Genomic DNA, 72,089 nt, shown 5'->3' on the forward strand with positions numbered 1-72,089 from the left:
ACTTTGTCAAGCAGGTTTGGGTGGAGGTTCGGTGGACACTGGTTGTGCAAGCCCAAACGCCACTGTTGGTGCCACATGCCAGCAGTCCAACTCAAAGCCTTGTGCAATTTCCAATACCACCAGTGCAGGAACAATGAGATATACCTGCAAGAGAAAAATGTCCAATGATTTGGAAATCACAAAGCTGTTTGAAATCTGGAATAAGAATCGATTGTGTAAACAGGAAATTAAGCAGAAATTAATTTTTGTGTACCGACATATATAACCATATAACAATTACAGCACGGAAACAGGAGAGGAAGGGATTTTTTTTCTGTTCGGGATTGCCCAGTGGTCAGTCTGACTACTTTGTTAACCAGACTGCCCGCAATCGGTCAAGTGGCTTCAAGAGGTCAAGTGTATTTAATTGTCATATGTACCGACAACGGAGGAATTAAGATTCTTACCTGTGAAGCTAAACATGTCCATTTGCAGAATACACACATGATATAATAATCAAAATTTTTTTTAAATGAATCAGATTCAGATTAAATGAAGTGTACAGTACCATAATATTATGTAACCATCATCATATATAACCAGTGCTTAAGAAGGAACTGCAGATGCTGGAAAATTGAAGGTACACAAAAATGCTGGAGAAACTCAGCGGGTGCAGCAGCATCTATGGAGCGAAGGAAATGGGCAACGTTTTGGGCCGAAACCCTTCTTCAGACTGATGGGGGGGTGGCGGGGAGAAGAAAGGAAAAAGGAAGAGGAGCCCGAGATCTGAGGAAGGGGAGGAGACAGCAAGGGCTAACAAAATTGGGAGAATTCAATGTTCATGCCCGCAGGATGCAGACTCCCCAAGCGGAATATGAGGTGCTGGTCCTCCAATTTCCGATGTTGCTCGCTCTGGCCATGGAGTAGACCCAGGACAGACAAAGGAAATAGGCAACGTTTCGGGTCGAAACCCTTTGGGTTTCGACCCGAAACGTTGCCTATTTCCTTCGCTCCATAGATGCTGCTGCACCTGCTGAGTTTCTCCAGCTTTTTTTGTGTACCATCATATATAACCATATAACAATTACAGCACGGAAACAGGCCCTACAAGTCCGTGCCGAACACGTATTCTCCCCTAGTCCCATCTACCTGCACTCAGACCATAACCCTCCATTCCTTTCCCGTCCATATACCTATCCAATTTATTTTTAAATGATAAAATCGAACCTGGCTCCACCACTTCCACTGGAAGCTCATTCCACACAGCTACCACTCTCTGAGTGAAGAAGTTCCCCCCCTCATGTTACCCCTAAACTTCTGTCCCTTAATTGTGAAGTTGTGTCCTCTTGTTTGAATCTTCGCTACACTCAATCATTGTTGACAGTCACTCGGGACGAGAAGGACTGGCCTCTTTTGGGAGGACGCCTGTGCGTGACTTTGTTTAACGTGGGGAGACTAGTGCACAGGCAGCCACCACACGGTCCTTGACAGATCTGGGTCCCTATACAAGACAAGGCAAGACAAGAGAGTTTATTGGCACGTGTCCCAGATAGGACAATGAAATCCTCTGGACAATATCAGTGCAGAACCTGAGTATGAGTATAGAAGTTGGGATGTAATGTTAAAATTGTACAAGGCATTGGTGAGGCCAATTCTGGAGTATGGGGTACAATTTTGGTCGCCTAATTATAGGAAGGAGGTCAACAAAATAGAGAGAGTACAGAAGAGATTTACTAGAATGTTGCCTGGGTTTCAGCAACTAAGTTACAGAGAAAGGTTGAACAAGTTAGGGCTTTATTCTTTGGAGCGCAGAAGGTTAAGGGGGGACTTGATAGAGGTCTTTAAAATGATGAGAGGGATAGACAGAGTTGACGTGGATAAGCTTTTCCCACTGAGAGTAGGGAAGATTCAAACAAGGGGACATGACTTGAGAATTAAGGGACTGAAGTTTAGGGGTAACATGAGGGGGAACTTCTTTACTCAGAGAGTGGTGGCTGTGTGGAATGAGCTTCCAGTGAAGGTGGTGGAGGCAGGTTCGTTTTTATCATTTAAAAATAAATTGGATAGTTATATGGACGAGAAAGGAATGGAGGGTTATGGTCTGAGCGCAGGTAGATGGGACTAGGGGAAAATACGTGTTCGGCACGGACTAGAAGGGTCGAGATGGCCTGTTTGCGTGCTGTAATTGTTATATGGTTATATGGTTATATGGTTACATAGAACCTCAGTCCACAATGCAACAAAAGTCATGAGAAGATCATAGTTGCTGAGGTAGTGGTTGGTAGTGTGCAGTGTGCAAGACTCTAATGGGAAGAAGGTATTCTTGAACCTGGAGGTCACAGTTTTCCGTCTCCTGTTCCACCCTCCCCATTGCCTTTTTGAGGGAGTCAACACCCTCTGGTTTAGGAAGACGGAGGCAAGAATGCAAGACCCACTACTAAACCGTGATGGCTGTATATCTAACGCTGCTGTATTAAATAAATGTGGTAACAAACACAATATTCCAACAGAGTTTCAGAATTTGAAAATAACTAGTTAGCCCAAATAATACGATACAAGAGAACTTTATTCATCCCAGGAGGGAAATTTGTCAGTCTTCCACTACCTGCAACCTCCGGCAACCGTCTGCAACCTCCGGGAACTGCACGGAAACCTTGGGTGGGGCGCAAAGTCTCCAGAGGTTTCCGTTCAGGTTTCCTAAGTGGGACAGGCAGGGGCATAAAGTGGAAGGTCCAGGATTGGGGATGTGCAAAGATTGGGTGAGGGGGAGGAGGGGGAAGGGGAGTCAGTCTACCCCACGACAGAAGGGAGAGGAGTAATGCAGTGGGACATGAGTCGATCTTATTAATTATCATGGCTGATTTATATTCCTGACTGTTGGTGCTTGAGTTAACTGTTGGATCACACATGTTTCTCCTTGTTTAGGATTACTAACCTTTTGCCCAGCCACAATTCCAAATCCAGCAGCAACAACTCAGTCAGTGCCACTGCACCACCCCTTGGTGAGTAATAGCATTGACAAAAATGATTCTTTCAGAATTATTAATTTAGAGTGGCGTTGTGGTAGAGTTGCTGCCTTATGGCCCTGTCCCACTGTACGAGGTAATTCAAGAGCTCTCCCGAGTTTAAAAAAAAATCAAACTCGTGGTCAGTACGTAGAATGTACGTAGCGGGTACGTCGGAGCTCGGGACGTCCCTTAGCGGCTCGCAATGCTAACGGCAGGTACTCGGGAAATGCGGTAAGCTCGTGAAGATTTCTCAACATGTTGAAAAATGTCCACGAGAGCCCCGAGTACCGACGAGCGGCCATTACCGTAAATCTCCGAGTTCGAATCAGGGGAAACTCGGGAGAATTGCTCTTGGATTAGCTCGTACAGTGGGGCAGCCCCATTACAGCACCAGGTACCCGGGTTTGGCCCTGACTACGAGTGCTGTCTGTTCATTTAGGAGGATGAGGAGGAATTTCCTTAGTCAGAGGGTGGTGAATCTGTGGAATTCATTGCCACAGAAGGCCATGGAGGCCGTCAATGGATATTTTTTTTTTTTTTGTTTTGTTTTTTTGTTTTTGTTTATTTTATTAGAAGTTAATACAGCACAAAACAGTACAGTGGCACCTAATTGTAGGTGCCAACTATGTAATACCGTAATCCATTCTATGTACAACCTCTAGTTTTATGTTATAAGAAGGAAGTAAGCAGGACAAGAAAGAGAAAACAATAGAAAGGGGAAAAAGTGGAAAAATAGATTGTAGAGAGTAGAAAAACGTGAAGTGTGTATATAAAAATAAAAAAAAAGGAAGAGGCCCTGACTACGAGTGCTGTCTGTTCAAATAGAAGAGAGGAGGAGGATTTTTCAAATCTTAGTCGGAGGTGGTGAATCTATCCGGTCATGAACTGCCACAGCAATCCTTGGCACCGCCGCATCACATGATTCCAAAAAGTCGATGAAGGAGACCAACTCCTTTTGATTGGTACATTTATGTATTAGTGGGAGTCTCATTTCTTCAAGCAGGCTATGTCCATCATATTCCTCATCCACATTTTAACAGTGGGTGTGGTTGTAGACTTTTCCAAAATTTAAGTATCAATTTCTTTCCTTATTACCCCTAATTAAAAAAACATTTTGATCTTTAATTAAATTGATCTTCGCCTATTATTCCAAATATAATCCATTCTGTTTTGGGTTCTATTCTTGACTTGAAAATCTTTGTAAATATATCAAATATATCACTCCAAACTTTATTCAACTTTGTACATCCAACAAATGAGTGTGTTATATTAGCGTTTTGAATCAATGGATATTTTTAAGGCAGAGGTAGAGATATTCTTGATTAGTACAGGTGTTAGGGATTTATGGGGAGAAGGCAGGAGAATGAGGTTGAGATACATCAGCCAAGATTGAATGGCGGAGGTAGATTTGACGGGTAAAAAAAGGTCAGCATGGAAAAAATTGATACTTTTTACTCGTAGGTAGGTCGTAGGTAGGTCATAGGTAGGTCGTAGGTCGGTCATAGGTAGGTCATAGGTCGGTCGTAGGTAGGTCATAGGTAGGTCGTAGGTAGGTCGTAGGTCGGTAACTGGCCCGAGAAAAAATAATGCAAACATGACATAATTTTATCATGTGATCATTTCCCACTCGTAGCTAGTGGTAGTTGGTCTTAGGTGTGGAAGACTGAGGTCGAGGGGGGTCGTAGGAGGTCGTAGACATAGACATAGGAGGTCGTAGACATAGACGTAGGAGGTCGTAGACAGTCGCGGGAGGTCTTGTACTTTGGCGAGTCAACACAAACCTTGGCATTTTTTTCAACTCGTCTAAGATCTTCTAAACTCGTGGATTAGATCGTCCAAGTGGGACAGGCCCTTAATTCTGCTCCTAATCACTCATAGAGTTAAGATAGTTCGTTACCTGCCTTGGACATGGGTACAGGCTTTCACTTACCACTAGATGGCAACATTGGTCTGCGTTTGCAACAACAAAGAGTCCCACAAAATCCGGCTGCAATCTTTCTCATTGATAAATGTTGCCCATAGGCCTGGTTCAGGGATGGTCCGTTTTTCAGTCACCGGGTGATGTTCAGTGATATAAATACTCAAAATAAACTGGGAGGGGGGCAGGGGGGTGGATTAAGCCATGGCTTGTGATGTGCAGACCAAATTTACAATAGATTTGTCATTGTAATTGGAATTAATTTATGAGCCAAGTCAAGTGAGTTTATTGTCATGTGTTCCTGACAGGACAATGAAATTCTTGCTTTGCTTCAGCACAACAGAACATAGTAGGCATTGACTACAAAAGAGATCAGTGTGTCCATATACCATTATATACGTCTATATACACACATGAATAAATAAACTGATAAAGTGCAAATAACAGATAATGGGTTATTAATGTTCAGAGTTTTGTCCGAGACCAGGTTTTAATAGCCTGATGGCTGAGGGGAAGTAGCTATTCCTGAACCTGGACGTTGCAGTCTTCAGGCTCCTGTACCTTCTACCTGAAGGCAGCGGGGAGATGAGTGTGTGGCCAGGATGGTGTGGGTCCTTGATGATACTGCCAGCCTTTTTGAGGCCGGAGGAAGTATGTAAACATTCAGTTTTAACCTCTAGATAAAGTTTTTGCAGTGCTCACTATGTTGGTTTTCTGTGTTTAGTAGCAGAAGAATTGTACGCCAGTGTTGCTGTTGCACAGGAGGAGACCCCAAACAACTACAGAGTGCTCTACGACTACTCCGCCCAGGTAAATGAGACCCTTCCCTGTTGCCACTGGTGAGGCGCTGTCTCTCCTTTCAAAAGAGCCTTCTATTTAATGCCCCTGTCTGTCCCACTTAGGAAACCTGAACGGAAACCTCTGGAGACTTTGCGCCCCACCCAAGGTTTCCGTGCGGTTCCCGGAGGTTTTTGTCAGTCTCCCTACCTGCTTCCACTACCTGCAACCTCCAGCAACCACCTGCAACCTCCGGGAACCGCACGGAAACCTTTGGTGGGGCGCAAAGTCTCCAGAGGTTTCCGTTCAGGTTTCCTAAGTGGGACAGGGGCGTAAGTCCTTAAGAAGGAACTGCAGATGCTGGAAAATCGTTGTTTTACCTCCCCCCTTGACTCCATTTAAGGACAGAGGTGCGGCAGAGGTTCACCTGCACCTCCTCCAAACTCGTCTGTTGCATCCGCTGCTCTAGATGTCAGCTGCTCTACATCCGTGAGACCAAGCGTAGGCTTGGCGATCGCTTCGCCCAACACCTCCGCTCGGTTTGCAATAACCAACCTGATCTCCCGGTGGCCCAGCACTTCAACTCCCCCTCCCATTCCGAATCCGACCTTTCTGTCCTGGGCCTCCTCCATGGCCAGAGTGAGTCCCACCGTAAATTGGAGGAGCAGCACCTCATATTTTGCTTGGGCAGTTTGCACCCCAGCGGTATGAACATTGACTTCTCCAATTTCTGGTAGTCCTTACAGTCTCCTCCCCTTCTCAGCTCTCCCTCAGCCCACTGGCTCCACCTCTTCCTTTCTTCTTCCCGCCCCCACCCTCACATCAGTCTGAAGAAGGGTTTGGCTCCCCCGAAAGTCTTCCCCCCCCCCCCCCCCCCCCCCCCCCCCCCCCCCACCCTCACCTCATATAAGTCTGCAGAAGGGTTGGTTCGGCCCGAAAAATGTGGAGTGCCTATTTCCTTCGCTCGGGTTCGACCTACATGTGCCTCACCCGCTGAGTTTCTCCAGCACTTTTGTCACCTTCTATATAAGTCTGCAGTGTGCAGGAAGGAACTGCAGATGTTGGTTTATAGCGAGGATAGACACAAAATGCTGGAGTAACTCAGCATCTCCGGAGATGCTGCCCGACCTGCGGGTTCGATCCTGACTATAGGAGCTGCCTGTTTGTACGTTCTCCCCGTGACCTGCGTGCGTTTTCTCCAGGTGCTCAGGTTTTCAACCACACTCCAAAGACGTACAGGTTTGCAGGTTAATTGGCTTGGTACAATTGTAAATTGTCCCTAGTGTGTGTAGGATAGTGTTAGTGTATGCGGATCGCTGGACTCTGTTCCTGTGCTGTATCTCTAAACTAATCTAAAGCTATTTGCTAAGTGAAACTTTTTTTTTTTAGTCCCCAACAGCGACCCCAGAAATGTCCTCGAAAGACAGTAAAAATGATCCATTTCTCCATTTGCTTGATATAAATATAATATTTTCATGAGATAATAAATGTGTCATTTATATTGCTTTCCTTTGATTGGGAGGGGCTGGGGCGGAGGAATTGGGGTCAGTTTTATGGCCTGGGCGGCTGGTAAAATGAACGTGTGCCTCCTGTGCATTCTCAACCCTCTGTGTCTTTGTCAGAATAGCGACGAGTTGGACATTGCCGCCGACGACATTATCCAGATCACCGCCGAGAGTGAAGACGGGTGGTGGACAGCAAGCCGGAACGGGCTGAGTGGCCTCGTCCCCAGCACCTACTTGGAGAAAGCCTGAGCTCCGAGGACAGCGCAAATCCATCTGCACGTCGATTGAAGAACAGGGAAACTTGTTGTAGCGGTCAATGGTGGCCGCCTGCTGCTTTGTTTTAACGTTTACGTGAGGTGATTGGTTACATGTGGTTGATAGTCACACATTGTAGATTTATCACTTGTAGGCCAGTAACTTAGACAATAGACAATAGGTGCAGGAGTAGTCCTTCAAGCCAGCACCGCCATTCAATGTGATCATGGCTGATCATCCCCAATCAGTACCCCGTTCCTGCCTTTTCCCCCCATCTCCCCTGACTCCACTATCTTTAAGAGCCCTATCTAGCTCTCTCTTGAAAGCATCCAGAGAACCTGCCTCCATCGCACTCCGAGGCAGAGAGCGCGTACAAGTTTCTGCAGAAGTATAATATGCGTTCCTGTGGGACGGGAATAACTTATTCCTACACATCTCGGAATTAAGTTCTTGCACTAATGAACTCCTGGAATTATGTGGCATTCTGTTCTTCTTCCTGTATTGTATTGTATTCAAATTTATTGGCATTGTCTCAATTAGAGACAACGAAATGAATTTCCCTTCACAGTCAGTATCATAAAAATAAATTAAATAATAAATATTAAAACATATTAAAAAAAATAAAATAGAATTAAAAAAAAAAAAAAAAAAAGCACAAACACAGAAAGTCCCACGACACAACACAACACAGTGGCACCAAGGTGAGGAAGGCACCATTGTCCAGCCAGCCTCCCCTCCCTCCGATCTTCCCAGATGTTCATCCGTGGTCGGGGCCTTCCGAGCACCCGCAGTCGTAGCCCCGGGTTCTTCTGGCTACTGACCAGTACATGCGGGATATTTATTGTAAAGCATCTACCCTGCACTTCTGTAGAAAGGAACTGGTTGCAGATGTTGGTTTAAACCGAAGATAGACACAAAATGCTGGAGTAACTCAGCGGGACAGCCAGCAGCATCTCTGGAGGTATAGGAATGGGTGACGTTTCGGGTCGAGATCCTTCTTCAGGTAGCCTCGGCATACCCCTCCCTCTATCTATCCCTCCCCCACCCAAGTCACCCTAGCTTCTCGTTTTCACCCTAACTAACAGCTAACAATGGCCTGTTTCCTTTATCATCGTTACTTTTTTGCATATCTTTCATTCATTGCTCCTTATCTCTCTACATCATCGTCTGTATCTCTCATTTCCCCCGACTGGTCTGAAGAAGGGTCTTGACCGTGAAACTTTGCACGTTCCTTCTCTCCGGAGATGCTGCCTGTCCCGCTGAGCTACTCCGGCTTTTTTATTGTCCACCCAGTGCTTGCACTGATCATGTGAACAACAAGGTTGTATCAGACGTTTGATCGATTAACCAACTCGGGGCAGTTTGTGAAAGAGTCCTCACCTTCATGAATGAATGAACAGGAGACTTTTAAGGGAGAGCCCCAGAGCAATGTGTAACCGATGCTGGAGATACGCACAAGTACAGCTCCAGACTTGCACCTTTATCCAAAAACGTTGCCTATTTCCTTCGCTCCATCGATGCTGCCTCACCCGCTGAGTTTCTCCAGCATTTTTGCCAACCTTCGATTTCCCAGCATCTGCAGTTCCTTCTTAAACATTGCACCTTTATATTGTATTTTGTGGAATATTTTAAAAGAGGAATAAGTGTAATTTCCTTTCCATGCATTATCCAGCGTTTTGTTGGGGGGGGGCTTGGAGTCTGAGAATCCTCCCAACACTCAGCTGCAAGTATCCTGTTTAAGAAAGAACTGCAAATGCCGGCAAAATCAAATGTAGACACAAAAAACTGGAGAAACTCAGCGGGTGAGGCAGCATCTCTGGAGAGAAGGAATTGGCGACGTTTCGGGTCGAGACCCTTGGGTCTCGACCCGAAACGTCGCCAATTCCTTCTCTCCAGAGATGCTACCTCACCCGCTGAGTTTCTCCATCTATTTTTGTCGACCTGCAGGTATCCTGTTATTATCTGCTCTTGAAATAGGTAGTTCCTCATGAACCAGTTTTTTTTTTTTTAAAACCCAAAATAATTTTTAAATCAACTATTACAAAAATACAAACTCACCACTGTAATACAAAATAAAGCAAATATTGTTCAATATTAAATCACTATTTCCCCCATCCTTATTGAGAACACGTTCCACCCCCCCCATGGTGACCAGCGATCCCCCAGGGCGCCAGTGGCCAGCGCGTAGTCTTTTTCTAGTATCATCCGGGCGCGGACGTACCCCCAGAAAAGGGGCAGGCAGCCGGCTCGGGTAGATCCCTCCACCGCCTGTTGCCGTGACTCGCGGATGGCCAGCTTGGCCAGGCCTAGGAGCAAACCGACCAGGACATCTTCAGCCCTCTACACTCTCCCCTACGCACAGGGTGTCCAAAGAAGAGGATGTGGGTGTGAAGTGCAGCCAGAAGGCAAAGGAGCAGCCCCTGTTTAGATATTGGAACAGTGGCTGCAGCCTCACGCACGTGTAACTCAGACTCTTCCAGCCCGGAACAGCGGTAGGCGGTCTGTGAACCGTGAGAGAAACAGGTTGCACGGAACTCCTTGGTGCTGTACCCTCCACCCCAGGCCCCCCGCTGTTGCGGGGGAGAATCCCAGCGTAGGGGGACCCCCACTGCATGATCCAGCTTTGGTAGAGCAGTTGGAGAAGGATCCATCAGAGTCGAGTTCTGTCCGCCTTCAAACATAGAAACATTCAAGCACAGATTCAATCTGAATCTGACATCAGCTCAAAGAAGGGCCTCGACCCGAAACGTCACCCATTCCTTCTCTCCAGAGATGCTGCCTGTCCCGGCTGAGTTACTCCAGCATTTTGTTTTTCTTCGGTGTGGACCAGCATTGAAACATAGACAATAGGTGCAGGAGTAGGCCATTCGGCCCTTCGAGCCTGCACCGCCATTCAATATGATCATCCAACTCAGTATCCTGTACCTGCCTTCTCTCCATACCCCCTGATCCCTTTAGCCACAAGAGCCACATCTAACCCCCTCTTAAATATAGCCAATTAACTGGCCTCAACTACCTTCTGTGGCAGAGAATTCCACAGATTCACCACTCTCTGGGTGAAAAATGTTTTTCTCATCTCGGTCCTAAAGGATTTCCCCCTTATCCTTAAACTGCGACCCCTTTTCCTGGACTTCCCCAACACCGGGAACAATTTTCCTGCATCTAGCCTGTCCAACCCCTTAAGAATTTTGTAAGTTTCTATAAGATCCCCCCTCAATCCTCTAAATTCTAGCGAGTACAAGCCGAGTCTATTCAGTCTTTCTTCATATGAAAGTCCTGCCATCCCAGGAGTTTATCGATTCTGAATGTAGGATTGTCAATTCCTTTCCTGTATTACCCATCTTTATTCCCGAGGCGTGCGAATGGTTTTATTGTACAATGTTTAGTTTTAGATTGTCTAAGATAAGAATTATTGTGATTTCTAGCCATTAGTTTGAATAAGTCAGAAAACACTTCCATTTTCCAAAAGCATGTGTGTGTGCACGCATAACACTGACTATCTTGCAGTTGTCACAATCTATCGTTATAGATTTATGTGAAGGTTTTAACATTGAAACTACTGATCGTGACATTTAAGCTGCAAAAATTGCAAACATCCAGCTGTAGTGTTGCAGTTGCAGTAGCAATTTGTGGCCATGAGGCGGTGCAATGGAGCATGTTCTAGTGTTATAACTATGTTCACTATTTCAGTGTGAGCAACTAGTGAATTTATAAGTGTCATTGAACTGTTAAATGCTGGACTTGTTCGCTGTGTGACGTGGTAGCAAGAGCAGTATTCAGATCCTGTATTAAAAGTTGCATATAGTTTTATATAAATATTGACAGTGAGAAAGTGACAAATATCTCTACATAGTGATAGTTTGTGATTTAAGTATTAACCATTGTAAATAGTTAAGGTGTCAAACTAATATATAGCCACAAGACTCATTTTATGTCTACCTGTCTCATTAGCAAGTGCTTAATAAAGTTGGTTTGTAATTTGCTTTTCAGTAATGAATGGTTTTTTTGGCTTCTTGGGAACGCTGTTTTTGATACCATATAACCATATAACAATTACAGCACGGAAACAGACCATCTCGACCCTTCTAGTCCGTGCCGAACACGTATTCTCCCCTAGTGCCATCTACCTGCGCTCAGACCATAACCCTCCATTCCTTTCCCGTCCATATAACTATCCAATTTATTTTTAAATGATAAAAACGAACCTGCCTCCACCACCTTCACTGGAAGCTCATTCCACACAGCCACCACTCTCTGAGTAAAGAAGTTCCCCCTCATGTTACCCCTAAACTTCTGTCCCTTAATTCTCAAGTCATGTCCCCTTGTTTGCATCTTCCCTACTCTCAGTGGGAAAAGCTTATCCACGTCAACTCTGTCTATCCCTCTCATCATTTTAAAGACCTCTATCAAGTCCCCCCTTAACCTTCTGCGCTCCAAAGAATAAAGCCCTAACTTGTTCAACCTTTCTCTGTAACTTAGGTGCTGAAACCCAGGCAACATTCTAGTAAATCTCCTCTGTACTCTCTCTATTTTGTTGACATCCTTCCTATAATTAGGCAACCAAAATTGTACCCCATACTCCAGAATTGGCCTCACCAATGCCTTGTACAATTTTAACATTACATCCCAACTTCTATACTCAAATACTTCTACTTCTATACTGATGATGAACAGCTGTATCTCGCCTCTCTAACTGCGTCCATTTGCAACATGGCGACCGGCCCTTTGGCCCATCTCGTCCGTGCAAGCGCTGACCCCATTTGTCCGCACGAGACACAGAGTGCCGGAGTAACGCAGTGTGTCAGGCAGCATCTGGTGGAGTACAAGAACAGGGAACGTTTTAGGTCAGGTCACCTCTTCAGTCTCAAGAAGGGTCTCGACCCAAAAACATCTCCTATCAATGTTCGAGAGAGACGCTGCCTGATCCGCTGAATTACTCCAGCACTTTTTTGTTATCTGCAGTTCCTTATCCCTCTAACATTTTAGGTGGAGATTGCTTGACGGTTTCCAGCAGCTGCAGGTGGTATTTTTCACCCGTAGATGGTGCCAGAGGTCCACCTTGTATTTATTAATCATCCCACAAGTAAATAGTTAGAAACATAGAAAATAGGTGCAGGATTAGGCCATTCGGCCCTTCGAGCCTGCACCGCCATTCAATATGATCATGGCTGATCATCCAACTCAGTCGCGGAGTGATGCCTGTTTGGTCATGAGGAGTCGCCCAAAGAGTCGTACCTTTTTCTGGTCCCCGCTGGATTTTCAACATGTTGAAAATTTTCTGCCACCTGCTGCGACTATGACAGGTGCCGGCAAGTTGCCGAAAAAATTCACATAAGTGGGACAGGCCCTTTATTCCCTTATCATGTAGCTATACACTGTAAATGGATCGACTGTAATCGCATATTGTCTTCCATTCTCTGGAATCTCTGGAACTCTCTGCCACAGAGGGTAGTTGAGGCCACAGTTCATTGGCTATATTTAAGAGGGAGTTAGATGTGGCCCTTGTGGCTAAGGGGATCAGGGGGTATGGAGAGAAGGCAGGTACGGGATACTGAGTTGGATGATCAGCCATGATCATATTGAATGACGGTGCAGGCTCGAAGGGCCGAATGGCCTACTCCTGCACCTAATTTCTATGTTTCTATTGACTGGAGAGCATGCAACAAAAAGCTTTTTTCACTGAACCTCTGTAAATTGTTTTGCCTCAACCCCACTTCTCTTCCAGCTTTCTTCTCCCCCCCCCCCCATCATAAATTGTCTGAACAAGAGTCTTAACCTGAAAAGGCACCTATATGTGTTCTCCAAAGATGCTGCCTGATCCACTGAGTTACTCCAGCACTTTGTTCCCTTTAAAAAAAAAAAAAAAAAGGTACATTGTGAAATCGTCAAAGGCTGTTCACCCCAAATTAAAAAACAAAAAATTGCTGTAAACACTTAGCAGGTCAGTCAGCATCTGTGGAAAGAGAATCAAATTTCTAAGTTGAAAGCCCTTGGTGATACAATTGCTAAATGGTTGTCACCGATATTGAGCTGGATTCTCCTAGCAAGTAAAGGTCTCTGCTTTCAATTTAACCTCTGCCATCATAGAAACATAGAAATTATGTGCAGGAGTAGGCCATTCGGCCCTTCGAGCCTGCACCGCCATTCAATATGATCATGGCTGATCATCAACTCAGTATCCCGTACCTGCCTTCTCTCCATACCCCCTGATCCCCTTAGCCACAAGGGCCACATCTAACTCCCTCTTAAATATAGCCAATGAACTGGCCTCAACTACCCTCTGTGGCAGAGAGTTCCAGAGATTCACCACTCTCTGCGTGAAAAAAAGTTCTTCTCATCTCGGTTTTAAAGGATTTCCCCTTTATCCTTAAGCTGTGACCCCTTGTCCTGGACTTCCCCAACATCGGGAACAATCTTCCTGCATCTAGCTTGTCCAACCCCTTAAGAATTTTGTAAGTTTCTATAAGATCCCCTCTCAATCTTCTAAACTCTAGAGAGTATAAACCAAGTCTATCCAGTCTTTCTTCATAAGACAGTCCTGACATCCCAGGAATCAGTCTGGTGAACCGTCTCTGCACTCTCTCTATGGCAATAATATCCTTCCTCAGATTTGGAGACCAAAACTGTACGCAATACTCCAGGTGTGGTCTCACCAAGACCCTGTACAACTGAGTCCCTTGGTGACTGTGAAGTGTCTGTGACTGCGACAGCAGATTGCGGGCACCACTCGTAGCTTGAAGCTGGGAAAATGTACGAATGCTAACCTTTCCGGGCTGTGGAATGACAATGCTTCTGCCCTTTCCACAAGGTCAACAACAATTAGAATAATTATCCTGGATTTCCCAGACATTCTCATGGAAATCAACACACACACACAGCTTCAGCAACAGTAAAACAGGAAGCGGGTTAGTGTGCAGTCGTTATACACGCTATGTATAAGAGGCTCTCAGATGCTTTGTAAGTTGACCCCTGCTTTTTCTCTTTGAAACAAAGATCAAACCATTTTCAGTTACTAAATCTTCCAGCCGCATGAGTTTAATAGATTATCTTTTACTGCCGAGCATCAAATTTCCCTTTTAACTAATCTTCTAGAAATAGGTTCCTGGCTCCCAAACAGTTAGCAACCATCATTGAATATTTGGAAATGATGTGGTTGCTTTGATTACCATTAAACACACACACGCACACTTGGTCCCAGGGACGACATGAAGTCATTAATATATCTACTGAAGATTTTTTTGCAGAAGCTTATGTTGTTAATTCCTCTGCATTTTCTGTTTCCATTACTAGTAAGAACTGTTTTTGATGGAATGAAAAACATAGCACGGAAATAGGCCCTTCGGTGAGGATGAGGGGTATCTTATAGAAACATATAGAAAATAGGTGCAGGAGTAGGCCATTTGGCCCTTCGAGCCTGCACTGCCATTCAATATGATCATGGCTGATCATCCAACTCAGTATCCATCCAACTTAGTATAAACTTATAAAAGGACTGGACAAGCTAGATGCAGGAAGAATGTTCCCAATGTTGGGCGAGTCTAGAACCAGGGGCCACAGTCTTAGAATAAAGGGGAGGTCATTTAAGACTGAGGTGAGAAAAAATGTTTTCACCCAGAGAGTTGTGAATTTGTGGAATTCCCTGCCACAGAGGGCAGTGGAGGCCAAATCACAGGATGGATTTAAGAGAGGGTTAGATAGAGCTCTAGGGGCTAGTGGAATCAAGGGATATGGGGAGAAGGCAGGCACGGGTTATTGAGAGGGGACGATCAGCCACGATCACAATGAATGGCGGTGCTGGCTCGAAGGGCCGAATGGCCTCCTCCTTCACCTATTTTCTAGGTTTCTATGGCCCACCAAAGATAGACACAAAAAGCTGGAGTAACTCAGCGGGACAGGCAACAACTCTGGAGAGAAGGAATGGGTGGCGTTTCGGGTCGAGACCCTTTGGCCCATCAGGTCTGTGCTGACCAGCCAACCCCGCACATTAATACTATCCTACACACACTGGCACAAATTTAACCAAGACAATTAACCTACAAACCTGTACATCTGTGGCGGAAATGGACAAATGATGTTTTGGATCGGGACCCTTAATACGGACTGACGGTAGCAATGGGGGGGGGGGGGGGGGGGGGGAGAAAGCTGGAAAAGAGGAGGTAATGTGGAGGGCAAAGCTTTGCAAATGAAGAAGGGTTTCAGCCCGAAACGTTGCCTATTTCCTTCGCTCCATAGATGCTGCTGCACCCGCTGAGTTTCTCCATCATTTTTGTGTACCTTTGCAAATGATAGATGGATACAGATGAGGGGGGGAAGGGGGGTTGACAGATGAGTGGAGTAAGTGACAAATGCTAGAGTTGAAAAGGAGACAGAGGGGTGTCAGATAACGAGAATTGGATGGAAATTTACAGCCAGAGGGAGGAATATGGGAAGGATTGGGAAAGGGAATGGAACAGGGTGACTTTTATATTGCACAACAGTAGAACACTTTGTGCAAGAAGGAACTGCAGATGCTGGTTTAAACCGAAGATAGACTCAAAAAAGTAACTCAGCGGGTTAAGTAAGGCAGCAACCCCGTAGAGAAGGAATGGGTGACGTTTCGGGTCGAGACACTTCTTTAGACCAAAACACCTTATCGTATTGTAAGTCAATTGACTGTCTGGAAGCCTAATGATTTTTTAAAAATGTAAATGATGTCTGGATGAGACGGCTTGTACTTGGCTTCAGCCATAACTGCTCCTGTTCTCCAAATTGCAAGAATTTCATTGTCCTATCAGAGACACATGACAATAAACTCTCTTGACTTGACTCGACTCTTGACAAATGATTGATTCTAAGGTACACACAAATGCTGGAGAAACTCAGCGGGTGCAGCAGCATCTATGTAGCGAAGGAAGTACTGTAGGCAACGTTTCGGGCCGAAACCCGTCTTCAGACTGAAAGCTCTGTGCTGGAGCGTGCATGAGTTGGGAGGGGGGGAGGGGACGATACTTGGCTGAAGTGTCACCCTGACCCCACTACGGTCACTGCAGCCTGGCACCAGTTGGGAGGGTGTTGCAATGAGTGTTCTGTTAAATGGCAGCTGCAAACAGGCTGGAGTCCTGCATCAAACAGCGCGTGCAAAACCTGACGTTGCAGAATGCAGGCACAATTAAAGGAAGTTAGCCACAGGCATAAAGGAAGAATTTGCATTTCTATAGAACTTTGCTTGATGCTGGAACTTTTAAGGCCTTTATTGTGTGAATGGCATTTTGTGATGTAGTCCAGCGATTCCCAACCTGGGGCCATGGCAAATTACAGGGGGGCCACAAAAAAGAATTTGGGGATTTAGGAGGCCACAGGTTCAATGAAGGGAGCCACAGAGCTATCACCCTGTTGCATCCTAAAATTCAGTTCTAATAAATTTAAATCTATGTAGTTGAAATATTTTTGATGTTTGTGGAATAGAATAAAAGAGAATATATCTGCAATTAATAGACACTGATATTTTTAATGGAAGGTATTATAATATTGAAGTACTTTTTATCCGCTAATAATGTCAGGGGGGGGGGGGGGGGGGGGGGGGGGGGGGGGGGGCACAGAAAAATTAAAAGATCCCAAAGGGTTAAACAAGGTTGGGAACCACTGGTGTTGTCTACTGACCTTTGATCAGAAACTGGACTGAGATTGTCGACCTGGAATTGTAAACCTTTGCTGACCATTAATCCACATCTGACCCATTTTAGTTTAGTTTGGACTAGAGACACGGCATTAGCAGCCGACACAAGTTGTTTGAATGCGATTTGTCCATTCACACTAGACACAGAATGTTGGAGTAACTCAGCGGGTTAGGCAGCATCTCTGGAGAAAAGGAATAGGTGATGTTTTGGGTCGGGACCTTTTCCCGGTGTCTAATGCAGAGTTACTCTAGCATTTTGTATCGATCACCGACATTCCTTCCAGGTGGCTCCCGGTGACTGGGACCTCCCGGTGGCTCAGCACTTCAACTCCCCCTCCCATTCCCCATCCGACCTCTCTGTCCTGGGTCTACTCCATGGCCAGAGCAAGCAACACCGGAAATTGGAGGACCAGCACCTCATATTCCGCTTGGGGAGTCTGCATCCTGCGGGCATGAACATTGAATTCTCCCAATTTTGTTAGCCCTTGCTGTCTCCTCCCCTTCCTCAGCCCTCGGGCTCCTCCTCCTCCTTTTTCCTTTCTTCTCCCCGCCCATCAGTCTGAAGAAGGGTTTCGGCCCGAAATGTTGCCTATTTCCTTCGCTCCATAGATGCTGCTGCACCCGCTGAGTTTCTCCAGCATTTTTGTGTACCTTCGATTTTCCAGCATCTGCAGTTCCTTCTTGAAGACATTCCTTCCAGGTTAGGCAGAGGTTCACTTGCACCTCCTCCAACCTCATCTATTCTGTAACCGCTGTTCAAGATGTGGACTCTTGTACATCAGCGAGACCAAACGCAGATTGGGCGAACGTTTCGCCGAACACCTTCGCTCAGCCCAACCTGATCTCCCGGTTGCTGGACACTTACATTTCACTGTACATCTTGTATGTGTATGTGACAAATAAAGTTGACTTGACTTTAATTCTCCTTCCCATTTCTACACAGACCTTTCTGTCCTTGGTCTCCTCCATTGTCAGAGTGAGGTTAAATTCAAATTGGTGGAACAGTATCTCATATTTTGCTTGTGCAGCTTACAGCCCAGTGGCATGAATATTGATTTCTCTCACTTCAGGCATTCCCTCTCTCTCTCTCTCTCTCCCTCCATCCCTCCCCCACCCAAGTCACACTAGCTTCTCATTTTCACCCTACAAACAATAGACAATAGGTGCAGGAGTAGACCATTTGGCTCTTCGAGCCAGCACCGCCATTCAATGTGATCATGGCTGATCATCCCCAATCAGTACCCCGTTCCTGCCTTCTCCCCATATCCCCTGACTCCGCTAATTTTAAGAGCCCTATCCAGCTCTCTCACGAAAGCATCCAGAGAACCTGCCTCCACCGCCCTCTGAGGCAGAGAATTCCACAGACTCGCCACTCTCTGTGAGAAAAAGTGTTTCCTCGTCTCTGTTCTAAATGGCTTACTCCTTATTCTTAAACTGTGTGTGGCCCCTGGTTCTGGGCTCCCCCAACATTGGGAATATGTTTCCTGCCTCTAGAGTGTCCAAGCCCTTAACAATCTTGTTGGCCTGTTTCCTCTATCATCGTTCCTTTTTTACACATCTTTCATTCATTGTTCTTTACATCTCCACATCACCGTCTATATCTCTCGTTTCCCTTATCCCTAACCAGTCTGAAGAAGGGTCCCGGCCCGAAACGTCACCCATTCCTTCTCTCCAGAGATGCTGCCTGTCCCGCTGAGTTCCTCCAGCTTTTGGTGTCTATCTTCAGTTTAAACCAAAGATCTTCAGTTTAAACCAGCATCTGCAGTTCCTTTTTACAGATAATATTTACATACCTGTTGTGCTGCTGCAAGTAATAATTTCATTATTCCATTTCAGGACTCTTGACATAAAAATATTCTTCACTCTTTACCTCTTTTCCAGTTTAGTCCCCCTACTCACAGTCTGAAGAAGGAACCAGACCCAAAATGTCATCTGTCCATTTCTCTCCACAGCTGCTGCCTGACCTGCTGAATTCCTTCAGCCATTTGTGTTTTGCTCATTTCCCTCCCCACTCCATGCCTTCAACTCTCCACTCCTCTATAAACTCCCCAAGGTGAAACCAAATAGCCTAACACTAAACAGCATCTAAAGGGGCTGTCCCACTTGGGTGACCTAATTGGCAAGTTTAGAAGAGTTTGAAAAAAATGACATGTTGAAGACCTCCTTCGACTATGATGAAGACTAGCTACCACTAACTTTGGGAAAATTGGACACCAAATAGTGGAGAGTGAAGACGGCCTCCTTCGATCTCCTTTCGACCTCTCTTTGACTATGATGAAGACTATCTACAACTACCTTTGACTATCCTCGATCACCTGCAACTAGCATGCCGACCTACTACAACTAAAACGTAGCGATTTTTTTCCCATGGCGACCTTTTTTTACTCGTGGGCATTTTTTAACACATTGAAAAAAATGCCGCTCCCTAGCTGAGGCCTCGAGTACACGGGAACCACTCTCGAGCATGAAGGAGAGTTACGCAGACCTCCTACGGCCTCGTGTCGACCATGCTGCGAGTATGAGTCGAGGGCAAACTCGCGGATTAGGTTGCCCTTAAATGTTCCACCTTATTCAATCCACTTAATTATTCAGGTGTTTAAGATCTCCTGGGCAATGGAAGGTGAGCAGGTGAGCTGGAGAAACGATGGAAGGCAGAAGAAATGATGGCAGAGAAACACCAGTAGAACGAACAGGAACATTTGAGGTGACCTCTGATGTTAAATATTCCAGCAACATTTACTTTGAATGCAAAAGATTAATGCAGCTGCTAAAAATCATTAGCTTCCCTGAAGCTCAAACTGCTTTGAGAAATACTAAACGCTGTAATCATTCACGCTGGTGACTATGACTTATAAATAATAAGGGATTATACTGCTACACATTTACTGTTCTTATTTAGGACCATAGCAACACCATGTCTGCAAATACCAGGCACATCAGAGATAAACACTCTGTGCTCCCGAGGGACCAAAGTAGTCATGCGTTTAAAGTATTAAAATGTATTTACGAAACACTTTTCACAAACTCAATGGCTCAATGTACTTTGCAGCAAGTGAAAAGTACTTAAGAAGTAGGGACATTTGCTACAATATTTCCCTCGTGGCAAATTATTTGTCTGCACAAACCTCCATTAAAGGGGACGAAACAATTGGTGCGTTTTGGTGAGAAATTGCTGAGAATTGGTGAGAAACACTTTTTCTGATAATTTTGGTCATTCTGATCATTTTGGGGACAAGGGTCAAATTTTACTTGAAAAATGTTGAATAGACAAGGGCTTCATCACCACATCCCACAAAACATGAAGAAGGGTCCCGACTATAAATGTCACCTGTCCATTCCCTCCACAGTTGCTGCCTGATCTGCTGAGCGCCTCCTCAAGATGCAGGAATCTTCACCACCAGTTACTTGTTTCTCCAAAACAAAAATCTTCAGGTCAAACACAGAGGTGGGGAAACTAAGCGGGTCGGACACCAATGGGTGACATTTCGTATCTGCAGAAGGATCCCATGCCAATATGTCACTTTCTCATTCCCTCTCCACGGATGCTGCCCGACCCACTGAGTTCCTTCAGCACGTTTGTGCTTTAATCAGAAGGTGGATGTTTTAAGCATCCGACTGCACTCAAACCAGAGGGGAAATAAATAGCACAAGTTCAATTTCAACAATCTTTATATTCATTAATTCAGTTCACATATCGTATCCTTGCTACAAGGCTGCATTATTCCAAGAGACATTTTAAAACGGTTCATCAGAACTCTCACTACAAATACAGCAAACTGGGAAATAAAACTATACAATGTAAAATACCTTGATAGTACACAGTAAAACTAAAACAAAATTCAGGTTATAGATTAGAGTTGATACTTAAATCTTGGAAGATCAGGCTTTTGAAACAATTCATAGTTACTTCTGATTATAGTTTCCTTGATTGCTACAGTATTAGTTATTTTTGTACGGTTTAATCTCGACTAGTTATACAGCCTCAGATATAGCTATTGTGTGTACACTTGTGAGGATTAACCCCAGCAGCTCAGACTGCAAGATGTGCTTTAAATCTACTTTATATACACATTAAAAAAAAGAGGAGAACCACTTTTTGTGCCATAGACATACATGGTCACAATCCAACCCGAACTTCCAGTGGTAAAAATGGCAGAGCCATTTTGAGTATGGAAGGTAATGTTGGGGAATGGTGATGGGAGGAGTAGAGGGGCAGGGGGAAGGGAAAGAAACAGAATACCCAAGAAGCAGATTATGCATAGGTTCCTCCGCGGATGAGGGGCTCGTAGGCAGGGTCCCCGGTCCTCCTGCACAGCACCACGAAGGCACACAACATGCCCAGCAACTGGAAAACAGCAAATATTAAACAGTGTAAATTGAAACGGAAAATTCTCACCTTTAAGTGAACAAACTCATCAAGATCAATAACTAGCACATCATTCTGCCCACTCCACTGCTTCAATGTGCAGGCAATTTAAAGTGAAACAAATCATTTCAGTGAGAGCAAAGAAAAAATACATTTCACAAGTTCATTCCCTACCAGATCACAAACTGATGCAGGTGAAGACAGACATCTTTGTTCAAGCAGTCCAACCGCAAGTCCCTTCTAATTATTTCTTTCCAGTGGGTAAAGTATTTGCATCTCCGAGGATGTCCATTCCATTGGCTAGTAGTTACTTGACTAGTAATCTCAAAATACAAACTAGTGTCCTATTTATTAAAGGACTTAAAGGACATTGTGGTGACACAGAGGTAGAGTTGCTGCCTCACAGCGCAAGAGCCCAGAGTTTGATCATGACTGTGGGCGCTTGTCTGTATGTTGTCCCCGTGACCTGCGTGGATTTTCTCAGTGTTCGCCGGTTTTCTCCCAACACTACAAAGATGTACAGGTTTGTAGGCTAGTTGGCTCGGTATAATTGTAAATTGTCCCTAGCATGCGTAGGATAGCTGTAATGTGCAGGGATCACGGGTTGGCGCGGACTCGGCAGGCCAAAGGGTCTGTTTCCGCGCTTAAATCATAAACAACATGCATGTTAACCAACAAAACAGGACAGGGCATTGGCTGCATGCCAAACAGTAGCTGTAATACATAGCATGGCCATTCTTTGGTTGAGCATTTGTTGAGAGAGGCATTTATAAAGTAGAATATAATGCTAATTACGTAATTGAGGCAAAACTGCTCCACCCAACCACCTGCTACATAGTAGGCACAGAATTGATCAACTGCACAATCCTTAGCACTAGATCTGCCAAAATATAATGCAACCTTAATGCCTGACTACAGAACTTGGTTTCAAAAACCTGTAGTGCAGCATATGTTTGATTTATGAAGTGATTGCTATATTATAAAGCATAACCTCAAGATTCTTCCCAGAGATAAATAGACACCGACACCAAGCACGCTAAAGAAATCAGGTGACTGCGGATTAGTCAGAGATTAGGTTTTAACAAACAATTTTTTTTAATAAAAGGGAGAAGCAGAGGAGGATTTTGTAAAGCTGCGGAACGGAATGGACACATTTACAGATAGCAAGTGAGGAAGGGTTTCCATGCCACTGGGCCACGTGAGTGGCAAGGATGGGGGATACATTTGTGTAAACAGTATTGAATGTATGTGTAGCCTTAGAGAATGACTGATGGAGTTTTGTAAGGATCATGTATTGTATATATTTATTTCTGGAATAAAATATATTTTGAAATTAACAAAGTGAGGAATGAAGGATTGCTCAACACAATTTCACATATTTCAGATTTCACTTCTGTCAGAGTCAGAGTCAAAACCTCGTCAATGGATTTAATCCCGTGACTGCTTGGTTTTGCCTGGGTGCTCTGGATCCCCCCCCACATGCCAAAGATGTACAGGTTTATAGGTTCATTGGCTTTGGTAAAGATTGTAAATTGCCCCTAGCGTGTAGGATAGTGCTAGTATACTGGGATTGTCGGTCGGCACAGACTCGGTGGGCTGAAGGGCCTGTTTCCGTGCTGTTTCTCTAAACTAAAGTTACAAACTCCACACCGACAGCCCCCTAGTCAGGATTGAACCCGGGTCTCTGGTGCTGTGAGGCAGCAGCTCTTCTGCTGTGCCACTGTATTGCAGGATATATTAGTGTTCCAGGATTTTAAATTTCCAAGCTATAACTGGCTCCAAACAATCTCCTGCATGTCCCCTGTCTATAAGCAACATGGAGGGTTAGCCAAATGAAAACCTCAGATGTTTAAGGAATCTCAATTTCCTGGCAATGCTCGGTTAATCCCATTATAGGAGCAAGCATCAAGTACAGAGCCACGTCGACAGTTGGTATCCTTACTGACAGCAGCTGCTGGCATGGTGAACACAAAACCCATACAAAATTGAAAATGCATCAACTGCCAGGAGTGGATCAAGACTGCAATCAAATAGATAAGTTCAGACAGCAGTCAACTCAATTTGGCTTCACGCTGGCAATTGCAATGTAATGCAACACCCTTAGATTACCACCTTATAATAATTTCTGGCCATGCAGAATTCTGGATTACAGTTATGTCTAACTAAGCACATTGGCTATGGTGATCAAGACTAGTCCCTTCGCAATGGAAAAACAATGGAGGTTTTGCAATCAGGGATTTAACTGCAAAGTTTAAGATTAGACTTACATTTATTCAAAGCTTTAGCAAAAACAACACACTTATAACTACAAACGATTTCAGATAAGACTCAGGTTTTCTTTTCAACGTTAGACGGCACGGTGGCGCAGTGGGAGAGTTGCTGCCTCACAGCGTCAGAGACCCGGGTTCGATCCTGACTACGGGTGCTGTCTGTACGGAGTTTGTACGTTCTCCCCGTGACCTGCGTGGGTTTTCTCCGAGATCTTTGGTTTCCTCCCACACTCCAAAGGTGTACAAGATTGTAGGTTAATTGGCTTGGTATAAATGTAAACTGGCCCCAGTGTACATAGGATAGTGTAAAGGGCCTGTCCCACATGTAGTTTTTTCGGCGATTTGCTGGCACCAGTCAAAGTCGCAGCAGGTTGCCAAAAATTTTCAACATGTTAACAATCCAGCGGTGACCAGAAAAAGGTACGGCTCTTTGGGCGACTACTCACGACCATACAGGCGACATGTCCTTTGTGCACCTTGGGGGTGAGGGGCACAAGTTGGTTGGAGGATCTCCACAGTCTGCTCCAAGATTGCCATTCACAGGTCCAGGCAATAGTATTTTTTTTTTGCATTAGTGTACTTGAGCTACAGTGAAAAGCTGTTTTGTTGCGTGCTATCTAGTCAACGGAAAGACTATACATGATAGCAATGAAGCCGTCCACAGTGTACGAGCAAAAGATAAATGGAATAATGTTTAGTGCAAGATAAAGTCCGATTAAAGATAGTCCAAGGGTGTCCAATGTGGTAGATGGTTTGTCAGGATCGCTCTCTAGTAAGTTGCCTGATAACAGCCGACAGATAGTCAGTTCCACTTCTGAGGATATAACAATCCCTGAATGTCCCTGTAGAGAGAGCACAGGGCAAATAATTGTTCTATGAAGGCCTTCTGGAAGCCTGTGCTGCAGGGGCTGGAGTACTTCCTGGACAAGGGTGGCAATGTTTTAATTTGATGTTTTAATTTAATGAGTACTTGTAAATCCAGAGTTGAGAATTATGTTAATGTTGTGAATATTTTAAGATGAGGACGTAAAGCATTGTTAAATGCATTTCTTTTCCTCAAATGTTTGACGAGCTCAAAGTGAAGGCACAAAAGACTGCTCACGCTCAGCAAGAGAGAGAATAAAGCTTGGATACTGGGAGGTGGGGTGGGACCGAGCAAGACTACAGAACCACCCAACAGAATGCTCGATTGTTAGGCCGAGTAAGTAATTCACCAACCACAAATAAAGTCGGTCAACAATGTGATGCAGATTACAATAGGCAAAGGGATGTGTTCTATGCTGCTTCTTGCAAACTTTTCCCACACCCTAAATCTAATTCCAAAGCACAAGTCACTGGAGGCCAGCTGCCGATTAGCAAAGCAGGCACGCAAACAAAAAAAAAATCTGCCCTTTGAAGCGCAATAGCAAGTGGACAAGATTACCGCGATGGTCTTTTGATGTTCACTGCAGCACCTCATACTCTGCAATCGATTTGTTATAAACCTCCACAAGGTCATTTTTTTTTTACAGCTACATAAGAAATAACACAATGGCCAAGGGATATTTGTCGTGAACACACACTTTCTTTCTACCAGTAAATGTGTTTTAGGTTTGTAATCAAGTATTTTTGAAATGTTATAGGTAAAAGTGACATGTGTGACACAAGGCATAAATTTCAAGAACTGATAACTTTACAGATTATTGCACAAAGTCTGCACTTTGAACAGGGATTCAGTTTTAAGCACAAATTAATGTGACCTAAATGGTTTCCAATAAAATGTAGCAACCAAAGGAAGCACCATTTTATTTGGAAAATACGACAAAATAATGTCAGCTTAATTTGTTCGCCTGTCCAAGACAAGTGTGGCAGAGCTAAAGTCCTTAATGCGCTTTCATTGCCAATAAACTTAAGTTTATTTTCCTTGCTTGGCAATTCTACTTCTGTGGAATACAGTTCAACTGCACCGCACCAGTTACCTTTACTCATGTTATCTCAGGCAGTGTACGCCTTCATATATCAGAGTCAGGTGTCATTTATACCTGGTTCAAAGCCAACAGGTGCATGTTTGACAGCCTGCAAATACAAAAGTCCGACAGGGCTCATAAGATTAATAGAACAGTCTAAGAGTGATGGAGGTCTCGACAAAACACTTTTGGAAGGATGAACCCAGGTGGATGATCAATGTTTTTAAATTTCTCCCTTTGTCCACTATGATTCATTGCTACCTTCATTATTGTTGGCTGGTATCAGGTTGGGAGCTGTGGGCTTCAGGAGGCTGAATGAGTTATTAATATTTACACTCCCCAACCAGCTGACTAGCCAAGACTAAGCTGCTCCCAGCAAATGCCACTGATAAAAGATAAAAGAAGTTGGATTAGTTCCACCTGCGATCTGAGAACTCCAATCTACTTACAATTAGAGAGTTAAGGGCCTGTCCGACTTGGGCATCATTTGCGCGTAATTTACGTGACATCATTTACACGTCACGACTCGCAAATGACACCCTAGTGGGACAGGCCCTTAACCCGGTGGGATAGGCCCCTCTATGGATAGAAGGAATGGGTGACGTTCGGGCTCGAGACCTTTCTTCAGACTGGAGAAGGGTCTCGACCCAGAACGTCACCAGTTCCTTCTACCCAGAGATGCTGCCTGTCCCCCTTAATTGCAATTTGTTGTCCCATTGCTTGAACTATTTCCTAAAGGAAACAGCTTTTCCATTTACCCTTTTTAAACCAGTCATGATTTTATACAGGATCTGAAGAAGGGTTTTGGCCCGAAACGTTGCCTATTTCCTTCGCTCCATAGATGCTGCTGCACCCGCTGAGTTTCTCCAGCTTTTTTGTATACCTATGATTTTATACATGTCCATCAAACCGTCTCTCAATCTTTTTTGCCCCAAAAACCATCCCAGCTTCTCTAATCTAATTCAGTTTAAATCTCTCGTCCCCGGAAACATTATGTTAGGTCCAAATACGACTGAAGTTCTGTCAATTGTTATTGCTGAGGGATAACTTATTTATTGGATCAGAATCCTGCGTAGCTCCAGGTTGAAAACAGAAATCAATGCAAGCTATTCCATTTTAGCTGCCTGGATTGCTACAAGATTGTATTGTGAAAATACTAGACAGTGTATAATGACCCCAGTATTTAAAGGAAAACCAACCCCATCTGGCAATATTAGTATTCCACTGATGCAAAGTCAAATTCAATTGTCTAGGATTGTGTACAATTTTTTTTAAACCCATCAACTATGAGAGAGTATTGGCATATTATAAAATCTGAAAGGAAGGATTGTTGGAGGTTTTACACCCAGTAGCCTCATGCCTCAGACTGTACTTAATTTCCACTAAGACAAGCTTTCCCCACAGCCCGTGAAAGATGATTCAGTCAGTCTGCAATCACGTACATTTAATGTGGAAATGCACTCAAAGCAACACATGTTTAGGAAATATGGGATGATATGGGGTAAAGCTTAATTAGCACAAAGTTTGAATTTTAATTAATTTTTTAAAAGCATATTTATCACGAAAGAATAAAAAGTGTTCCATAATAACTTGCACGAAACTATTTATTTTAAAAAAGGAAAATGGCTTTCTATTGACAAACTTGGAGGGACAACTGTTGCCCCCTCTGCTTCTGCAGACAGAGGATTAGTGTTTTAACATAACAAATGGTATACAGAAGTAGCCAGCAATGCATGTAAATCTGCAGAAACAAAGCTGTCATCATAAAGCTGCTTTTCACTATGAGGAGTGCAGGTCAGGTTTTAAAGACCACCAGTTTTTCTGCAAAGGAACATTCAGGGAGAGGTTGATAGACGCTGCTTTGTACTTTCTCTTTTGGCAGATGTGGTACATTGCCCACATTTTCAAATTTTAATATCTATGAATATTGCAAGGTAATTGATGCAGCGTTTCCTTCCAAGAAGGGAGGAAGCCCTTCAGCAGAGAAATTAACCAACTCTTCTGCAACGAATTTGGGCATGGGTGTATTTTTGTGATAGCTCTGGCTCACAACTTTCACCTCAAAAATTAATAGGAGGAATGCCTGCAGGCTGTGAAAGCCCAATGAGAGAAACAATACCAAGATATTTAAACCATCCCAAATGGAACTGCACCAAAAGCATAAAAGTACCCACAATTAAGCATTAATTGCCTATGCCGTGCATGAGGAGGAGCAGGAGAAAAACGTTCAGACTGTTGAGCTTGTTCAGACAATCAAAGACACACGGGCGATCTATCTCAAACACCATTTCCTTTCCCGATCCTCACATCAATGAATTCCTGTAATACCAGCAACCTAACAATCACAGTGGCGCAGCAGTAGAGTTGCTGCCTTACAGTGCTTGCAGCGCTGGAGACCCGAGTTCGATCCCAACTGCAGGTGCTGTCTGAACGGAGTTTGAACCTTCTCCCTGTGACCTGCATAGGATTTTCTCCGAGATCTTCGGTTTCCTCCCACACTCCAAAGAGGTACAGGTTTGGAGGTTAATTGGTTTGGTGTAAGTGTAAATTGTCCCTAATGTGTGTAGGATAGTATTAATGTGTGGTCAGTGTAAACATGGTGGGCTGAAGAGCCTGTTTCCACGCTGTATCTCCAAACTAAACTAAAAATTAAATGCAATGAAAGTCTCCACGGCACTCTTCGATAGAGAATTCCAAACATTTACTGCTCTGAAAAAAAACCTCTTCAATTCAGTTATAAATAGCCTACGCTCACCAGAAGGGAACATCCATGCCCTATCCCTCTTGCAAGCCCTCCAAGAATTTGGTATTTTCAAAGAGATCAACTTTCATTCTTCCAAGCGAAGAAAGTACAGGCTCAAGTGTGTATTTAATGGGCCCCGACTGCCTAAATTGTGCACAATATTTCAGGAATTGTCTCACCTAGAGCGTGTACAAGTGAGCAGTCTGAAGAAGCATCCCAACCAAAAATGTCGCTTATCTATTCCCTCCATGGATGCTGCCTGACCCGATGATTTATTCCAGCACTTTGTGTTTTGAGTGATATTGCATATTATGCTAATGGTTCCTTCCCCCCAACACTAGCACAGTGGCTGCAGCACGTACCATCTACAAAATACAGTGCAGGTATTCCTCTAATTGGCTCCAAACACCACCTCCCAGTCCAGGGATCTTTATTGTAAAACAACGCAATGGCAGCAGGGACAAAGGACCACCACACCCCACAGATAACCTTCAAGTCGCTAGATACTTTGCAATCCTTTACAGTATTGGCCTACATGTCAGAACTTGAGGGTGGTGGGTATATGGAACAAGCTGCCAGGGGAGGTAGTGGAGGCAGGTACGATTAAAACATAAAAGATATTTGGATAGGTATATGGATAGGAAAGATTGAGAGGGACATGGGCCAAACGTTGGCAGGTAAGTCTTGTGGACGGCATGGCAAGCTGGGCTGAACAGCCCGTTCCCATGCTGTATGACTAGACCTTCAAGCGTTGGAAGGAACTGCAGATGCTGGTTTACATCGAAGATAGACACTAATTGCAGGAGTAACTCAACGGAAAAGGCAGCATCTCTGGAGAGAAGGTATAGGTAACGTTTAGACTGAGAGTCGGGGGAGGGGGAGAATACAGATATGGAAAGGCAGGGTGCGAAAACGACAGATTAAAGCAGATGATGCTAAGGAAATGTAGAATGGTTCACAGTTAGCTGAGGGGACAATGTGGCATACAATCAGTAATAGTTAATCGGGACTGTAGAACTAGTCGGAGATCTAGTAGGAGGGAGGGAAGGACAGGGAAAGCAAGGGTTACTTGAGTTAGAGAAATCAATATTCGTACCAAGGGGTTGTAAGCTACCCAAGCATGCTATGAAGATGGGTCTCGACACGAAACGTCACCCATTTCCTTTGCTCCAAAGAGGCTGCCTCACCCGCTGGGTTTCTCCAGCATTTTTGTCTACAAGCAAAATATGAAGTAGTTGAGGCCAGTGCATTGGCTATATTTAAGAGGGAGTTAGATGTGGCTAAAGGGATCATGGGGTATGGAGAGAAGGCAGGTACAGGATACCGAGTTGGATGATCAGCCATGATCATATTGAATGGCAGTGCAGGCTTGAAGGGCCGAATGGCCTACTCCTGCACCTATTTTCTATGTTTCTATGGAAGAAGGGAATCACTGTTCCCTTTTTGCCTAGCAGTTGATAGCAAGTTTCCTTTGGAAACACCAGTAGTTCCAGCACCGTACTGTGTATAAAGGCTGCTTGGGACTGATAAATGGAAGTGTAGACTTTCACCACAACAATTCAAACATTTATGGGTATGAACACAACTCAAAGAAACATAAACTACACAACCAATATTTACAACTGAATATTTGATGACATAGAAACATAGAAATTAGGTGCAGGAGTAGGCCATTCGGCCCTTCGAGCCTGCACCGCCATTCAATATGATCATGGCTGATCATCCAACTCAGTATCCCGTACCTGCCCTCTCTCCATACCCTCTGATCCCCTTAGCCACAAGCGCCACATCTAACTCCCTCTTAAACATAGCCAATGAACTGGCCTCGACTACCCTCTGTGGCAGAGAGTTCCAGAGATTCACCACTCTCTGTGTGAAAAAAGTTCTTCACATCTCGGTTTTAAAGGATTTCCCCCTTATCCTTAAGCTGTGACCCTTTGTCCTGGACTTCCCCAACATCGGGAGCAATCTGCCACGCTGAGTTACTCCAGCATTTTGTGTCTCTCTTCGATTTAAACCAGCAACTGCAGTTCTTTCCTACACATTTTGTCTCCTCCTCCTCAAATGCTATGTAGTTGCCATACATGAACAAAAAAAATAGATTAACCTGCAGCTGAGAAACACAAGAGAAGATTGAAAGAAACTTCCAAGTTCCACTCATGGCTTCCCCATTTTGGGTTAACTTATAAAACAAGTTTGCAACCTCTGCGTCAGTCTATTTGCCAGATGCTACACAAGGCGCAGGTGTGGTTTACAAGCAGGCAAATACACACATGGAAATCAACAATTAGGATGTGGGTCAATAGCAAGCTTTGAAGATTCAAATAGTCTTGTGTAACAATCCATTACTGCTGGTCTCAGGTACTTATTTCCAGGGTAGGTCATCAAAATCAATACTCAAAGGTGAACAAGAACATTTGGTAATCCTTTTGGAGAACATGGAGAGAGAAGATGGGCCAGTGCCATTAGTTTCTTTATCAATTCATTCCATCCTTACCTGAATCGCGGCGAATCCTAGAGCAGCTGTAATAACGTACATCATAATTTCCTGTAGCTTCTTCACCACCAGAACTTTGCATCCCTGCGGTTAAAGATTAAAGGAAATAAAAATTATGTCTTTTTCACATTCCCTTATGCTTTTGACTCATTTTTAACCTACATCTTATAAAAACCAGTACCCATTACATTTTAACTACATCTTATAATAGAGGGAGTGCAGAGACGGTTCACATGTCAGGACCTTATGAAGAAAGACTGGAAATTTTAACTCTCTAGAATTTAGAAGATTGAGAGGGGATCTTATAGCAACTCATGGCAAGGGGTGGACAGGCTAGATGCAGGAAGATTGTTCCCGATGACAGGGGGGTCAGTGGTAAGGGGGAAATCCTTTAAAACCGAGATGAGAAGAACTTTTTTCACACAGAGAGTGGTGTATCTCTGGATCAGGGTAGTTGAGGCCAGTTCATTGGCTATATTTAAGAGGGAGTTAGATGTGGCCCTTGTGGCACCAGGGGGTATGGAGAGAAGGGCGAAGGAATCAGCCATGATAATGGCGGTGCAAAGGGCCGCTATCCTCAAAATTTCTAGGTTTCTAGCTAACCCTTGCATCATGCATGGAACAAAACAGGGAGTGGTCGACATTGCCACATATTAACCACAGCATCGAAGGAATCTCATCTCAAAAAGCACCCACCACCATTGGGACCATTGGGAAAGGTATAAGAGTCTGAAAACATGACCACCAGGTTCAGGAATAGCTGTTTCCCATTTAAAAAAGTTACTTCGATGTTTTTGATGTGCCATGATCTGCAGAATCATTCTCTCAGTCGATTACTTCATTTATTGCTGATAGATTTTTTGGGCTGTTTAATTCAAAATGGTGCAATTGAAACTTTTTTTTCCACCTTTGCACCTTTCCCACCTTTCTTCACACATTCTTACCTCGGCATACAGGTCTGAAGGACGGTTCATGCTGCCTGTGCAGTTGGTGATGCCCGATTTGCAGCAGCTGATTGGCACGCTATTGTTCTTGGTTTGTTTGAACCACTGTGTATCTTCCCAGTCAGAGTAATTGTGGATGCCGCAACAGCGCAACTTTCGGAAGGAAATGCACAAGAAGTTAGTTAAAGACGTGGAACTCATTTACTGCACAGTCGACAAACTTGCAACATTGAACTGTTAAATGGACTGAAAATAACCAGATATGCAGGGTTTTTTGGCTTGGCTCGCACATTTCCTATCACCAAACGTAATAACATTTCCTGCAACTATTTGCTTTTGGTAGATTGCCAATCCCGTCAGTCATGAAGACAGCAAAGATGAAAATCAGAAAAATGCAGATGGTGAAAAACTAAAATAAAAACAGATAATGCTGGAAATACTCAGCAGGTTTGGCTGCATCAGTGGGGAGAGAAACAGTCAACATATCAGGCCAAAGAATGTTAGAGTCTGAAGAAGGGTTTTGGCCGAAATGTTGATAATTTCCTTCGCTCCACAGATGCTGCTGCACCAGCTGAGTTTCTCCGGCATTTTTATGTACCAAAGAATGTTAGAACTGCATAAAACAATAGTTAAGCCATAGACTGACTTGTGTACAATTCTTGGCACTATTTCACTGGAAAAATACATTTCCACTTGACTGGATGCAAAACACATTTACATGAACGTTACCAGGATTGGAAATGTTTGCCCATGAAGCAAAATTGGACGAGGTAAGGTTATTTTCACTGAAGTAGACATGGATAAGAGGAGACTTGATTAAGGTATAAAATTATGAGGACCAAGACAGAATTAAGTAGGCAACATTTTTCTTATTGGTGATAAAAAAGAGGCAACATTTAAAACAAATGGTGGGAGGTTGAGGGAAGGAAAATTAGGGTGGTAGAAATCTAGAACACATTGCTTGAAAGAGCTGTAAAGGCAGCATCCCCAACCACATTAAAAAAGTTACTTCGAATTTTATGATGTGCCATGACCTGCAGAATCCCTCTCTCAGTCTGATCACTTCACCAATACCTTATCATCATACAACCACAGACTCATCCTGTTATCCCCTTGTCCTAACTATCTCTCCCTCTCCCACTCCACACTTGCTGGTTGAAATAGACCTGGTAGGCCAAACCTCCTGTTTCTGTGCTTGCAGTGTTACCATACCAGTAATCAAGCATGCAATTCTTCACTATTTCTGCTCTAGTCCATTTTATTATCTACATTACCGTTAACTATCCCCATCAACCCAAATTTTATTGTGCACTTGTTACTCAAGTAACTGACCAATTTGCTCTGTGCTGGGACATGAGAGGAAACCCAAGCACCTGAAGCAAACTCATGTGAGAACATGCAAATTCCACACACAAAGTATTGGAAGTCAGGATTAGTCACCAGAGATGCGAGGCTTTGCTGTTCCACTCTCAGTGTGTAGCAGAGAAGCTGACCCTTTGATCCACTACGCCCACACTGACCAGTAGGTACCCATCCATACAAATCCTATTTCAACCAAATTTCGTTCAGACCGCAAGGTCTGAATGACAATAAAGGTTACTTTGACTTTACCAGCACTTGGTCCATAACCTTCTGCAAAGGTGATTGAAGTACTTCACCCGCTAGTTCCTACTTACATTCACAACACTCAGGTAGTTTGCTCCACATTCCAAACATCTCTCGGTGAAAAAGATCTTCCTCAGAACCTCTCTAAATCTCTCACCCCTTACCTTAAACCTACATCAAGAGTCAAGAGTGTTTTATTGTCAAATGTCCCAGATTGAACAATGAAATGATGTACTTAATTTAAAGCAGAATCAGATGCAGATTCAGATTCAATTTTAATTGTCATTGTCAGTGTACAGTACAGAGACAACGAAATGCATTTAGCATCTCCCTTGAAGAGCGACATAGCAAACGATTTGAATAAAAAATAAATAATAAGTGTCCGGGGGGGGGGGGGGGTGATTGGCAGTCACCGAGGTACGTTGTTTAGTAGAGTGACAGCCGCCGGAATAAAGCTGTTCCTCGACCTGCTGGTTCGGCAACGGAGAGACCTGTAGCGCCTCCCGGATGGTAGGAGGGTAAACAGTCCATGGTTGGGGTGAGAGCAGTCCTTGGCGATGCTGAGCGCCCTCCGCAGACAGCGCTTGCTTTGGACAGACTCAATGGAGGGGAGCGTGGAACCGGTGATGCGTTGGGCAATTTTCACCACCCTCTGCAGTGCCTTCCGGTCGGAGACAGAGCAGTTGCCATACCATACTGTGATGCAGTTGGTAAGGATGCTCTCGATGGTGCAGCGGTAGAAGATCACCAGGAATGTTTACCATGCACTTGGCATTTTTGAAAGGCAGCTTCTGAGGTATACATACACTGTGCAAATAGCCCAAAATAAACCAAATGAGGTGAAAATTGCTAAATTAATCTCACCTGCCTCTGTACATAATCAATCGCTCGGCTGGCAGCATCTGGGTATGTTCCATTGTATTCACTATACACTTTCTGAATACTGTTATCAACCTCATCCTCCACCTGTGCAGATTTAAACAAGATTTAGGAATGGTCAATTAATTTCACAGTAGTTTGAAAAAATATATCAGTTAAATGTTAGTTTTAAACTCATCTGTACCCACTGTAGTTAGGATACAAGTTGAAAGTACAACCTCTAAACATTTGGCAAACACTCAGACCCACAGCTTCTTTTAAAGCAGCTGAAATGCAGAAAGTTAACTAATTATACCCCAGAGTTTAAACAGGTGTGGGCAATGCAAGAGAACCTGAATACTTTATATGACAGTACCATTACAGTCGACAAGGATGGTGCAATACAGTCATTTAACAATGTCACCAAGACCAACCTTAGTTTACAGAAGGATTACACTAGCCCCAAGTACAAGAGAACAATCCCAATTGAAAGCATGTTAATTTGGAACAAAATTAATAATTCTGTTGTATCTGAAGCTTTACAGTCCAAAATTAATCCTGGCTTGTTGTGGAATAAATTGCAAAGACTAACATTTTTTTGTAAACTGCCTTGCGTTCAAATAACTCATATGATTTTTTCACATCTGTATAAGCAAATTTAGATGATATGGATCAAGGGACATAGTCTAAAGTTCTACCATAGAATGTAAAATCTCAAAGAAGCAATACAAGAAGCTGTGCATTCAGTCTAATGCTCTTGTAACTAATCACTCAGTGTTGGAGAGGACCATATTGGTTGAGGAGTGTTAACTGGTGAAAACACAATGAAAATACAGAAACTAGTGAGATACAGTGTGGAAACAGGCCCTTCTGCCAATCGAGTCCACACCGACCAATGATCACCCCGTACAGTAGCACCATCCCTCATACTAGGCACAATTCACAGTTAATTAACCTACAAATTAAGCTAATTAAGCTAATTAACCTACAAACGCGCACATCTATGGAATGTGGGAGGAAACCGCAGTAGCCGGAGAAAACCTACATGGTCACAGGTAGAAGGTACAAACTCTGTACAAACAGCACCTGGAGACGGGATCAAACCCGGGTCTCTAGCGCTGTAAGGCAGCAACTCTACCACTGCGCCACCGAGCATTCGAGAATACAAGCTTTCTAGCAAATCCACAGCCCGAATTGTCATATCCTGAATTTTCATACCCAGTCACGTTTCAGGTTTTTCTATAATGACATCTCAATAGCACTTTGTAATGAGGATCATCATATTTCTTTCACCTCTAAAGACTGCAGTTTGGTTAAACGCAAGGAAGTCTCAGGAACAGGTCCCACTCTCCACAATGATCTTATCTTTTATATTAAAAAAAACAACTGTATTTCTCAGTTTCTCCACCACTACCCCATTCAATGGATCACCCCTGTTCATTAGTTAACTGTATATCCAACTCAATGTTGCCATTTTGCTGACACACCTTTATTCAGTTTTATCTTTCTTGCAAAGTTGCTTTCTACAAAACATTTTGAAGATAGATCCTAGTTTCTCTAACCTTGCGTTTATAAATTAATTTTACAACATGAACAAATGATCTTGAAACTCCTTTTGGCTCACTCTTTGCATCACAAAGATGTGGTGGGAGATTGCAACCTTCACGTGGTCCCACCTGTTTTGACGAATGCAATCAGCCCGGCGTGCACAATCAAATAAGATCAAATAGAACAAGTTGTCCTGCAACTTTAGGCTGTGCAAGCCATACGCAAGAAGAAGATCACAAAGATAAGTTACATAGGTGGATACAAAAGCTATAGCCTTGTATCTTAAAATTAAATTTAGCCGCTTTGAATGGTGACAATATATTGCAGTTTTACACTTCCTGTGTCAATTCTTACATAACATTCAAATAAAGTCAGGATCAGAAATCTAAACATCTTAGTCATAAGAAGTGCACGACTTTGTGTCACAAACTGACATTTAATTATACAAATTAGAGACATTTTATCTACTGCTATTGTTGTATAATTGGCACCCAGAAATTACATTCAAATATGATCGCAACAACAGTATTCCTTTACCCTACAGCTTTTCAGTAGCGAATGGCAGTCTCTGAGGTAATGTCGTAGGGCCCCCTTGGTCATGACTGACCATGGGTGCTGAGGTAAGGGATTATGTTTACCTTTGCTCTGTAGATATAGCCGAGTACCACGACAACTCCTTCCGTGATGAAAACTATCAGTAGAATCAGCACAAACTTGTGTGAAAAAGAGAAAAGGTATTTCAGTTTCTGCAGTTTAAATTATGCAACTAACGTGTTACAAAGAAGCCTTTGAACTAATTTTAAACCGTTTCCTTTCTTGGTCGTGCAGTTACTTTCATTACATAAGAATACACGTTTCTAAACAGGAATATAAAACTTCAAGAAAAACAAACATATTTTGGCCATTCAGCAGTCAACTAACCCGGCAACCATCAGGTGCAAGCATGCAGCCAAACCCCAACACATTTAAAGCATTCCACTACATTGGTTTTTCATTATATCATATATGCAATACCAATTGGCCAACAAGGCCACCACACAACAGGTTGGATGCGATTTCCCTGGAGAACCTGCCTGGAATAGCCCATTTCAGTTACAATGAGATCTGACAGGCTGTTTTTCTTGGAGCCAAGGAGGAAGCCTGACAAATATAAAATTATGAGAGGCATCAATAAGGTTGACTTGAAGGATACATTTCCTCATTACACATGTATATTAAACTAGAGGGCACAGGCAGGGGGGCTTAGAGATTTAGAGGAGTTCTGAGGAAGAAATATTTCACCCAGAGGTTGGCTGGAATCTGGGTATTGGAAACATTTAAATATATAGATGAACATGGTATAGACGGCTATGGAACAAGTGTGGGTACGAGCGATTAGAATGGGTAGTAAATTGATGGCTTGGCATGGGGGGGACGAAGGGCTCTATTCCAATGTTGTTGAATCTATCTATGAATCTGTCAAATGGATGCCAAAATTCAAGTATAGAGAATGCTCTTTCTAATGTTACTCATCCAATCCTAGTTTAGCAATGAACATGTTTTCCCACATTGTTTTGGCACAGCAAGATTTCCACTACGTACACTTTCAGCTGCACAGGTGCATTTTAAGTACAAATCATAATCGGCACCTTTCAACATATTTCATATAATCAGTCTCCTGTTGATAAAGTTCTCTTTTCTTTACATTGTTCGGGAAGGTAACAAATCTAGAGGCATTTATTTGCAGGGGCACAGTGTTATTGACATAGGAATGATTTGCTTAAACTTGTATTGCATCATTAGGCGCAGTAAATTTAACACAGTCTCACCAATGGAACCACAAGCATACACTGTTCATTCACATAGTCAGCATAGAAACCCCATTTCCCCAATATTTTTTACTTCTGCAATTAAAACACACAAACCTAGAAATCCCAAATTTGATTCCCAACCTGACTGAGCCAATTTCTACTCGCGGTAGAATAAACTCAGATGAAGAGAACCCTGGGACAAAATTGCTTGTTTCCTTTCACTCATTGACTGCTTTTAATGAACTGATGGGAGAAAGGGTTATGTTGATGAAATTACATCTCAGTACGCGTTATTAAGAATATAAATTTAAGAGAGAAAAAAAATTGGGACTTTATTAAAAAAAAAGGCATAATCAATCATGAAAGGACACAAAGTGCTGGAGTAACTCACAGGTCAGGCACTATCTCTGGATAGGTGACATTTCGGGTTGAGACCTTCAAACAGTTGGAGAACCTTCTTTAGTCTGAAGAAGGGCCTCGACCCGAAACGTCACCTCCAGAGATGCTGCCTGAGGTACTCCAGCACTTTGTGTCCTTTTGTGTATTAACCAGCATCTGCATTTCTTTGTTTCTACATGGTATGAACAATGGCTTAAATGTCACTCGCCAAACATGCCTACAAGTTCCTCTTGGCTCATTTGTCACCATTTCTCCCACACAACACTGCTTTCCTCAGATTGATTGTATCTGCTAAGAGAGTTTGGAAAGCAATATTTAAGCCAAATATGGTTTGATACTCAAACCATATTTGATCCAACAAGGATCCTAATTTCAAAACAGTGATTTTAAAAGTAGAATGTTTCAAAAATATTTTCAATTATGAAAGCTACATTGTGTGACTTGAGGCAGAACATTTTACTGTAAATGATTAGTTATGACATATAGGCCAACTCACAATTGCCAGGCCACAGTGGCTTTCACGGATGGTGGCACAGCAGCCAATTAAACCAATAATGAACAGGAGCGCCCCGACCCCCATGATGACAACAGCAGGAATAAGCGTGTATACATCTTCAAAGAAGTGGTCGTAATCATCGTACGTAATGAAGACATAGGCACCAACGTAACAAAGGATCCCTGCAGCCGCCTGTGTGAGGAAACAACAAAAACACATTGAATATTCTGCAGTTATTTTTCACTGGAATAGCCAGATCTGAGCACAATAGTTCTTATTAACTATTTGATCTCCAATCACTGGGTCCGCCGTAGTTTTGTTGGAATGTGGATATTGGCAACCCTTCATTTATCATCAAGCTGCCCCCAAATATATCACAACACTGGATCAGATAACAATTATGACCTCCATAAAACTCTGTTCAAGCTTGAGAAATGTCACATAAAACAAAACAGCATCCAAAAAGGCAGCTGAAAATCATAGAAAGATACAGTGCAGAAACAGGCACTTTGAATCCACCTTCTCCATGCCGACCATAATGCCCATCTCTACTAATTGCATTTGCCTGTATTAGGTCTATATCACTCTACCAGTTTCCTAACCAAGCACCTGTCCAAGTGCCCTTTAGAATGTTTTTTACCCCATTGTATCTGCTTCCACTACCACCTCTTGCAGCTTATTCCAGATAATTAATCACTGTGTGAAAAGCTTACCTTCCCTGAATCCTTTGAATTGTTATCCTCTCACATTATACCTAGGAAAAAGATTCTGACCATATATCCTTGTATCTTATAAAGTAAACGCTTAGTTTACTTAGTCTACGATCCAGTTAGAATAAGCCCAGTCTACCCAAGCTCTCCTTATAATAGCCCTTCATTCCAGGCAACATCCTGGTACATGGAAACAAAAGAAACAGCAGATACAGCAATCTTAACAAAAACAAAACAGAGTGTTCAGCTGGTCAGGCAGTATTGTGGGCAGTCGACATTTTGAGTTGGATCCTTTTCCACGTGTCTGAAGCAGGGGTCCGCAAACATCGTCCTTCCACAAATGCTGCCTGTTACGCCAAGTTCCTCAGCACTTTGTTTTTACTCAACATCCTGGCTATCTCTTTTCTACTTTCTCTATTGTTACCACATCCTTCCTGTATTGTAGCAATCAAAACCGTGCAAGTGTGGTCTAACCTGTTTTGTTTTTTTAACAACTTCAACATTATGTCACAAATGTTATACTCAACGCTTTGATCATTGAAGACAAGCATATCATATTTTACTAACCTAAGCACTCATGTCACTACTTTCAAGAAGAGTCCTAAAGGTCTCTGTACATCAAAGCTCCAAAGATCCCTGTCATTTACTATATATGTCCTAACAGAATTTTACCTACCAAAATGCATTACTTCACACTTGTCTGGATTAAATTCTATCTGCCACTGCTTCACCCAACTTGCCATTCGATCTACATCAGAAGAGATCGTACAGGCATTTATATTGGAGAAAACTAGAGGAAAGTATTTTTTAACTACAATGATTGAACTTAGACCGAGGCTCTGGGGACAGTTTAGACTGAGCTGGGCAGATGAAAACATGAAAATGTGTGTGTGTGTGTGTGTGTGTGTGTGTGTGTATATAGATAGGTGGTGCACCAGCAACGAATCCAATGTTATCTCCATTCAGCTACCCCCCAAAAGGAATAGCAGTAACATAGCTATAAGAAAATCAATGTTGAATATCTCAAGAACCACACAAGGATCAAGTCCAAGATATCCATCTGCAATGTTGTCAATGCCCCAAAGCTTGAAGAACAGTATCTCAACTTCCATCTGGGCATTTTACAGCTTTCAGGACTTAATATCGAAATCAACAAGTTCAGGCAATTTTCTATTTCCGATTGTATCAAAACTGGCTGGTTTTGCTGAAAGGTAATCCAAATGTAACGTCATTATTTCCTCTCTTCATGGTCACTGTGCTTTGCTGCCTTTTCAGCATTTTTCTTTTGGTTTCAGTAACATTTTCACGTCCATTTTCTCATTAATCCACTGACCAGATGGAGGTGTAAACTAAATAATTTTCTTGGCAACTCTGGTCTCATCCTATCAAGACGTATTACCCTTGTCCAACCCAGGCCTCCCTTATCCCCCTGTAATTTAAACCTAATTCATTTTCCCTTTCCCAATTTTCAAACCTAATTACCCCCCTCCCCCCTCCATAAACCTTATAAAAGATATCCCTTGGCCATGTGGCCTCACTGTTTTTTTTGTATTCATTCATGGCAAGGATTCCTAATAAAATGTTCCAGGAATTTGATGATTTTATTAGCTGCTTCTCTTCCCTCAGATGCGGACTGAACCCACACATCTGGGCCAAATCTACTTTTATCTCACATTTCCAACATCTGCATTTTTGACTTTGAAAGACTTTTGTATATTCCAACAAAACTGAAATGTTTAAAACACATTTATACAGGGATAGTAATAGTAAATTTGCAGTGACAACCTAGATGATGTAGAAGCAGAGTTTGGTAGTTGACATAATCAAGATAGACACAAAAAGCTGGAGTAACTCAGCGGGACAGCCAGCATCCCTGGAGAGAAGGAATGGGCGACATTTTGGGTCGAGACTTCTTCAGAGTGAAGAAGGGTCTCAACCCAAAACATCACCCATTCCTTCTATCCAGAGATGCTGCCTGTCCCGCTGAGTTACTCCAGCCTTGTGTGTCTACCTTCGGTGTAAACCAGCATCTGCAGTTCCTTCCTACACATAATCAAAATACATTGGTAAAACAGGAAAAATGATTCAAGTGAACAAACTGGCAGGAATGAGAAAAGATTTGCATCGCAACAAAATTATGATCAACTACAGAAACATTAAACGGTTTGTTGTCAGTTTTGAGTTATGAAATCTCGTTAATTATATGACTTATTGAAATCACCAATATGTTAGAATGGATTTAATAGACAAACTGTAAAATTCTTGATGGTAGAACGGCAAGTTTGATTAGCAAGTACACAATTTGAAAATAATTCTGAATATTTTGAAGAGATTAAACAATATGTAAAACCCCGTAGATTGATCCGCTCAGGAAAAAAAACAACTTATTTTTCTTAAATCTATAACAAAATTCTGAATGTACAATGACAGGCAGTGTCTGGGGAACCAATACAGAAATTTAATTTGGTTACAAACCATTGGGTCCAAAGACAAGATTCTTAAACGTAATTAAATGCACTATGTCTGATTAGCAAGGAATGCTTTCCCTCAGCCAATGGGAAGTATCTGTCACAGGAGATATCAATATCAGACCTACAGGTTTACACATGGGTTACCTAAAGAAACTTCCCTTGGTTTCGGGAGATCATATTCCACAATTCAGATGAAAAAATAGAACACAGAACAATACAGCACAGGAACAGGCCCTTTGGTCTGCAATGTCTGTTGCCAAACATGATGCCAAGTTACATTATTCTTCTCTGCCTGAATGTGATCCACATCCTGCATATTCAAGGCCTCTTTAACAGCCTCTTAAATGCTACTATTATATATGCCTCCACCATGACCCTCAGCAGTGCATTCCAGGCATCCACCACTCTGCGTAAAGAAACGTACCCTGCACATCTCCATTAAACCTTCCCCCTCTGACCTTAAATGTCTGTGACATTTCCACCAGATGGAAAAAGGTTTTGATCATCTCCGAACATATGCCTCTCAATTTTACACACTTCAATCAGGTTGCCCTACATTTCCTTATAGCTAATTCCATTTAATCTAGGCAGCCTCTTCTGCACCCACTTCAAAATCCCCACATTTTTCCTATAGTGGAGCGACCAGAACTACACTCAAAACATTAATTGCAAAGTTTTATAAAAGTGCAATATAACTTCTTGACTCTTTTATCCAATGCCCCGACCGATGAAGGCAAGCATGCCATACACCTTCTTTACACCATCTCGTGTTGCCACTTTCAGATAGCAATAGACTTAGATCCTAAGATCATCACTGCTCTCAAGGCTCTTGTCATTAACTGTATACTTTCTAATACATTCAACTCCCCAAAATGAAACACCTCACAATTGCCCAGATTAAATGCCATCTCCCCACCCATATCTATAACTGATCGATATCCTGCTGTATCCGTTGATAGCCTTCTTCACTCTCTATAGCTCCACTAATTTTTGTGTAATCTGCAAACTTGTTAACCTGCATTATTGTCTAAGTCATGTATAAATATCACAGAGGTCATAGCACTCAACCCTGCAGAACACATTGGTCTGACTTCCAGCCAGAATAACCCACATGCACGACAAACCTATCTTCTATGAGGAAGCCCGTTCTGAATCCAAAAAAAAACAAGTCACTGTGCATCCCCTGCATCTATCTGGATAAGCCTACCACTAGGGACTTGATGAAATGCCTTATTAAAATCCATGTAGATAACATCCACGGCCCCACCATCATCAATCACTTTTGCCACCTGCTCAAAAAAACTCAATCATATTAGTGAGAAGTGACCTGCCTTGGAGAAAGCTATATTGACTACCCCTAATTTGTCCATTTTCTTCTAAATGAGAGCAAACCCTATCCATTAGAATCCTTTCCCTAGCACCAATGAAAGACTCAACGACATATCATTTCTTGGATTATCCCTTCTTCAGCAAAAGAACAATATTGGTTATTCTCCAGCCCACCGGGACCTTACCTGTGGCTAGAGAATGTACAAAGATCATCGTCAAGGCTCCTGTAATCTCCTCTCTTGCCTTCTCATTAACCTGTGATAGATCCCATCAAGCCATGGAAAATTATCCACCTTAACGCTCTTTAGTTCAGAGATTCAGCATGGAAACAGATCCTTTGGCCCACTGAGTCCGCGCTGACCAACGTTCACCCGTACACTCGTTCTATCTTTTACACTTGGGACAATTTACAGCAGCCAGTTAAGCTGCAAACCTGTACGTCTTCGGAATGTGGGAGAAAACCAGAGCACCCAAAAACCCTTTGCAAACACGAGGAGATTATACAAACTCCTTAAAGACAGTACCCCTAGTCAGGATCGAACCCAGGTTTCTGGCAATGTACAGCAGCAACTCCACCACTATGCCACTGTGCCACCCGTGGCTAGAGTGTCTCTTCAAGACACCCAACACCACCCCTCCTTGATCTTAAATTGCCCTACTACAATAGTATACACCACACTAATCTCACTAAACTTCATGTTCTTCTCCTTGGTAAATATTAAAGGACGCGTTTAGCACCTCGCTTACATCCGCAGATTCAAAGCATAAATTCCCTCCTGTATCCTTGAGCAGTTCTACTTTCTTCCCTTCGATACCCTCTTGGTTTTAACATATGTGGAAAAAGTCTTTTTATGTCACCTTGTCAAAAGTAATTTAAAAAAAATAGTATCTACTGGTATAAGGTCAACAGGTCACAAGGATTTGAGACTTTATTGCATGGAACTCTGGTCCATTCCTCCTCAATCACCAACTTTCACCCCACAATCACAGAAAAAATAATATTCTTACATCTACTTCATTGGAGACCTTCAAGCTATCTTTAATCAGATTTTTTCATGCATTAAATGTTGTACCCTTTATCCTGCATCTGTACACTGGAGACGGCTTGATTGGAACCATGTATAGTCTTTTTGCTGACTGGAAAGCAGGCAACAAAAAAACCTTTCACTGTACCTCGGTACACGTGGCAATAATAAACTAAACTGCTATAGTTACTAACAAAAAGGATTTATACAAATGGTTTTAACCTACTCAGAATATTATTTTGTAGGTTTCAAACCAATAGACACTTAGATTTAATCTAGCAGGAGAACAAGAAAGTCCGAAATTTGACAAAACGAGTATGCTGCGGCAATTCATCTCAATCATGATTTGTCTCCTAAGACAGCACAGACCAGCTTAAAAGTTAGTTATTAAAAAGATCAGCTAAGTCAACTGACCAGGATTTAAGTGCAGTACCTCAATTAGACGACATGCCCTGGGGAAATAGTTGCAAATCAATTTTTGTTCCAATGATCAAGTTACCACCACTCAGCTGCCACATCTGTTCCATCAAGATATGTACAAAAATCTGATCACGTAAATGATATATGGGAAGGGGGAGTGGAATAAAGTCACTTCACAAAATCAATGTGGCCCTTCAGAGAAAAATATTAAATCCTCTAATACTACATTGGGAGAGAAGAGAAAAATTCTGTGTTTGGAATAATGGTTGATACATCCACAAAATTAATAAGCCCTATGCAGAGCTTTGATCACGTAATTGAATGCTACCGATTATAACTTACATTGAAGTTAACAACACTCGGTAGCTTTTGATATTGCTGAATAGAAGTCTCAAGATTCTGCCACTTTCTTCTCCCCCGTCGTCAACTAAATATTAAGAAATTACTGGAAGATATTATTACAGGTCCCTCAATATTATTTCATGTTTCTGCCTTTCTTCCGTGTAATCTGGCATATTTAATAATGATTCTTAACCTTTACTTTCGTCTGAAGTTAAGTTATGTAGTTAAAAAAAAAGAATTATAGAGGAAGGTTGTCAAAGAACGCAGGTCGGATATACATCAGATGGAAATTAGGACGGAGAATCAACAGGGAGCGTTTAATTTGGACAAGCGATGGGTGGTGTATTTTGAGAGATCAAATGCAAGAGGAAAATATACAGTAGATGGCTGGAGCCTCAGGAGCATTGAAAGGGATCTTGTGATCCATGTTCATTAGTCCATGAAAATGACAACGCAAGTGGATATGGTGATAAAGAAGGCATATGGCATGCCAGCCTTCATCAGTTAGAACACAGAGTACAAATCTGGCAAGTTGCTTAGGTGGCCACACTCGTACTTCGAACAAAACGGGGATACATGATTCAACCGGTTAAACCGGCCTTTGAATGTAGTATGGGCGTACAGTATTAGTAGGGGTTTGACAAGAGGAACAAATAAGTTCAGACATAAAATACACACTAAAGCTTTTATTTCTCCAATCATACCACTGCCTGTACATGGTAGGTAGCTAGCTTTCAAATCCAGTTGACGATTTAGCTCAAAATACTGCCGTCGTTCATCTCAACAAAACAGGAAAAATGCGGAAGTGGTGAATGGAAGGTAAAAAAATACATGAAAGAAACAAAAACAAAAAAAATGTCTTTAATGAAACCATTTATAATTTATGGGAAGTGGCTAAAAATGGAATTGGGGGGTGGTCCCATGTTAATGGAGTAGAAACTTCAGACCAGCTAACAGGAATAGAATACACTGCCACTTATGTGAGATCTATAACCAGAAATTCAGCTTTTTCTAATATCCGACTACATCTTAGTTTATCATGAAATTTCTGTGCCTTCCTTTTCCAAGAATCAATCCTCATTGTGTAAATGTTATCCTTGTATTTCAACACACTAAGCACAAATGTGCAAACTTTGTATCTTTATGACTTCTTAACAAAGAACGTCTTTTTGTTAGCAATGGCCCCTGAATTTACAGACATTTCTAACAAGGCTGTTCTTGATAATGTGCTCAAATGGTGCCCATAGAGATCTGCCTTGTCAAGCCAGGAAAGTCTAAATCAGGAGAAACCAATACTACCACCACCCGTGCTTACATACTTTTTATGATTCACACCTGTCCGAAAGTGCACCTGAATCATATAAAGGAACATTAAGGAAAATGATCAAAAGTTTGTACAAAGTAGTGGATTCTATCTTGTTTAGGAGAGAAAGGTAAAAATCTTTTCAAGGCTCAAAGCCAATGAGAACAAGCTGTGCAACAATTCAGCGGGTGCAGCAGCATCGATGGAGCGAAGGAAATAGGCAACGTTTTGGGCCGAAACCCTTCTTCATGCTGCTGCACCCGCTGATTTTCTCCAGCACTTTTGTCTACCTTTGATTTTCCAGCATCTGCAGTTCCTTCTTAAACACTGTGCAACAATTCATTGGCTTTATATACCCTTAAGCATAGGTTAGGTTAGGAGTCTCATGAATCTGAAACAATACGAGCAAAGCCATCTAACAATATGCATCACCATCATCCATGCAGAGAGCTTGGAATGGGTTTCAGTAAAGGCACAAGGACAGATTAGTCCTGATCACTATTGACTTCCAAAAAAGGCAAAATAAATGGAATGATTAAAATTCGACTTGATCATCTGGAATAGCAACAGAAGCAAAATCTCATCTTCAACAGAACCTTCAGAAATGCTGACCCAACAACCTGCTCTCTCCTACCTTGAGGCATCTTAAAACCAACAGTTTTGACCAACATTGTTGTCAATATCTCTTGTTGCACTGCATTAATTAAAATGTTCAATTCCATAAAGAGTTATAAGTAAACAAGATGCTGGTGATGTCTAATGCTGTAATGTAGGGGTGAGTGGAATGTATGGATTTGGCAAGAGGACTCTGCATATTTTATATCAACTGCAAAACTATCAAGGTTAAGGAATCAATTATGGTACAAAGTGCTGGAGTAACTCAGCGAGTCAGGCAGGTGGAGAACATAGGCAGGTGACATTTCAAATTTGCTGATCCAGCACCACATGGTGATTACTCACCAAAAAGTTATACTATATTTGGTTGACAAAAAATTATTAAAATAACAACTTTGCATCAATAGCTACTTGGAGAAAATGTCCCAAATTTCCACAAATCTTTGTAGCTACCCACCTGGCTCTAGATTTAAGGCTACATTTCTCAGTGTTATAATATTACTATCCATTCTATCCGTTACCCTTCATTACGGTTTTGAGCAAATGATCTTTTAGCCTTCCAAATTGTGGAAACATGACCCAAGAAGGATACTGAAGCTTGATTAAACCACTTAAGTATGCCAAATGTGCTATATGCAATTGGAGCAGTATTTATTAGGCAAATTAAAAACAAAGCTCGACTTCATTAGTTCACTAGTTTCTCTCCCCCCAAACTACTACCTGTTCTGAATATTTATAAAATCTTGTTTATTTTTCCAGATTTATAGCATCTGTGGCATTTTGATTTTAAACTAACAATTTAATTTGGTCTACAAGGTACATTCAAAAGACACCCAAGGGTGAATGACACTAAATACAAATTGGCACTCTCAATTCCACACTATTTTTCAAACTGCAATGAGTGATGTTTTGTTTATAAATTGTAATATTTTATTAACTGGTGTCAAATTGAATATGCATCTCGATAATGTTTTAGATTAGAAATTTCATCTGAATAAAGACTCTTTCTACATTATTTAAGCCTTGAGGCAATGAATACAATGGGAGACTGTATTGAATTACCCAGTAACTATATCTAACTTGGCATATGAATCATTTAAAAGGGAGCTGGCCAGAGCTATTTCCATCTAAGATTTTACATCTTCCCTTCCCATTTAAAACATGGGGGATTTTTTTCCTCGAAGAAAAAACAGATAATCGTTTTCTCTTCTCTTTTCAAATCTGGAAAAATAAACTAAATGCTGTTAACATTCAGAAAGGGGAGGTAGACAAAGGTGCTGGAGAAACTCAGCGGGTGTAGCAGCATCTATGGAGCGAAGGCAATAGGCAACATTTATGGTTCAAATACTGGTTTTGTTGAAAAGTGCTATATAAATAAATATTATTATTATTATTATTATTATTTCAGGGTCGAAACCCTTTGGAGAGAGAGAGAAACTGGTGAACTACTGTTTTTAATGTGTCTAAATACAGCTCTTTGAAATGTGAAATCTGGCTAGTTGCATATAATTCATAAAACCATTCAGTAATGAAACGAGGGACAAATACTGGAATTTTTTTTAAAGAATGTATGAGAATTATTTGGATCAAAGGGGAAAAGGCTACATTTAAACCCATCTTCTCAAGAATGCTTAAATGTAAATCTATGAAAGGGTTTTAAGATAAAATTCTGAGAATAAAGCCAGATTTATAGTGACTGGTCTTTATATTTGCTCCACCGTGTGGCAGCCTGACAACCAGCCACAGCTTTACCGTGCACCCTAACTTCACGCCGTGGATAATCCCGCCCTCGTTGCTTAGCAACGGCGGGCCGAGCCAATCAAGCCGCCCGGCGCCGCGTCAATCACGCCCCCTTTCCAGCTTCCGGTCATCAGGGTTGGTTGCACCGGCGGACGGCCATGGCGACGGCGTTAGACCCTTCGCGGACGGTAAGTCCTTCCCGCTCACCACCGACTTACCCAGAATATCAGGTTTAAAAACACCAGCACGGTTTTAGACGACGTTATCCCGCACTGACCCATCTTTGACACTGTCCCTGTGAGGGTTTGGGTCGTTGCTTCACCGCCGCGGCCTGTAGCCCAACCCCCCGCCTCAGCTTCCAACCGACAAGTGCACGGAGACGGCAGCCGGAGCCGGGCGCGCGGGGGGGAGGGGGCACGTGACCAGCCCGCCCACCTGACACGCCGCGTCACCGAGGCATTGCGTCATCGCTGGCTGTGCACGCCTCCTTGTCATCAGCGCTCAGACACAGAAACGTCACCCAACTTCAAGTGAATTTATTATAATAATAATAATAATAATAATAATTTTATTTATAGAGCACTTTAAAAACAAACATAGCTGCAACAAAGTGCTGCACATCACTAATCATTGACAAAAAAGTTAATACACACCAAAAATAACAATCAAAAGAAATAGTAGGAAAAGACATGTAAAATAAAGAAACATCAAAAACACCACAAACAGAAGCAAAGCCTCAGGCATGGTCAAAAGCCAGGGAGTACAAATGCGTTTTAACACTGTCATAGAAACATAGAAATCAGGTGCAGGAGTAGGCCATTCGGCCCTTCGAGCCTGCACCATTCGCCATTCAATATGATCATGGCTGATCATCCAACTCAGTATCCCGTACCTGCCTTCTCTCCATACCCTCTGATCCCTTTAGCCACAAGGGCCACATCTAACTCCCTCTTAAATATAGCCAATGAACTGGCCTCGACTACCCTCTGTGGCAGAGAGTTCCACAGATTCACCACTCTCTGTGTGAAAAAAGTTCTTCTCATCTCGGTTTTAAAGGATTTCCCTGCTTTATCCTTAAGCTGTGACCCCTTGTGTCATGTGTCCCTGTATACAATACAATGCAATTGAATTCTGTCTTTAATTTATAATTTGTGTACTAGTCATGTCTCTACTGTTTATTTCATTCCCCTTACATGTTTTTCCTCTACTTGCTAAATTTTTGTACGGTGTCCTTGAGACTCTTGAAAGGAGCCCATAAATAAAATTTATTATTATTATTATTATACAATCAGTTTTATTCGTCACATTGCACATAAAGTGCAAGTGAATTGAATTTGCCAGCAATTCAATTCAATTCAATTCAATTCAACTTTAATGTCATTGCACAAATACAAGTATGGGTACAACGAAATGCAGTTTAGCGTCAGTCCGTAGTAATAGTGCAAAGCGGTACAATGAGAAAGAACACACAAAAATACTATAAAATTTTAACACAAACATCCACCACAGCATTCACCACAGCATGTGGTGGAAGGCACAACATTTGGCCAGTCCTCCTCCATTTTCCCCCGTGGTCGGGACCTCAACCCTCAGCAGTCGCCGCTCCGGGCGTCCAGATGATAAAAGTCAAGGTAAGTCCTGAATCGGTGCCTCCCCCACCGGAGACCGCGGCTTCAGGCTGGTGTAGGCCGCAGGCCAGCGGTCGGTGATTTAGAGATCGCGCCGCAGCCAGAAACACCGCAGACCACAGGGCCGGCAGTCGAAGTTGAAGCTCCCCTCCAGGGATCCCCAGCGAGGTTCCCCGCTCCCGATGGTAAGTCCATGCCGCGCCCGCGGTAAAAGTAGGCCGCGGGCCGGCAGTCGGAGAGGAAGCTTCTTCCTCTCCCGGGTCCCCAACGTGTATAGGACAATGAAATTATTGCTTTGCTTAAGCACACAGAACATAGTAGGCATTTACTACAAAACAGATATACCATAATATAAATATATACACACATGAATAAATAAACTGATGAAGTGTAAATAACAGAAAATGGGTTCATAATAATCAGAGTTTTGTCCGAGCCAGGCTTAATACCCATTCCGTCTCTCCAGAGATGCTGCACATGGAGAATGGAGTACATAGCCACCAGTTGCCCCAAACACCAGCCACCGAATGGTGAACGAGGTCTGATTAACCTGGACGATGACATAGAAACATAGAAAATAGGTGCAGGAGTAGGCCATTCGGCCCTTCGAGCCTGCACCGCCATTCAATATGATCATGGCTGATCATTCAACTCCGTATCCTGTACCTGCCTTCTCTCCATACCCCCTGATCCCTTTAGCCACAAGGGCCACATCTAACTCCCTCTTAAATATAGCCAATGAACTGGCCTCAACTACCTTTTGTGGCAGAGAATTCCAGAGATTCACCACTCTCTGTGTGAAAAATGTTTTCCTCATCTCGGTCCTAAAAGATGTCCCCCTTATCCTTAAACTGTGACCCCTTGTTCTGGAACTTCCCCAACATCGGGAACAATCTTCCTGCATCTAGCCTGTCCAACCCCTTAAGAATTTTGTACGTTTCTATAAGATTCCCCCTCAATCTTAATGTAATGTAATAATAATGTCAGACAGCAGCAGGGGTGGAAGATTGCAACCTTCACGTGGTCCGCCCTGTTTCGACTAATGCAATCAGCTCAACGTGTACAAACGGAAGATCAAATAGAACAAAGGTAAACAAAAATGCTGGAGAAATTCATCGGGTGCAGCATCTGCAGTCCAGCATCTGGAGTTCCTTCTTGAACATCAAATAGAACAAAGTTGTCCAACAACTTTAGGCTGTGCACGCCACACGAAAGAAGAAGAAGAAGAAGACAACAGCAGAGGTCAGGATCGAACCCCTTTCTCTGGTGCTGTGAGGCAACAGCTGCACCACTCTACCGTCCTTAAATGTTAATGCTTTTTTATCTTTCCACAGATGCTATTTTGCCCGCAGGGTAATCCCAGCATTTTCTGATTTGATTTCAGATATTCAACGTACGCGGGTATTTTTAATATTCAGGTAGGAAGCTCTCTAGCCCAAGGGAACAAGGGGTTTACACGGGATGCTATCATTTGTATCTCAACCAACATTCATTAATAATGTTTCTGGCATCTTGCTGTATGTACATTAGTTGGGTGGTTTGTTTATTGAACAACAAATGAGGCAGTGCCTGCATGCAGTAAGTGCTAGAAAATTACCAACCCCGCCACCCCTCACCTGTGTTCACCTATTGCCTAACATGCTGTTATGTCCCTAATATCATGGCTATGGAATTTACATATTCAGAGATCATAAGCGTTACAACATAAATGCAAATTTATTCTGTTAAACTAAATAAAAAAAATAATTATAATCCACTGTTTATTTGTCCTTTACTCATTAACAGTTTTATCTATGGCACACAATTCCTGTAAGTGTCAAACCTACTTCCTATATATTTTTCCATTGCACTCTGATGATAACACATTTATAGAACAGCATTGTCACTGAAACATCGTACTTCACAAGGACCCAGTGACCCCAGAAATAATTTTCTGACAGGATATGTTTCACAGGCACACATCAGCAGCATTTTTTTGAACTTTGACATATTTTGCAAATTTTGGGATTTGAATTACTCTGCTTAGCGTACAGGGTGCACAAGAACCTGGAATAACTCAGTGGGACAGATGGCATCTCTGGAGAGAAGCAATGGGTGACATTTCGGGTCGAGACCCTTCTTCAGACAGTCTGAAGAAGGGTCTCGACCCGAAATGTCACCCATTCATTTTCTCCTGAGATGCTGCCTGTCCCGCTGAGTTACTCCAGCATTTTGTGTCTTCGGTTTAAACCAGCATCCGCAGTTCCTTCCTACACATGCACAAGAACCTGACGGAACCAATGCTAAAGTATAGAGAGACAATTTACTGACACCCCTAGTGTGCTGGGAACCTGGCACAAATCCCTCCCCATCACTCTGCCAGGAACCTGATGCAAATTCAGCAGCAAATCATCTCACAGCTCGTGGTGAAGAAGCTGCCTGTGGAGACCGGTGTCGGACGGGATGCACTGAGCAAAGCAGCAGCTCAATGCTGGGATGTGGGACTCAGGACTACACCCAGGCCAGAGGGTTACGTGCATCCCAGGGCACTGACTAGCAGTGGTCAAAAGGCCACACTGATCCTACCATTTTCATCTTCACCACCCATTGAAAGTGATGGAAGCTGCTGGCTCCCTCTCTTTTTGGCTACACACCTTTCCACAGCAATCACCGTTGAGTTTATCACTGAAGCAATCTTCAAAATGGGGTGAGCTAAGTCCTTAAACTATTGGAGATACAAGGAAATGCAGGAGCTGGTTTACCAAAAAACATACACATAGTGCTGGAGTAACTCAGCAGGTCAGGCAGCACCTCTGGAGAACATCTGTCTTAAAAAAGATCCTGATGGGAAATGATACAAATCCTTTTTGCTTGAATTTGCCTCTAAACCCTAATACACATATGTATCCAAATGTGTTTTATAATTCATAACTGTATCCATTTCTATAGCTTCTGCTTATTCCAGATATGGGCTGTCCTCTGAGTGAGAAAAGTATCCCTGAGCTCCCTCTTAAATATCTCCTCTCTCACAAGTCTGAGTCCTCTATTTTTAGAATCCTCTACCTTGGTAAAAAAGTGTTCACTTTATCCATGCATTTCATATTGTTGTGCACTTTAATAAAGTTACCTCTCAACCTCCAATGCTCCAGAGAAAAAAATCCTAGCATATATAATCTCTCTCTATCTCAAGCTCGTAGGTCCAGGCAGTATCCGGGTGATCTTAGTATTAAAGTTATACAATTTGTATGGTAAGTGATTGAATGTAGACGCTCTAATTAAGATGACTGCTGATGACACAAAAAACACAGATGTTAAGGAGGATGTAATGACACGCTTCAGTCAACCCCTGTATGGATATTAAAAAAACACAAAGTGCTGAAGTAACTCAGCAGGTCAGGCAGCATCTCTGGAGAACATGGATAGGAGACATTTCGGGTCGGGACCCTTCAGATTGAAGAAGAGTCCCGAGCTGAAACGTCACCTATCCATGTCCCCCTGCTTGACCTGTTGAGTTACTCCAGCACTTTCTGTCATTTTTATCAAACTAGCATCTGCAGTTCTTTGTTTCTACATTTTCCCTTTGTGGATATAACAAATAGTCAAAACAAGCTTAAACATTCCAACACTGCGACCCCGGCACTGACTGCAATCCTACTCACTTTCCTGATTCCGATGTTCCTGACCCCAGCTCCACTTCTGACCACGTGCCTGGCCCATATTACAGAACACTGCTCCAGCCTTCCTGCACTCCCAGCCCTTGCCTCTGGATGTCCTCATCTCACATATGGCCACACACTGATTCTGCATTCTGGCACAGAACACCAAATGCAATCCAGCACATGGCATAGAGGGAAGATCTCATTGAAACTCTCTGGATAACAAAAGGCCTAGATAGAGTGGACGTGGAAAGGATGTTTGTAGTAATGGGAGAGTCACAAAAACATTGAACACAGCCTCAGAATAAAAGGACGTACCTTCAGAATAGAGATGAGGATGAATTTTATTTTCCAGAGGGTGGTGAATCTGTGGAATTCATTGCCACAGACTGCGGTGGAGGCCAAGTCGTTGGGTACTTCTAAATCAGAGATTGGTAGATTTGCGATTAGTAAGGGTGTGAATGGTTACAGGGGAAGGCAGGAGAATGGGGTTGAGAGGGGAAAATAGATCAGCCATGATTGAATGGCGAAGAAGGGCTGTATGGCCCAAATTCTCCTATTTTCATTCACCACAGAAGAGCTTTCTGGAGGAAATTGTAATGAGTACCAACCCTCCCAATAAAATATAGAATCATACAGCATGGAAACAGGCCTTTGGCCCAACATTTCCATGTCGTCCAAGATGCCCCATCTAAGCTAGTCCCATTTGCCTGCATTTTGTGTTCATCCCTCTAAACCTCTCCTTCCCATGCATCTGTCCAAATGTAGAGTGAGCAACATGACTCGTCTCACAGATACATGAATCCTCAGACAGTACGTCAGTAGAGTGGGCTAAGTGTAATTAAAGTTGGGGAGACAGCAGTTGCCTGCAGGAAGATATAAATGAAGTACTGTAGTAGCTGGGCAGTGAGCAAATGGAATTACACTCAGATAACTGTGAGGTAATGCACTGAGGAGTGGCTGGGACTGAATGAACAAAGGGCATCGAATACACAATAAATAATAGGATACTAAAAGAATGTGTAAAGAAAAGAGGATCTTGGAGAGTGTGTCCATAGATAATAGGTCAGGAAGACAAAATGGTTAAGAAGGCATAAGGTATACAATTTTAGCTGATTTCTAGAATATAAGGGAAGTTGGGCTGGAACTGTATAAAGAACCAACCACATCAGATTTCTATCAACTTTCTGTACAAGATGCAACTACCCCAGAGTGGGGAAATAAGAGATTCGCAGGTATGTTGCTTGAATCAAAATAATTTTCGTCATGGGAAAATATGAGTAAAGTTTGAGATAATACCCTTTGGAATACCCTGGGCTGAGAAGATATTTGAGATATATAGAATTATATGTGGCCATGATGAAGGGTGTAGGAAGGAAATGGTTCCACACCAAGGAGGAAGTGAGATTAATGTAATTGCAAACTTTATTTTAACCAAAGGTGAAGATGGTCTGAAACTCATTGGGTAAAAGGGCATCAGAGGCAGAAACTTACAGTACATATAAAATAAACTCTGATATGCACTTGAAGCCACACGTTGAGAGCTGGAAAGTGTACAGGTTCTTTGTCAGCTGACTTGGCACCAAATAAAGAAAGGGCATCCTTTTATTCTGTGAAGCATATTCTCGTGAAAAGCATTCCTTTCCAACAAGTATTCAACTTTAATTATTTAGTTTAGTTTCGAGATACAGCATGAAAACAGGCCCTTTGGCCCTGCAAGTTCGTGCCGACCAGCGATCCCTGTATGCTAACACTATCCTACACGCTAGGGACAATTTACAATTTACCAAGCCAATTAATGTACACATCTGTACGTCTTTTGAATGTGAAAGGAGTTCCCGGAGAAATCCCACGCAGGTCCCGGGGAGAAGGTACAAACTCCACTTAGACAGCACCCGTAGTCAGGATCGAACCCGGGCCTCTAGCGCTGAAAGGCAGCAACTCTACCTCTGTGCCACCGTGTTACCTCTAAAGTCAATTTCTCTTAAAAGTATATTTCTGCTGCAGTTTGAGTTTTTGTTTCATGAAGTGGTGGGTCAAACACATTGTCAATAGACAAAGACACTTTGTCTAGAAGTTAATAGCTGGTCATAAGTACAAGACATACTATAAAGAAGCATTGTACCCTACATCCAAACTCATTCCATTGACTACATGTTGGTTGAATTCTTGTAAATAATCACCAAACTTCTAATGTTTTTAGATTAGGCTGTCTGTTCTGATTATTTCATTTTTATTGCATTCTTGTGGCTACATTTTTGTACTGTACATTGCTAAATAGTATAAATGATTCCAGCATCCCAGCATCTGCGATCTCATGTCTCCAAAATAAAATCTAGCTGGAAAAGCATAATTTTTGCCAGGGCATGAATATAACATTCTTTTATGTAATACGCTAGTGGAAGTTTTAAACCATGTGTTAAACATGGTTCTGCAGTGTTGCAACTCCATCATGTTCAGTTTCCATGATCTAATAGAGCATTCTTTTCTATCTATATGCATGAAATGTATCAATTATTTATTAATTTCATTTCATACCAGGGAGAATTCCCACTGTTTCAAACCTTTGTCTCAAGGAGTTTAAAAAAAAGATCTCCTTGAAACAGTTCTCTGAGCTTTCAAGTTGTGGTGGAACAGTGTGAGAGGAATGTGTGAAGCATCTGCTGCCAACACAGGAAAGAGAAGTGGTTGAGGAAGATGAGCCAAGGCAATTGCTTTGATCTTTGGCAGTGTATCACAATGAAGCATCCTCTTACTGAATGACACTCCACGAGCTTTGGAGACTAGGACTTTTTCTTTGTGTAGGAAGGAACTGCAGATGCTGGTTTGCATTGAACAAAGACACAGAATGCTGGAATAACTCAGTGGGACAGGCAGCATCTCTGGAGAGAAGGAATGGGTGACAATTCGGGTCAAACTGACGAAGGGTCTCGACCCAAAACATCACCTATTCCTTCTCTCCAGAGACAAGGCCTTTTTCTTTATTTGGTGGTCAAGAGAAGTTGAAATCATCAGAAACAATTCAAGTTGTGACAAAGGACTGCAGACATTCGTATTTTCTAACAATGAATGAAGTGGGGAATAGATTGCAGAGTGGAAGAATTAAATTGAGGCAAGAGAGATTAAGTACCGTTCAGCTCTATCAGCCATTCCACAAGTGCCATTTGTAAGGCTATTGGGAGAGGATGGAGAGATGGGATTAGTTGGTGTTCAAGAAGGAACTGCAGATGCTGGAAGATCGAAGGTACACAAAATTGCTGGAGAAACTCAACGGGTGCAGCAGCATCTAAGGAGCGAAGGAAATAGGCAACGTTTCGTCCCGAAACCCTTCGGGTTTCGACCCGAAACGTTGCCTATTTCCTTTGGGTTTCGTCCCGAAACGTTGCCTATTTCCTTCGCTCCATAGATGCTGCTGCACCTGCTGAGTTTCTCCAGCAATTTTGTGTACCATGGGATTAGTTGGATTGCTTTTGCATAGAGCATTTGTGCATTATTGGAAGAAGAGTTGGGGAGAATGGTCCTGACCTAAAATGTTATCTGTCCGTTCTGTCCACAAATGCTGCCCGACCCGCTGAGTTCCTCCAGCACTTTGTGTTTTGCGCAAGATTTGAGCATCTGCAGTTCCTTGTGTCTCGAGTTTGATTTGATGTCCTGGCCCACATTTATCCCTCAACCAACATCAAATTCAGTCTTTAAGAAAAGTCCAAAGCTGAAAAGTCACCTATCCATTTTCTCCAGAGATGCTGCCTGACTCGCTGAGTTACTCCAGCATGTTGTGTCTATCAGAATATCAAGTTGCTTTTAATGTTGTTTGAACATGCTGTGAAATGGAAACCCATCGGCCGCATTCACTACACAGCAGCAGTGACGGACCACATTAAGCCACAAATTAGCTGCGAGTTGAAGTAGCAAAAGATAAATAATTACAACATTTGTTTTTGCCTGAAGATAGATGCTGCCTAATCCACTGAGTTACCCCAGCACTTTGTGTTCTCCTTCCTCGCATCTGTACAAGATTTCTTTGGTTTGTTTCAAGTTTGACAAATGCATTCTTTCCCTGCTAATCTCATCCTAAATCTTTCACATTTAATGAGCTATATTAGTGTCTCTTTGTTTGTTCGGCTTCACAGAACTGGTCTCAACCGTAGAAAGTGGTACCTAGTGTTTGAGGGAAAGCTTCAATAATTGATGGGGCTCTTTTCTCTTGGTGAATTTCAATAATTAATCAGGAGGGCTGGGGTTACTCACTTGGGATGGTGTCAGGAATGTTGATCTGACTTTAACGCCTCATAAAATGCAGAGAGAAAATCAGTCAAATACGTTGCATCTGATCAAGTTCTCCTTTCTCCTATTCCCAGTTCTCATATGTAGATTAGCCTGTGTGGTCTTATTAGTAATATAGTATTTTGCTGCCAAGTAGATAAAATGAGCACTCGCAGTCTTTTTACCAGGGTAAGATTTCTAAAGCTATTCTAAAGGTAGACACAAATGCTGGAGTAACTCAGCGGGACAAGCAGCATCTCTGGAGAGAAGGAATGGGTGACGTTTCGGGTCGAGACCCCTTCTTCAGAGCAAAGATCTTAGAGCAGAGCTCTGCTCTAAGATCTTTGCTTCAGAGTGTCTAAAGCTAGAGGGCATGGACTTAATGTGAGAGGGGAGGGACTTCAGGGGAAACCTTTTCACTCAGAGGTTAGTCTGTACCTGGAATGAGCTGCCAGGGGAAGTGGATGCAATTACAACTTTCAATAAACATTTAGGACGATCAGCCATGATCACAATGAATGGCGGTGCTGGCTCAAAGGGCCGAAAGTCCTCCTCCTGCACCTATTTTCTATGATAGATATATGGATAGGAAGGGTTTAGAGGGATATGGGCCAAATGCAGGTATGTAGGACTAGCCCAGAATGCCAACTTGGTCAGCATGGACAAGGTGGGCTGAAGAACCTGTTTTACAGCTGTACAGCCTCATGACCTCAAATGGAAACTCATTATTCAATGTTAATCATCAGTCATGTTATCACGTTGACCATATTCTGGAGGGTGCCTCGGGCAAAAACAAGTGAATATTTTGAAGGAATAAATGTTCTTCCAACATTTTCTGTTCCTGGATATTTTGGGGAGTTGGGGATGGAATTCATGTGTCCGAAATAAATGTCGAGAACGCGGAAAAAAAAATCGAAATGACAATATTGGATCTGATGGCGACACCACGCAATAACCAACCTGATCTCCCGGTGACTCAGCACTTCAACTCCCCCTCCCATTTCAAATCTGACCTTTCTGTCCTGGGCCTCCTTCATGGCCATAGTGAGGCCCACTGTAAATTGAAGGAGCAGTAACTCATATTTCACTTGGGTAGTTTACACCCCAGCCATATGAACATTGTCTTCTCTAATTTCAGGTAGTCCCTGCTTTCTCCTCCCCGTCCCAGCTCTCCCTCAGCCCACTGTCTCTGCCTCTTCCATTCTTCTTCCCGCCCCCCGCCCCTCCACCCTCACATCAGTCTGAAGAAGGGTCTCGATCCGAGACGTTGCCTATTTCCTTCGCTCCATAGATGCTTCCTCACCCGCTGAGCTTCTCCAGCATTTTTGTCTACCTTCGTTTTTCCAACATCTGCAGTTCCTTCTTAAACATAACCACTAAATTAATTAACGAGTGTCTGTTTTCACGCTGCCTCAGTTGTTCATTTTCTCATTTTTAATACAGAAATTTTTAACAGTAATGTTTGGATGCTCAGCCATAAAAATCATCTTAGCCAAGTTAATCATATATTCATCTAATGCCAACACATGCTGTGTGCTTTAAGCAAGAACAGGATAATGAACAGAAGCAGCTGTTCCAGCAATTACTTCAGCATCAGATAAGAGCATTTAACCCATTACGATACAGTGACTGATTGGGGAACGTATGTTGAAGTACAGATGTATACTCATGAGATCATAAGTCATAGGAGCAGAACTAGGCCATTTGGCCTATCGAGTCTGCTCTACCATTCCATCGTGGCTGATCTATTTTTCCCTCTCATCCCCATTCTCCTGCCTTCCCTGTAACCTTTGACGCCCTGACTAATCGGGAACCTATCAATCTCTGCTCTAAAAATATCCATTGACTTGGCCTCCACAGCCATCAGTAGCAATGAATACCACAGATTCACCATCCCCTGGCTAAAGACATTTTCCTCATCTCCATTCTAAAGGTGCGTTCTTTTATTCTGAAGCTGTGCCCTCTGGTCCTAGACTCTCCCGCCACTGGCAATATCTATCATATTGGCATATGTGTGATCGTTCACCTGTAGGAGACTGAATCTGCCCGTGTTACAGTGGTGGATGGAATAAGCCTGATTGCCTTTTTTTTCTCTATCATTCTAAGATTCTGTGGGAATCTAGAGGGTGAATCTTAGAATGATAGAGAAAAAAAAGACAAGAGACAGCAGATGCTGAAATCTTGAGCAAAAAAAACAAAGTGCTGGAGGAAGCCCAGGCAGCATCTATGGAGGGAAATGGGCAGATGACATTTCGGTTTGGGACCCTTCTTCATACTGCAGGGGGAAAAAGTCATTCATTTGCTATTCCTGTACCAACTCTTCAGTAGGTTTATCCATTTAATCCCAATCCTATGTTTCACAGGACCCTGGGGTTTATCTGATAAACTCATTTATTGTGCTGGTAACACATTGCTACTTAAATTCTACAAAGTAAGAACGAAAAGCTTTGAATTGTTTCCCGTTTTGTAATCTTACAGCATCCGAGCGTGCAAATGAGGGCTACCTCTGCGCTGTATCGCTCCATGACCACATATGTCTTGACGTGTAGTCACTCTTTTAATGTGGGAAATGCAGCAATTAACTTCTATATTGCAAGCTTCCAAAAGCAATAATCTGATATTGACTAAATAGTCAGCTGGAGTGAAATTAAAGACTTACCTTTGGCCAGGGTGGCAAAGGAAAAAAACTCTCTGGAATTCAAACTCTTTGCCAATGAGGCATGTGTGGACAGAATTGAGTTAAGCACCATGATGAAATACTCTGCTAACACACATTGCTAAAGAGTTTGCTCCAGAATACTGGAAAGGCTGCTCAAACACCACATTCTTTTTCTATGGTTCCAAACCAGATTCCACCCCAAGCATTGAACCAACAATTACAGTACTAGTGAGGAAAAGAAAAGGGAATAATGAAATGAGGGGTGGCACAGTGGCAAAGTAGACTTGCTGCCTTACAGCAGCAGAGACCCGTGTTCAATACTGACTACGTTTGCCGTCTGTACGGAGTTTCAACGTTCTGCCCGTGACCGCATGGGTTTTCTCCAGGTGCTCTGGTTTCCTCCCACACTCCAAACACGTGCAGGTTTGTAGGTTAATTGGCTTTGGTAAGAATTGTAAATTGGCCCTAGTGTGTAGGGTAGAACTATATGGTGTACGGGGATCACCAGACTCGGTGGGCCGAAGGGCCTGTTTCCATGCTGCATCTCTAAACTAAACTAAACTAAATAATAATTTCAAACAAAGGAGACTGCTAGTTCAGTTAGAGTTGTCAACTCTAAATGTCATTGTGGTGTTTTCTAATAATCTCAAACAAGAACATAGAACAGTACAGCACAGGAACAGGCCCTTCAGCCCACAATGTCCATACTGAACATGATGCCAGAATAAACTGATCTAAAATGCCTGCACATGATCTGTATCCCTCGATTGTTAGTTTTAGTTTGGAAATATAGCGTGGACAGGGGCCCTTCGGCCCAACGAGTCTGGTGATCACCCGTACGCCATAGTTCTATCCTACACTCTAGGGTCACTTTACAGAGGCTAATAAACCTACAAACCCATATGACTTTGGGATATGGGAAGACACTGGAGCACATGGAGAAAACCTATGCAGTCACAGGGAGAACGTGAAAACTTCACACAGACAGCACCCAAGGTCAGCATCGAACCGGGTCTCTAGTGCTCTGAGGCAACAACTCTAACTCTGTGTCTGCATATTCTCTGCATGTAAAATCTTCATAACTCCACTATTTTATGTGCCCCCACCACGATCTCTGGCAGCACATACCAGGCATCCACTACCCTCTGTGTAAAAAAACATCTCCTTTAAACTTTCACCTCTCACCTTGCTATGTCCTATAGCTTTGATATTTCCACCCTGAGAAAAAAACTCTAATTGTCTGACTTCACAATTACTATTCCTCCACTGGTGACCTCCATATGTTCCCTTCCCATCCCAATCTGAAGAAGAACTGCAATTGGAAGAGTATGTTTGCCAATAAAACAATATTTGCCTCCACCAACCTCCTCTCATTTCCAAACCTTGGGAAAAATAATTATTCAGATAAAATTTTAAATATTATAGTTTTTCTTTGCCGGTCCACATTTCTTTTGTCGGGATTGTTCGTTGGAGATGAATTTGTGGAAACTGGCGCAAATTCCCCCTGATATGTAGGAGGTGGATGAGAAAGCGGGATAACGCAGAACTAGTGCGAACAGGTGATCGATGGTTGACGTGGACTCAGTGGGCCAAAGAGCCAGTTTCCATGCTGTATCTCCAAACTAAACTAAACTCTGCAGTGCTGGCAAGCTTGAGTTCCAAGCCCATCTGTGAGCTCAGGGCAAAATGCTGCATTTACACAAGTTCCCACAAGGAGTCCTCATAAGACCTTGGAGTGATCAAATATTCATGGTAATATTGAAAACTGTGCAGATTAGAGAAGAGGGAAATCAAGGCAGGATGTAATGAATGAGAAGAAATAAATATGGAGTAAAACTCTGATAAAATAGCATGCTTTAGACTTTCAAGATGCTGGACTGGCAGATTTCTAGGCCATTCGATATTATTCTTATACCCCCAATACTTTCAATTCACTTTCTTAAAAATGTTACACAATGTTATAATTTCCAGTGAATCGGGTGAGTTTCAAGGGAGTTTGGGAACTCCAGAGTCCAGGTAGTTTCAAGGGAGTGCACCCAGCATTACTGGTGAGCCAAATGCCAATTCTTAATAAACAAATTGGAGTTATACTCTAATAATGTCCCTTTTTAGTTGATCACAATCTATATCCTTAAAGTGCTGTTAACTATTTTCTACATTTATGGATCTATGCGGAGAGATTATATTATGGTATTTATGGCATGTGGAGATGCAGGGAATGGAGAGATATGGATCACTCACAGGCAGAGTAGATTATTTTAAGCTGATATCATGTTTGGCATGGACTTTGTGGGCTAAAGGGACAGTTCCTGTGTTGTATGTTAATACAACATGTGATCCACCAGGATTAATTCTTCAGCAGCATACCTGGTTGGGTTTTGTTCAAAAGGAGAGTTTAATAGATTGGGAAATCCAAAGAGATTAGGACTTTACCAAAAGATTTGGAGAAAAAAAACAACTCAGAAACTTGATTTTATAAGTTACAGGTACCAAGTTTTACTTTCAAAAGCTTGCAGACTGGACGAGGAAGTATGTGTGGGACTGGATGGGAGATAGCCAGTATACAGAAGTCAGACTTCACTTTGTTTAGTTTAGTTTAGAGATACAACATGGAAACAGACTCTTTAGCCCACCTTGTCCGCACTGATCATTGATCACCTGTGTTGTCCCACTTTTTCACCCACTCCCTCCACACTAGGGGCAATTTACAGAGGACAATGAACCTGCAAATCTGCACGTCTTTGGGATGTGGGAGGAAACCGGAGGATCTGAAGTAAATCCATGTGGTCACAGGGAGAACGTGCAAACTCCACACAGACAGCATAAGGCCAGGGTGAGACCCGGGACCGGCGCTGTGAGGCAACAGCTCTACCCGCTGCATCACTATGCCGCCCACCTTGAGCATCGCTAGAAATTTCAACTCCTGATTGCGAGTTGCAACTCAAGTATGAAACTCAAAAAAACAGGAATGGAAGGCTGAGATTCCTAAAAAAGAAATGCTTGAAATACTCAGCAGGTCAGGCAGCATCTGTGGAAGGAGAAACAGAGTTAACGTTTCAGATTGAAAAAATGGAATCATAGCCCTGAAATAGAGACTTAGCCTGTCTGACGTTTCAATGTTTTTAACATTTGCTGTTTTTGTTGCACAGTTTGAACTTTCCAAGGATAGCAGTCGAGGAACTTATTCCATGGAGTGCAGGAGGATGAGGTGTGATCTTATAGAGAGGTGTATAAAATCATGAGGGGGAATAAGTAGGGTAGGTGCCCATCTCGGGGAGATGCACCAAAGATAGATGCAACTCAGTAACTCAGCGGGCCAGGCAGCATCTCTGGAGAGAAGGAATGGGTGACGTTTCGGGTCGAGACCCTTCTGTAGATGCACAGTCTTGTGCCCAGAGTAGGGGAACCAAGAACCAGACTGATTCCTGGGAAGTCAGGACTTTCATATGAAGAAAGACTGGATAAACTCGGCTTGTACATGCTAGAATTTAGAAGATTGAGGGGGGATCTTATAGAAACTTACAAAATTCTTAAGGGGTTGGACAGGCTAGATGCAGGAAGATTATTCCCGATGTTGGGGAAGTCCAGAACTAGGGGTCACAGTTTAAGGATAAGAGGGAAGTCTTTTAGGACCGAGATGAGAAAATCATTTTTTACACAGAGAGTGGTGAATCTGTGGAATTCTCTGCCACGAAGGTAGTTGAGACCAGTTCATTGGCTATATTTAAGAGGGGGTTAGATGTGGCCCTTGGGGCTAAAGGGATCAGGGGGTATGGAGAGAAGGCAGGGATGGGATACCGAGTTGGATGATCAGCCATGATCATATTGAATGGCGGTGCAGGCTCGAAGGGCCGAATGGTCTACTCCTGCACCTATTTTCTATGTTTCTATGACTGAGGTGAGGGGGGAAAAGATGGAACTTGAGGGGCAACTTCTTCTCACAGTGTGTGATCCAAGGATAGGATCAAACGATAAGTCGCATTTAAAAAACAGACCTGCATCTCCATCACATTCATGATCTCAAAAATCTCCCAAGAATCCAGAAAAGTACACTTGTTTGTTAGTACAAAAGGCACACAGTAGCCAATGTCTCGTGAACAACAAGCTGATAACAACCAGAACATCTGCTTAATGATGTTGATTTATTGCTTAAAAGGCAAATATTGGCCCAATATGCCAGGATAAATCCTCCACTCTCCGATCGGCTGTGGGATAGATGGCGAGTGAGTTGAGTTGATTTATTTTTCTGAAGGGCAAGACTTTCAGGAATGCACTACTCCCTCAAGTGTGATAATGTGGAGTTCAGTGTTCACATGTTTGGAGTGGAATGTGAACATAATCTTGCAACACAAAATGCTACCAACTGAGTCACAGAGACAATGTAAAGGCACAAAGTACAGGATGCCTGAATGTGGCTGCACTTCATTAGACTGGGATCACAAAAGGTGGGGGACGTTATGTTAGTTGTACAAGATGTTGGTGGGGCCACATTTGGAGTATTGTGCTCAGTTTTGGTCACCCTGCTACAGGAAAGATGTTGAGCTGGAAAGAGTACAGAGAAGATTTCATACGAGGTTGTTGCCTGGACTAGAGGCCCTGAACTATAGGGAGAGTTTGGGAAGGCTAGGAGCTCCAGGAGGATGGGGGGTGATCTTTTAGAGGTGTATAAGATCACGAGGGGAATAGATAGGGTGGATATACAACTAGGAAGATGCACATTTTTTTACCCAGAGTAGGGAGATCAAGACCCAGAGGATATGGGTTTAAGGTGAGGGGGGAACGATTTAATAGGAGCATGAATGGCAACTTTTGATGAGCTGCCAGATGAGGTAGTTGAGGCAGGTACCATAACAACATTTAAACGCCATGGATGGGAAAGGTTTGGAGGGCTATAGGCCAAATGCAGGCAAGTGGAACTAGTATAGATGGGGCATCTTGGTCAGCCTGGCCAAGATGGGCCGAAGAGCCTGTTTCCATGCTGTATGCTATTCCATGACTTTATAGTAGTATATACAAAGTGACACAGTGGTTACAATGACAGATTGTCACATTGTTCAAGGAATCTTTCCTTTAGTTACTTTGATTGAAGACAGGGGTTCAGGAGATAATCGAAACACACTCACGAGCTCTCCATGAGACAATCAATGCCATTGAAAGATAAATCTTCCAAACTCAGTCTCCTAATTAATAGTTTCTTTAGTGTAGTAGTAAAAACAGTAAGATATTCATCCAAACTTCTTCTTGTGTAAGTACATTTTGATCTTACTCGTGGTCAAACTCGTGCATGGTCGAAAGATGTGGCCTCTTCCCCCATACCTCTTCAAACTAAACTAAAACTACCAGCGAGTCTTAGAATAAAGGGGAGGCCATTTAAGACTGAGGTGAGAAAAAACTTTTTCACCCAGTGAGTTGTGAATTTATGGAATTCCCTGCCACAGAGGGCAGTGGAGGCCAAGTCACTGGATGGATTTAAGAGAGAGTTAGATAGAGCTCTAGGGGCTAGTGGAGTCAGGGGATACGGGGAGAAGGCAGGCACAGGTTATTGATAGGGAACGATCAGCCATGATCACAATGAATGGCGGTGCTGGCTCGAAGGGCCGAATGGCCTCCCCCTGCACCTATTTTCTATGTTTCTAAGGAATGGTCTGAAGAATGATCTGATCTTGACCCGAAACGTCATCCATTCCTCTCTCCAGAGATGCTGCCTGTCCCGCTGAGTTACTCCAGCATTTTGTGTCTACTTCAGAACGGAGATGAGTGTACGGTGGAGAGGATGATGAACTGTGCTGAACTCAAGACACAGGAAATTTGATCTCACACCTCATCAGCATGATGTTCGTATGGAAAAACAGCCACCGTGGCCGAGCTCCATCAGTAATGTCCCATTGTGCTTGTTCTCCCACTCAATGAGCACCAACCCTTTGGTTCCCAGCCTTCACATCCATTGCCACAGAAATGGAATGGCATCAGAGTGTGTGCTCCCTTCTTAGGCTCCGACCGCCAGCACTCCCAGTTGGCCGAGCGTTTAACTGTTGGAGACAGACAGCCATTCACCCTGTTGTATCCAAAGACCGACATTCACTTCCAAACCATTTGCAACCGAGTCTAATCCTGAGTGACACCACATTCAGATTCAAATAGTTCCACCTTCAGCCTTATTGTGTGCCTATTTCTGAGAACCCTGGTCTGTTTTATTTACATGAAAAGAAGCATAAAGTCCTTTTCAAACCCATTCTCCTGTTTGAGAACCATTTCTATTCTGGCTGAAAACCTGCAGGGTTAACAATATAATTTATTGGGCTGCCTTCCAACATAACCCATTAAATAAAATCCTGCCCAGAGAAAAAAAGAATATAAAAGAATTAATTGAATTATGGCCGTCTGCGCTAAAGAAACCAACAGCTCCATTCCCAACTTCCACCTTTGACCTGTTCCCATAAAAAATTTCGAGCAAATTAAACAAATCGGCTCTCAGTTTCCCCACTGCCCTGCCAAATTCCCAAAGGGCACTCAGCGAACAATTCAGCTGGCTCCATGGAATTCCACCGGAGACCTGTCACCAGCAGGCCCCACGGTAAGAATGCGTTACCAGGGGCAACCGTAGAAAAGATGCCTGGCAGAGTTAAAAACGATGGGAAGCTTCCAACAACGAGGCACCTACCACTGAACTTCAGCTGATCTTTGAACTCCAGGCTTTGAGCATTTTCGAGTGTTTGGAATTCTTTCGCGGTACAAAAACCAGAGGGCTGCTTGATTGTTCTCCGCAACTGGAGAGATACCACCCAATAACAGCAAACCCTTTCATGCGTTTGGTCACAAGCCAAGAGCTGCAGATTAACACACCAAAGATCCTAGAGGGGAGATTAACACTGGTAAATGCTGGTTTCTGCCTGCAGTTCAATGCTGGTGAGTTAAGCACACGCATTGTGTAGAGACAAAAAAAAAAGCTGGAGTAGCTCAGCGGGACAGGCAGCTAGCGTCTCTGGAGAGAAGGAATGGGTAACGTTTCTGGTCAAAACCCTTCTTCAGAATCAGACCCATTCCTTGTCCCCAGAGATGCTGCCTGTCCCGCTGAGTTATTCCAGCTATATGTGTCTATTTTCGGTATAAACCAGCATCTGCAGTTCCTTCCCATGCATTGTATACACTCTGGCCAGGAGGAGATTTACAGGCTGTATTTTGTACAACGACACAGCTATGTGGTTTTAGATGTTATCATTGTAGGGCACATTCATCATTTTGGTTAAAAAGTTGAAACACTCCTCCTCCACGCAGGATCCTATATCCCACAGTGCAGTAAACTCCAATCCATAGAAATTGTCCCATTCGAAGCCTACTGATAGCCACGATTGTCCGTACTTGCCTTCTCTCTAACCCCTTAGCCAGGGCCACATCCAACTCCCTCTTAACTAGAGCCAATGAACTGGCCTCAACTCCCCTCTGTGGCAGCGAGTTCCACAGATTCACCACTCTCTGTGTGAAAAAAGTTCTTCTCATCTCGGTTTTAAAGGATGGCCCTTGATCCTTAAGCTGTGACCCCAATTGTCCAGAAGTACTGATAGCACGATTGTCCGTCTTCTGACTAACTCAGTGGTCCAGAGTGTGAGTGGGGGATACAGGGTGCAATGTGGATGGCCAGGGGTTGATGCTGGAGTGTGGGCCTGGGTGGGTTCCTGAGACTGGCCAGGGTTGGGGTGCTGGAGTGTAGCCTAACTGGAGGTCCAGAGTGTATTCAGGCTGGGGGGGTGCAGAGTGTGGGGACTCAGGTCCAGAGTGTGGCCAGACCCAGGGGCCAAAGAGTGGTCATACCCAGAGGCCAGAGAGAGGTCAGACCCTCAAGGGCTGTGTTTAAGAAGGAACTGCAGATGCTGGAAAATCGAAGGTGCACAAAAATGCTGGAGGAACTCTCTAGATGGTTTATACTCTCTAGGTGGTTTATACTCTCTAGAATTTAGGAGATTGAGAGGGGATCTTATAGAAACTTACAAAATTCTTAAGGGGGTTGGACAGGCTAGATGAAGGAAGATTGTTCCCGATGTTGGGGAAGTCCAGGACAAGGGGTCACAGCTTAAGGATAAGGGGGAAATCCTTTAAAACCGAGATGGGGAGAACTTTTTTCACACAGAGAGTGGTGAATCTCTGGAACTCTCTGCCACAGAGGGTAGTTGAGGCCAGTTCATTGGCTATATTTAAGAGGGAGTTAGATGTGGCCCGTGTGGCCAAGGGGATCAGAGGGTATGGAGAGAAGGCAGGTACGGGATACTGAGTTGGATGATCAGCCATGATCATATTGAATGGCGGTGCAGGCTCGAAGGGCCGAATGGCCTACTCCTGCACCTAATTTCTATGTTTCTATGTTAACTCAGCGGGTGCAGCTGCATCTATGGAGCGAAGGAGATAGGCAGACCCCTGGGGCCAGAGTGTCATGGGCCAGGGACAGGAGAGTGGTCAGACACAGGGACCAGACCAGGGGCTAGAGTGTGGCAAGACCCCAAGGGTCCGGAGTGCGTTCATACCCCAGGGGTGGGAGCGTGGATGGAGCTTGGTTTGAGGTCCAGAACACCAGGCATCAAGAAATGAGCGGATTGCAGCCATTGCCAGTGTCTGCACCGCTTCCATGTTCACCGTCCCCCTTTAAACTCCTCGGGTTCCACTGGAAGAAATTTATATTTATACTACAACTGTGCAACGGATAAAAAAATAAAAATAAAGTGTATTAATAGCACAAATATCCAGAAAAATTCCAAGTCCAGCACCATCAAGAATTCCCAAGCCTGCCAGGTTTTCTGAGCTTGAACGAGATAAGGGGATGTTATTTCACATTTGAACAAAATATTTAAAGATAGCAATGCACCCGATACGAACAGTAATCAGGATGCTGCAGTCAGTGATGTATTTAAATCCTTTGAGTGCTGCTTTTATTGCAAGTCAGCCTCCTTGATGTTTAAAAATGTAGAATACAAAATAAATAACAGGATCGTGTTTTAGTAAATGGACTTAAATTTTCCATTTTAGTCAGTATAATTTGATCTGTTAAGTCAGATGTTCCATGAAATGAAAACGGAATTCTGATATTTAAAGGTAGAATCATTGATTTAGATCGTTAATGCAACTATTAATGCATCACGTTGAGATATAACAAAGCTTGCCCACACTGAATGACTCACAGCAGATTCATACTCAATCCAAAAAATAATCCAAAGCCTCTATTTTCATTTTGTAAAATCACAATAGATAGGAGCAGAAATAGACCATCAAGTCTACTCTGCTATTCAATCATGGCTGATCTATCTCCCCCTCCTAACCCCATTCTCCTGCCTTCTCCCTATACTACCTGACACCCGTATTAATCAATAATCTCTCTATCTCTGCCTTAAAAATATCCATTGATGGCCTCCACAGCCTTCTGTGGCAAAGAATTCCACAGATTCACCACCCTCTGGCTGAAGAAATTCCTCCCCATCTAATTCCTAAAAGAACGTCCTATAATTCTGAGGCTTATGACTTCTAGTCCTAGACTCCCCCACTAGTGGAAACATCCTCTCCACATCCACTCTATCCAAACCTTTCACTATTCTGCATGTTTCAATTGTCATTCTTCTAAACTCCAGTGAGCACAGGCCGGGGTGGGAGATTGCAACCTTCACGTGGTCCGCCCTGTTTCGACTAATGCAATCAACTCGACGTGCACAAACGGAAGATCAAATAGAACAAGTTGTCTAACAACTTTAGGCTGTGCACGCCACATGAAAGAAGAAGAAGCACAGGCCCAGTGCAGTCAAACGCTCATCATAGGTTAACATATTTATTCCTGGGATCATTCTTGTAAGCCTCTGCTGGGCCATCTCCAGAGCCAGCACATCCTTCCTCAGATATGGTGCCAAATATTGCTCACAATATTCCAAATGTGTCCTGACCAGCGCCCTGTAGAGCCTCAGCATTACATCCCTGTTATTTGTCAGGCTTCACTCCAAACCCTCACATCTCTGCATCAGGAGGTCGTGAGTTCAAGTCCCACTCCCGCATCCGAACGCACTGTGTAAAGAGACAATGTCTCGGAATTCCACCTGTCAGATGTCCTGCCCTTTATCTGTCCAGGGCGACCAACAGACTGTACACCCACCACATTGTTTCTCGCTGAGACCTTTCTGGGCATGCATACAAACAGTACAGCACAGGGACAATCCCTTCAGCCCACAATGATCACACAGAAGATAATGTTAAACGAATCTCCTCTGCTTATACAGGCGGCAAAGTAGCGCAGTGGTCGAGTTGCTGCCTTACAGCGCTTGCAGCACCAGAGACCCGGGTTCGATCCCGACTATGGGTGCTGTCTGTATGGAGTTTGTACGTTCTCCCCGTGACCAAGTAGGTTTTCTCCAAGATCTTTGCTTTCCTATTGTACTTGAATTTGATTTGATTGTATTTATGGATGATATATCTGATCTAGTTGGATCAGAACAAAGCTTTCCACTGTACCTCGGTACACATGGACAATAATAAATCTACACTCAGGGAGATCAGACACGTGGCCATGGGTGTAGTTCTTCATTTGTGTCACACAGCAACATGGAAACGGCCCAACCTCCTCCGCAGTTATAAACAGCCTTGGCTTCAGAAAAGCGTTGCTTGGTAACATCAAGGTTTGGGGAAAAAAAGTAGAAGCGCATAGGAAAAACCAAGTAGGCAAGATGTTGTATGTACATTTGAATACATTCCCACAGCCATGAAGAAAGCTGAAACCAAACACTCATCAAACCACTGATAAAATTAATTTAAGAATTATCACTCAGATAGATGCAGAATGATACAGTGTACAAATAGAAACATAGACATTAGGTGCAGGAGTAGGCCATTCGGCCTTTCGAGCCTGCACCGCCATTCAATATGATCATGGCTGATCATCCAACTCAGTATCATGTACCTGCCTTCTCTCCATACCCCCTGATCCCTTTAGCCACAAGGGCCACATCCAACTCCCTCTTAAATATAGCCAATGAACTGTGGCCTCAACTACCTTCTGTGGCAGAGAATTCCAGAGATTCACCACTCTCTGTGTGAAAAATGTTTTTCTCATCTTGGTCCTAAAAGATTTCCCTCTTATCCTTAAACTGTGTGACCCCTATTTCTGGACTTCCCCAACATCGGGAACAATCTTCCTGCATCTAGCCTGTACAACCCCTTAGGAATTTTGTAAGTTTCTATAAGATCCCCCCTCAATCTTCTAAATGCTAACGAGTACAAGCCGAGTCTATCAAGTCTTTCTTCATATAGAAGTCTGACATCCCAGGAATCAGTCTGGTGAACCTTCTCTGTACTCCCTCTTGCCCATCGAATCCACACCCACAGTCAAACACCCATCTATACTAATCCTAACTCCATTTCATTCT

General features: G+C 43.0%; 2 protein-coding genes and 1 long non-coding RNA gene across 4 annotated transcripts in view; 2 read left to right on the forward strand and 1 right to left on the reverse strand.

Moving 5' to 3' along the window:
• pstpip1a (proline-serine-threonine phosphatase interacting protein 1a) overlaps positions 1–8,099 on the forward strand; it is a 69,050-nt gene extending 60,951 nt beyond the window's left edge. The window contains exons 13-15 of one of the 2 annotated variants that reach the window (XM_055662546.1): positions 2,905–2,981; positions 5,630–5,715; positions 7,305–8,099. In XM_055662546.1, the coding sequence (XP_055518521.1) occupies positions 2,905–2,981; positions 5,630–5,715; positions 7,305–7,436 (295 nt within the window). In that variant the 3' untranslated portion in view covers positions 7,437–8,099. The remainder of the gene's footprint in view (positions 1–2,904; positions 2,982–5,629; positions 5,716–7,304) is intronic. The other variant, XM_055662545.1, reaches the window with a different exon arrangement.
• A 12,649-nt stretch (positions 8,100–20,748) lies between these two features.
• tspan3a (tetraspanin 3a) lies at positions 20,749–48,936 on the reverse strand. Its single transcript, XM_055662547.1, has 7 exons — positions 48,733–48,936; positions 38,560–38,751; positions 36,513–36,587; positions 34,333–34,434; positions 31,864–32,016; positions 30,920–31,003; positions 20,749–21,442 (listed from the first exon to the last, which is right to left on the reverse strand). Exons 1-7 carry the CDS (start codon positions 48,793–48,795, stop codon positions 21,350–21,352), a joined length of 762 nt encoding a protein of 253 aa, XP_055518522.1. The 5' UTR covers positions 48,796–48,936; the 3' UTR covers positions 20,749–21,349.
• Positions 48,204–51,892, forward strand: LOC129713490 (uncharacterized). Its single transcript, XR_008726249.1, has 2 exons — positions 48,204–48,702; positions 50,609–51,892. It is a non-coding gene; the product is annotated as an uncharacterized LOC129713490 (long non-coding RNA).
• Positions 51,893–72,089: the final 20,197 nt, after the last annotated feature.

Source organism: Leucoraja erinacea, chromosome 36 (assembly GCF_028641065.1).
Source record: "Leucoraja erinacea ecotype New England chromosome 36, Leri_hhj_1, whole genome shotgun sequence".
NCBI lineage: Eukaryota > Metazoa > Chordata > Chondrichthyes > Rajiformes > Rajidae > Leucoraja > Leucoraja erinaceus.

Excerpts from the sequence above, each read along its gene's own strand:
- tspan3a (XM_055662547.1), bottom strand. The coding sequence starts at position 48,795 with ATGGGTCAGTGCGGGATAACGTCGTCTAAAACCGTGCTGGTGTTTTTA. Across the intron at positions 38,752-48,732 it reads TTTTAAACCTGATATTCTGG|GCGGCTGCAGGGATCCTTTG; the intron begins GTAAGTCGGTGG and ends TTCCTCACACAG. Across the intron at positions 32,017-34,332 it reads TTGATTATGTACAGAGGCAG|TTGCGCTGTTGCGGCATCCA; the intron begins GTGAGATTAATT and ends TCCTTCCGAAAG.